This window comes from Halichoerus grypus, chromosome 5, assembly GCF_964656455.1.
Source record: "Halichoerus grypus chromosome 5, mHalGry1.hap1.1, whole genome shotgun sequence".
Taxonomy (NCBI): Eukaryota; Metazoa; Chordata; class Mammalia; order Carnivora; family Phocidae; genus Halichoerus; species Halichoerus grypus.
Window position 1 is genome coordinate 22,234,537 of NC_135716.1, and position 72,089 is coordinate 22,306,625.

Genomic DNA, 72,089 nt, shown 5'->3' on the forward strand with positions numbered 1-72,089 from the left:
ATACATAATATATGCATAAAATATTTTATTTCTTTCGAGAAACTAAATGGTGTCTTGTGTTTCACTCACCACCTATCAAAGTCCCTTTAATAAAATAGAAAATGCTCAAGAAATAGCAGTGATTATCAATATCATTATTATAATTATTGGCAAGAATTAACAACATTAGCCCTGTAGTTAAAATTGCAGTCTACAAACCTAGACTTTCAAAGTTTAAATACAACCTCCACCCTTTTCTAGTAACCTTGGATAAGTTACTAAACCTCTCTGCTATCAGTTTCCTTGTCTACAAAATGGGGATGATGAGGGCACTTAATTCATAAGGTTTTCATAAGGATTAAATAACACCTAGGGGCGCCTGGGTGGCTCAGTTGGTTAAGCGACTGCCTTCGGCTCAGGTCATGATCCTGGAGTTCCGGAATCGAGTCCCGCATCAGGCTCCCTGCTCAGCGGGGAGTCTGCTTCTCCCTCTGACCCTCCTCCCTCTCATGCTCTCTGTCTCTCATTCTCTCTCTCTCAAATAAATAAATAAAATCTTTAATAAATAAATAAATAAATAAATAACACCTAAAATGTACTTAGATTTTCAACAGATGGTGCTGAAACAACTAGATACCCACATATAAAAAAAGAGAGAGAGAAAGAGGAGGAGGGGGAGAGAAGGAGGCAGATCTTACATTCTTCACAAAAATTAACTCAAAATGGATCACAGACCTAAATGTAAAACACAAAACTACAAGAAAATTTAAATGACCTTTAGTTTGTTGATGACTTTTTAGATAAAGCAACAAAGGCAGAACCCATGAAAGAAATAATTGTTAAGCTGCACTTCATTAAAATTAAAATTTCCTGCTCTGCAAGATATTATCAAGACAATAAAAAGACAAACATGGTAAGGAATATTTGCAAAATACATATCTGATAAAGGAGTGTTATCCAAAATATACAAAGAACTCTTAAACTCAACAATAAGAAAACTACCTGATTAAAAAAATGGGCCAAAGATCTTAACACACACCTCACCAAAGAAAATACACAATGGCAAATAAACATATGGAAAGAGGCTCCACATTATATGTCATCAGGGAAATGCAAATTAAATGAGATACTACTCTGCACATATTAAAATGGTCAAAATCCATTGACAAACCAAATGCTAGTGAGGATGTGGAAGAACTTACATTGCTGGTAGGAGTGCAATGTGGTACAGGCATTTTGGAAGACAGTTTGGTGGCTTCTTACAAAACTAAACATAATCTTACCATACAATCCAGCTATCGTGCTCCTTGGTATTTAGCCAAAGGAGTTAAAAACTTAGGCCCACACAAAAACCTGTAGACAGATGTTTATAGCAACTTTATTTGCAATTGCCAAAACTTGGAAGCAGCCAAAATTTGTTTCAGTAGGTGAATGGATAAACATACTGTGGTACATCCAGACAGTAGAATATTTTTCAACACTTTAGGAAAAAGAGCTATCAAGCCATGGTGAAAAGACATAGAGAAACCTTAAATATATATTACTAAGTGAAAGAAGCCAATCTATAAAGGCTACATACTGTATGATTCCAACTATATGGCATTCTGGAAAAGGCAAAACTATGGACACAGTAAAAACATCAGGGGTTGCCAGGGGTTGAAGGGAGAGGGGGGATGGATGGGTACAGCACAGAGGATTTGGGGGGCAGTGAAAATACTGTGTATGACGCTATAATGGTAGATACAAGAGAGAAGACATTTCTGTTGCTCTAGCTCATTGTCACACTGGGCATATTTCAAGAACATTATTATGATCTATGTTGGATCCCATTATCCATTGAACATGTGAGTCTTGTCCTTCCACACTCACACTTTTACAGCAATTCCTTTTATTAATTGAATTGTTTTTCTATAAAAATTGTTACCAAGTGTAGATCTTGGATACCAGCCCTTTATCTTTAGTGTCATTTGCAAATATCTTCTCCCATTCTGTGGGTTGCCTCTTTGTTTTGTTGACTGTTTCCTTTGCTGTGCAGAAGCTTTTTATCTTGATAAAGTCCCAAAAGTTCATTTTTGCTTTTGTTTCACTAGCCTTTGGAGATGTATCTTGAAAGCATTTGCTGTGGCCGATGTCAGAGAGGTTACTGCCTATGTTCTCCTCTAGGATGTTGATGGATTCCTGTCTCACATTGAGGTCTTTCATCCATTTTGAGTTTATCTTTGTGTATGGTGTTAGAGAATGGTCAAGTTTCATTCTTCTGCATGTGGCTGTCCAATTTTCCCAGCACCATTTATTGAAGAGACTGTCTTTTTTCCATTGCATATTTTTTCCTGCTTTGTTAAAGATTATTTGATCATAGAGTTGAGGGTCCATATCTGGGCTTTCTATTCTGTTCTATTGGTCTGTATGTCTGTTTTTGTGCCAGTACCATGCTGTCTTGGTGATCACTGCTTTGTAATATAGCTTGAAATCGGGCAACGTGATGCCCCAGCTTTGTTTTTCTTTTTCCACATTTCCTTGGCGATTCGGGGTCTTTCCTGATTCCATACAAATTTTAGGATTGTTTGTTCCAGCACTTCGAAAAATGTCATTGGAATTTTGATCGGGATGGCATTGAAGGTATAGATTGCTCTGGGTAGCATAGACATTTTAACAATGTTTATTTTTCCAATCCGTGGGCATGGAATGTTTTTCCATCTTTTTGTTTCTTCTTCAATTTCTTTCATGAGTGTTCTGTACTTCCTAGAGTATAGATCCTTTACCTCTTTGGTTAGGTTTATTCCGAGGTATCTTATGGTTTTTGGTGCTATTGTAAATGGAATCGTTTCTCTAATTTCTCTTTCTACAGTTGCATTGTTAGTGTATAAGAAAGCAACTGATTTCTGTGCATTGATTTTGTATCCTGCCACATTACTGAATTGCTGTATGAGTTCTAGTAATTTGGGGGTGGAGTCTTTTGGGTTTTCCACATAAAGTATCCTGTCATCTGCGAAAAGAAAGAGTTTAACTTCTTTGCCAATTTGAATACCTCTCAAACTCTACACCCAAAAAACAAATAATCAAGTCAAAAAATGGGCAGAAGACATGAACAGACACTTCTCCAAAGAAGATATACAAATGGCTAACAGACACATGAAAAAATGTTCATCATCATCAGCCGTCAGGGAAATTCAAATCAAAACCACATTGAGATACCACCTTACACCAGTTAGAATGGCGAAAATTGACAAGGCAAGAAACAACAAATGTTCGAGAGGTTATGGAGAAAGGGGAACCCTCTTACACTGTTGGTGGGAATGAAGGTTGGTACAGCCACTTTGGAAAACAGTGTGGAGGTGCCTCAAAAATTTAAAAATAGAGCTACCCTATGACCCAGCAATTGCACTCCTGGGTATTTACCCCAAAGACACAGATGTAGTGAAAAGAAGGGCCATATGCACCCCAATGTTCATAACAGCAATGTCCTCAATAGCCAAAATGTGGAAAGAGCCGAGATGCCCTTCAACAGATGAATGGATAAAGAAGATGTGGTCCATATATACAATGGAATATTACTCAGCCATCAGAAAGGATGAATACCCAACTTTTACATCAACATGGATGGGACTGGAGGAGATTATGCTAAGTGAAATAAGTCAAGCAGAGAAAGTCAATTATCATATGGTTTCACTTATTTGTGGAACATAAGGAATAGCATGGAGGACATTAGGAGAAGGAGTGGAAAAATGAGGGGGGGGGAAATCGGAGGGAGAGATGAACCATGAGAGACTATGGACTCTGAGAAACAAACTGAGGGTTTTAGAGGGGAGGGGGGTGGGGGGATGGGTTAGCCCGGTGATGGGTATTAAGGAGGGCACGTACTGCATGGAGCACTGGGTGTTATACGAAAACAATGAATCATGGAACCCTACATCAAAAACTAATGATGTAATCAAAAACTAATGATGTAATGTGTGGTGATTAACATAACAATAAAAAATTTTTAAAAAACTAATGATGTATGGTGACTAACATAATAAAATAAAAATTAAAAAAAAAAACTAAAAAAAGAAAAAAATATTGTTACCAAGTGTAAACCATCCACGTTGTAGCCCCAAAGAGAAATACAAACTACAGAGTAACTGAATCATCCTCTCATGATGTTTTTGAGGCCATGAGAACTGAATGACCAAGTTTGAGCTCCTCATCTTGATGACATTACTCAGGCCTGATGACTTCAGGGGTTCCCCAAACTGGCTTGGTCTCCTTTGTATTTCATGGAGTAATAGAAATCCTAAGGATGACACATCATTCACTTTCTGAACATGCCTTGACCCTGTATTTTCTTGGTTCTCTTCCTTCCTTTTTTATTTCTTCTTCCCTGACCCATTTTGCTGCCTTTTCTTCCCCATTGTCTTGTGCTGTAACGCCTGGTGTCTTTCAGACTCTGGCCTCAGCAAGCAAGCACTTTTTTTTTTTTTGGTAAATGTCTTTAATAATAGTCTAATCTACACCCTTGGAAGATGATTTCCAAAAATATGTCTTTACCTATATCTTCTCATGAGGATTCTGGTGTCATTTGCATAGAGGATATCTCCTTTTAGTTGTCTGGTTGTTAAACTCATATGTAGCAGCAAAGACCCTTTTTAGCTTTAAAATGCCCAAAGTCCTATTGTGATAACACAAACTCCTATTACCAATAAACATTGGCCACCATCAGTGGAACTTTGCTTATGCTGTTCACCATATCTGGATTCTCTCATTTGTTTTTTTCTTCCACCCACCTATGCATTTATCAAGAGGCAGCTCCAGTCCTTCTCCGTCCCTGAAAGTCTAGTTCATATTCTTCTCCCTTCTTTCAGCAAGGATCCCTAGTGCAATTGAGTTTATGGCTTCTTATTGTTTCATACACAATAGTTCTTTTCTGTGCAACTAGGTAATAAACTATTCTAAGGACTCAAGCCTAAATCCTCACTTTCATTTCCAAAGCACAATAGCCCATTGCTAAACCTACAATAGCAATGCAATAAATACCTGGTGACTGATTGACTTTAGGATTATGATATGAGTCTGACAGTGAGAGACACAGTCCCTGCCTTCATGTAGCTTACAACCTAGTCTGAGAAACACATACTAAAATAGCAATTATTACCAATAATTATTTAACTAGAGTTGTAGTTGATACTAAAATTGTCTCTGAGATCCAGTTTTTAATCACTACATCTCTCTTCAGTGAGTCCTTCTGCTCCTATATCCATGAAGCTGTCTCTTCCAGATTTCAAGCTCAGATCAATTTAAAAAATTGTATCACTCCTCTGACTCTAACTCTGTGGTCCTCAAACTGGGTACTTTTCCCCCAAGGAGATATTTGGCTATGCCTAAAGACATTTTTGGTTGTCATTTAGGGAGGGGAAGGGAGATGTTACTGGCTTCTAGTAGGTAGAGGCCAGAGATACTGCTAAAGATCCTAGGCACTGGAAGGCTGCCATGACAAAGAATTGCCCAGCCCAAAATAACAATAATGCCAAGGCTGAGGACTCCTGCTCAAATGCTTACTCTCTCAGATGTCTTCTGAGTAGTCTTCTCAGCCCAACTTCCATGTGTTTCTTTTAATCCCTAGACTTATATACAATTGTAATGACAAAGGTTTTTACAATAAGAGCTCTTTGTCTCAGGCAGAAACTAATACTCATAGAATACGTATATTGTTTGTGAGGATGGAGTATTTGTCATAGAAAGATAAATGTAAGCTGCTATCTCCCACAGAAGTGAGTTTCTCACTTTTAGCTTTCCATTGAAAAGAAGTAGTGTGTCAAAGCCTACTTACTATTCTCCAGCCTTAAAATATGTTTCTCTGATGCGTCTGACAACTTATACTCAGACTTTCTTTAAATGTAATAGCTGTACTATAAAAGAGATGAAGTCTGTTGTAAGAATCCCATAAATGGTAGATTTAATCATGTAACTCAATAATTCTTCACACAAAAATGTTACATCAAAGACATGTATTTTTAAATTTTTCATTGATAACGTCTGAAACAAAGAAAAAATACCAAACTACATGTGACATCTTTAATAGCACCAATGTTATTTGAAAGCACAGTGGCTTGAAATATATTGGTATTAGTAGATCTGTTCTTTCACTTCAAGAAGAATATATTAGTTTGAATTCTATTCAAATCTTTGAATATCCTAGCTTAAAATACATGCAATTAACATAGCAAACCAAGTGATTAATTACTTAAGAAATCTCTGAAGAAATTTCTACTTTGGAATAAGTGTGAATCTCTAACAAAGGGCTCATCTCTTCACTTCATCCAGCCATTCTGGTCTCCTTACTGTTCCTTGAAACTTGGAGGGAAGCTCCTGTCTCAGAGCTTTCACACCTTGTTCCCTCTCCCTAAACACCCACATGGCTCATCCTCTCACTTCCTTCAAATCTTCACATATCACTTTCTCGGGGGGGCCTTCCCTCACCCCCTCAATACTCTCTACACTTCCTGCACTATTTTTCTCCCCTGCACTTTTCACTCTCCAGCATGACAAATATTTTACTTATTTATTGTAGTAAGTATCCAATTAATGTGTGTTGCATTCATTTAGTAAATAAAAAGGAAGCAAAGATGAGGATGCCAGCAACATCCATTCTGCTGGAATGGATTTAGTAGGCGTGGTCTGGCTCTGGAGTACTAATGCTGGTGGCAGCCTCTAACTCCAGTCCAAAGCCAAGTCGGTGTGATTATGAAACCAAGTGTCCCAACAATGCCTTTCTGATTTGTCAGCTTCCTCACAGGGGCAGAGATTACTTTTTCTTAGAGGGTGGTTCTCAGTTGATATTCTGAGAGCCACTCCTGGAGACCCAGCTAGAGCCAGCTCTTCTCCACAATCTGTCTCATTCATCTTAGATTATCCAGATGTTTCCTATCATACACAACTGAGCCCTGACTAGTATTATGTCCCCATTTTACAACAAGAAAGCTGAACATCAGGAACACTAAATGATAGCAATAGGTCAAGCTCAAGTTTATATGATCCCACAAACAAAATGAACACTTCCAGATTCCTCTTTCAATGACTCAGAATAGTTAAAACTTACTCAATCCCAAAAATTCCTCCTCCTAATCCCTCAGAAACATCAATTTCTGGAACTGATGAATACATATATTCTTTCCAGCCCAGCCCTTTGCCTAGAATGGTTTTGCACCTGCTACTGATGCTTGTTAAGACTGCTCCCAAGAGGCAAGAAAATTTTGCATCTCGGTATCTGAGTGTTTTACATAATGTATCCTGTATGATATTTTTGTGGAATTTTCAATATATGTTGTACTGGGAAACTCAAATTAAGTCACACAAATCAGCTTGATTTGGTTATGAAACATCCGTTGTGGGTTTACAGTGCATATTATGGATTCAAATCTTCTTGCAACTATAAATGACTTGTTTTCCTTTTCTGATTACTCAGTTGATGACTTGTGTGATTTGGGACAATGAAAGACGGAGAATCTAGTTGTTGCTTCCTGTCTTTTGCACATTCTGTTGAACCAGCTAAACTGTTTTTGTGTCTAGTTATTTTTCATGGATCTGTGGAGTTTGCTTTTGAAACTGAAAACATTGTCGGAGAGAAAACCATCTCAGAAAAACATCATGATGGGGGGGTGGGGACCCTCTCCATAATTTATATAGTGTTACACAAACAAGCCAAGGAGGGGCTCCTCCTCTGAACAAACAAACTTGATAACATGGGATTCCATAATAGAGAAAGTAAATGAAGTAGAGGGTATCAGAGGATGAATAAAACCAACATATTTTCTCAGGGATACTTGAAACTTAGTAACACAAGGTTATCAAATACCATGTATTAACTATATTGCACTTCTTTTTTTTTTTTTTTTTTTTAAAGATTTTTTATTTATTTATTTGAGAGAGAGAGAGTGAGAGAGAGCAAGCACATGAGAGGGGGGAGGGTCAGAGGGAGAAGCAGACTCCCTGCCGAGCAGGGAGCCCGATGCGGGACTCGATCCAGGGACTCCAGGATCATGACCTGAGCCGAAGGCAGTCGCTTAACCAACTGAGCCACCCAGGCGCCCAACTATATTGCACTTCTAACACACTGTTTTTTCTCTTTACTTAAAGAGTTATTCCATGAATTTTTAAGAATTGGTCCAAGAAATTACAGAAGGAATGAACAGCCCTTCTAAAGTTGTAAAACAGATAATAAGAAATTATCATTAGTAAAAATTATTAAGAGAGATTCTGTTTTTGCCATCAAAATCAATCATAAATTGCCCATAGTTCACATAGAAGTCAGATTCTAACAACAAAGAGAATACCTCTGAAAAATGGCACTTTCATATTATTTAGCATAATTCATAGTTTATTAGGTTTAAAAGAGGAATAGAGGAGGGAGAGAATAAAATCTTTACTGCCTTTAATAAAAATTATACATATATAAATATAATTATGAATATAGTTCATATAAATAAATATATTGTATAAATACATAAAAACATTTATTTATATAAATTATATAAAATATATAAATTACATAAATATATTTACTTATAAATAAATCTTTAAATATATATAAATAGATATATATAAAGATTTATTTATTTGATATAGAGAGTGTGTGTGAGTAGGGAGAGGGGCAGAGGGAGAGAAACTTCAAGCAAACTCCTCACTGAGCACGGCCTGACCCCCTGCTCAGTCTCACAACCCATGATGTCATGACCTGAGCCAAAACCGAGACTCGGACATTTAACCGACTGAGCCACTCAGGTACCCCAACAGAAATTATATTTTTTAAAAAAGATTTTGTATTAGTGAACTGTATCATGAAAACCCATTACAAAAAGTTATCCTTGGGGTGCCTGGGTGGCTCAGTCAGTTAAGCGTCTCTGCCTTTGGCTCAGGTCATGATCTCGGGGTCCTGGGATTGAGCCCCAAGTTAGGCTCCCTGCTTAATGGGGAGTCTGCTTGTCTCCCTCTCCCTCTGCCCCTCCCCCCACTTGTGTTCTCTCCCTCTCTCTCAAATAAAATCTAAAACAAAACAAAACAAAAAAGTCATCCCCAAAACATTATATAGTAAGAATAAATAAATAGGATAACTCCTAGAACGTACCAGTAGGCTCAAGGCAGAGGAATTGCCTTAAGTGTGTAGGGGTTGGAGAAAGACCCTGCTATGCAAAGTCAAGCATGTGTAGGGTAGAAAAGGAAACCCTACGAAGGACGAGTCTCATATTTGGATCTGTAGGAGGGGCCCACAATGTACATTTTTAAAAATCATTAAATTCCACAGCCTGACACATTGCCACACGCATAATAGTTCAATAAAATTATTTGTCCAACAGTTTGATACCAATGACGTCTACTGAGCACAGATGCACATGGTAACTCTTTTCCTCCTTCTTCTTGTCTTAAATGGTGACGTGATACTTAGGGCAAGAGAAATCATGTTCCAACCATGAAGCCACAAGCCAATATTTAAAGGATGAAAGAGCAGAAAGATGTAAAAGATGTGGGTCTTTGAGGCTATCAAGGAGCTTCTTCCTCCAGATGTTTTGTTCTGTGAAATAATTAGATGTCATATTCTTTATTCCTGAAACCACTGTTATTTATTACAGGAAAAAATAAAGGTCACTTTTATTACTTTTAAGAAAAAAAATGCATTCTTAATTGATGTGCACCTAAAAGGAAAAATTTGTCTTTTATCCTCAAAAATAGGCCCGGTCTGACTTCAAGTCCCCTTTGCCACAACACTTCCAGACAAAACAAACAAAAAAGTCATCTGCTTGCTGATATCTGCAATTCTTCATTTAATAGAACACTTTATCTCAAGCATGCGATATGGACTCATACTTAATTGTATAGCACCTGCTTCTGGCATTGCCTTTGGGTCTGCTCCAAAAGAGAATTTCCTGTTTTGTGAACTTTTGGCTCACAAATTCAGATAATCCTCAACATATCTGTTTTTAATTATTACAGGTTTCCTGGTTCAGCTATTGCTAAACTTTTGTACTCAAATTAATCACACTGCTACCATGCACTGCACAAATAACCACCTCTGAATGTCTTCTGCATCAACCATATTTTTTCCTGGATTTTCTCTCAAACAGTCTCAAAACACCATTTGTGCCAGTAATCAATCCAAATCCACCTGTCTCTGTCTTGCTTTGTGATACGGGAGCTGGACTATATGAACATCTCCCCTTTGGCAGCTGGTGCAATGTTAGGCTTTATCAGCAGGGGGCGTAGAAGGGACATTGCTGGAGGAAGGGTTTGCTCTTCCCTGGGGGTTTTTGCTCCCACAATTCTCTCTCGCGCTTTTTTTTTTTTTTTTTTTTTTTTAGATTTTATTCATTTATTTGAGAGAGATTGAGAGCAGGAGCAGGGGGAAGGGCAGAGGGAGAGGGAGAAGCAGACTCTGCTCAGCCGGGAGCCAGGAGTGGGACTGGATCCCAGGACACTGGGATCACGAAATGAGCTGAAGGCCGACGCTCAACCTACTGAGCCACCCAGGCGCCCTGCTCCCACAACTCTTAAAAGCAAGCAACCTATGGGACACCTAGAAGCGTTCACACTCCAGCAAGTTTTGCCAGGACCACTGCCAAGTCTCACTAGCCCCTCAGAGGGTGGCTTCCCAGTGAGTTTCCCCAAATTCCCAGAATCCTGATTACCAGCTAGTTTCATTGGGGCCCCAAAGGGTGGTTTCTAGTCAGCCATGACTGGTGACACTGCAGTAGATTTCTCTGCCATTAAGTAGGCCACAGCCACACCCTCTCCAACATGGTCTGGGGGTCAGTGTTGGCCTCCTTTCTTTTCCTTCCATGGGTACTGATCCTCAGCTGTAGAGGTAGCAGCTACTCCCTGTATCTACTGTTCTTGTATTCTGAGTTCTCTTTATGGCTTAGTCATTAATCCTCTGTTATTAGTTAACTATTAACTATTGAATCCTTAGTAGTTAATTCCATGCTATAAATTCATTATTAATTCATTATTAAATAGTAATTCTTTATATTAAAATGTACCACTCAAATTACTAAGTGATTTCTATCTCCTGGGTAGACCCTGACCAACACATCATCTCTAGGTCATTCATAGGAATTCTGCGTGTGGTATCTTTATTTTACACAAATGTCAAGAGTCTACTGACTTCCAAATATCAGTTGTAATGTCAGGCCAAATTTCCAAGCCTGGTAATCCAGTACATTAAATTTAATCAATATATATTATTTTGCAAAGGTCCAGCAACAGGAAAGACTCAAAAACATTGAATTTCAGTTGTGGTGTTCTTCCTTAAACCCATTAACATTCATTTTAATGGACTACAAAATTGTAGTCCAAGACAATATTTCAAATATCAGTCTGGGAATTAAATTGCACATCTAAATACTTCAATATTTGGGGAAGTGTTTGGGCATTAGAAATGGACTCTACTATTGCCTACAACTCAAGAATTTGAAATATTTTTTATTTCTGCTAATAATGAGCCTATAGGCAAACTACATTTTTTAATCTATACTTTCAACCCACACTATCGAATATCAGAACATTTGAGATCCTTCGGCTCTGCACTATCCTTTGTCTAGAATGACCAATCGTAGAAAAACTATTTGCAAATCATGTATCTGATAAGGATCTATTATCCAGAATATGTTAAGAATTCATACAACTCAACAAAAAGACAACCCAATTAAAAATGGACAAAGTATTGGAATAGACCTCCTTCAAAGAAGATATATAAGTGGCCAACAAGCACATGAAAAAATGCTTACTGTCATTAGTCAGAAAAATATAAATTAAAATCATAATGAGATGCCACTTCATATCCACTCAGATAAATTTTTTAAAATGCAACTTAAAATAACTAGTGTTGGTAAAGATATAGAGAAACTGGAACTCTGATACATTGCTAGTAGGAATCTAAAATAGTGCAGACACTGGGAAAGAGTTTTGCTGTGCCTCAATAATTACCATGTGACTTAGCAATTCCACTCCTCAGCATATACCCAAAAGAATTGAAAACAAGTGTTCAAACAAATGTTTGTACACAAATGTTCATAGCAACATCACTCACAATAGACAAAAGGTGGCATCAATCCAAATGTTCATCAACTTACGAATGGATAAACAAAATCTGGTATATCTGGAACATTGTTCAGCTGTAGAAAAGGAGTGAAGTAAGTACACACGGCAATGTGGATGAATCTAGAAAACATTATGCTAAGTTACAGAATCAGGCAAGAAAAATGTCACATATTGTATAATTCCTTTTATATGAAATATCCAGAATAGGAAAATCCTTGGATTAGTGGTTTCCATGGGCTGGAGGGAAGAGAAAATAGGAAATGACTGCTGAATGGGTATGGGGTTCTCTTTTGGGGTGATGATAATACTCTAGATAGTAGTGATGGTTGTACAACATTGAGAATGCACTAAATATCACAGAATTTTATACCACAAATGGTTAAAATGATGAATTTTATATGTATTTTACCACAATAAAAAGATAAATTATGGAAGGGGAAGAATTGGAGGTGGAAAACATAAACAATTATTTCAAGAAGTTTTGTTCTAAAGGGAAACTGAGAAATGATACAGTAGGTGGAAGGGGATATGAAGGGAAGAGCAAGTTTTTAAGATATTGGAAATCTTGCTGTCACATAACAATTATCAAATAGATACTTGTTGAATGGATGATTAGATGTATGGTTACCAGACAGACATAGAGGGTGGCAGAGCTCACCTTGGGATGAAAAGATGAAGATTGCCATTGATCTGCTAGATCCTTGACAGATGAAATCATGACCCACCTTTGCCTCTGATATTCATGGCCTCACTGTGCTAAAGAAATGAATGATGGCAGTAGGGAAGCAACATAAGGCATGGAAGATCATGGTAGATTTCATCTCAGTTCTCCCTCACATAGTGAGACAGTAGATAAAGGGTCTGTGCTAACAGCAAGGTGTGTGAATGAGAATTCCTATTTCCAATTGATTGTTGGTAAATAAAAGAGATGAATAGCTTGTCAAATTGGGTAGTTACATATAAATATACTTTGATAAATTCCAAATGGTTGACAGTAAATGCTGGTTGAAAAACATTCTGTAAATCTTTGGAAATTTGCTTATTTAAGGTTAAAATTATTCGTATCTCAATCTCATTTTTTTATTTTTCAAAATTTTTCAGTATTTTAAACAAATGTAAAGGTAAAGAGATAATTAAAGTGATCCTTTATATACAGTTCACCCAAATTTGACAACTATCAACTCACAGCCAACCCTGTTTTATTTATAGCCCTACCCATTCCTCTTCCTACTTCTTGGGGATTATTCTGTAATACCTGCCAAATATCCTATCATTTAACATGTAAATATTTTAGTATGGATCTCTAAAGGATAATTATGCTCCTTAAAAATATAGCCACAAGTGGAATAACAAGATGGCAGCAGAGTAGAAGGACCCTAGGCTCGTCTTGTCCCATGAACACAACTAAATTACCATCAAATCATCCTAAATACCCCAGATATTGGCCTGAAAACTGACAGAACAAACTCCACAAATAAAGGGAGAGAAGAGGCCATATCAAAGAAGGTAGGAAGTACAGAGATGTGGTTCATGGGAGAAACTGATGGCGGGTGCTGTGGAGGAGAGGGAACCAAGGTTGTGGACAAGGGCGAAAGAGAGGAGCACACAGGAGAATGGACAAGGAAGACATTTCCCCAAATTCACTGGCTTGGAAAATGAGAGGGGCTGAATTTCATAAGTTCTTAAAACCAACGGGGCTTAAAGCTAAGAGTTGGGGGTTTTTGTTGTTGTTGTTGTTGTTGTTGTTTTTTAAGACAAGACGTCATGTATTTATTTGACAGAGAGAGGGAGAGCAAGCACAAGCAGGGGTTTTAAAGGTCAGTGAGCTTGGCTGGGATAAAGCTCCGAGGGCACTGTCTTGTTCCTAGAGAGAAGGCAGGCAAACAACGCAGGGGCAGACAGCATGGGAACCGCCATCTGAAGAATGCCTAGGGCACACAGTGCCCTAGTCTAGAAGCGCTTCCCTGAGAGGCATCATTCATGGAGATGCCTCTCTGGAAACAAAGGACCTGGCTGGTGCCATTTCCTTCCCCCACCTCTCAGCATAAACAGAGCCACCTGCAGGAAGCAGTGCAGCTCCGACACTGGCTGCCTAACTTGCTTACACCAAGCCCCACGTCTCTGCACTCTGGAGGGACTGCCCTTCTCAGTCAAGCTTGCCTCAGTCCCAGTGTGGTGGTCCCCTACCCCAGAAGACCAGTACAAACCCCTGTCCACACCATGTCTCCTGACCAGAGTTCTGGAGGGCCTCAGTTCTGGTGGAGTTGGTTTCAGGTCTCATTTCACAAGCAGACCAGAGCACACCTAGTTAAAAGTCACCACATTCAGGCCAGGGACCAAACACTGCCCACAGCAGGCAAGGAGAACCTCTGCAGACAACTGTCCTAAAGGATAGAGCAGCCAAAACACAACAGCAGGGCACATGCAGCACACACTGGAGACTCCCTGAAGTGCCAGACCCTGGGCACTACATGACCTTGTCTTCATAAGGCCATTACTTTCAGGAGCAAGAGACATAACTAGCTTTTCTAACATAGAGAAGAAGGCAGAGACTTAGACAAAATTCCATGATGGAGGAATTTATCCCAAATGAAAGAACGATATAAGGCCACAGCCAGAGATCTAAGCAAAACAGATAAAAGTAACATGACCAATGGAGAATTTAAACCAACAATCATGAGGCTACTCACTAGACTTGAGAAAAGAATAGAAGACATCAGTGAGACCCTTACAAGAGATAAAAAAAAAAAAAGTTAAAAAAGAATCAGAGATGAAGAATGCAATAAATGAGATTGGAAACAGGCCTGATGCAATGAACAGCAGGCTGGAAAAAGCAGAGGAATTAATTAGTGACCTAGAAGATAAAATAGTGGAAAATAATGAAGCTGAACAAAAGAGAGAAAGAAGAATTATGCAACATAAGAATAGACTTAGGGAGCTCAGTGACTCCATCAAATGTAATAATATTCATATTATTGGAGTTGCAGAAGAAGAAGAGAGAGAAAAGGGGGCAGAAAATTTCAAGAAATAATAGCAGAAAACTTCCCTAATCTGGGGAAGGACACAGACATCCAGATCCAGGAGGTACAGAGAACTCACATCAAAATCAGCAAAAGCAGGCCAACACCAAGACATATTGTAAGTAAATTTGTAAAATATAGTGATAAAAAATCTTAAAAGCAGCAAGACAAAAGAAATCCTTAACTTACAAAAGAAAACCCATAAGGCTAGTTGGGAACTTCTCAACAGATACTTAGCAAGCCAGAAGGGAGTGGCATGATATATTGAGAGTGGTGAGTAGTGAAAATCTACAGCCAAGAATACTCTATCCAGCAAGGCTCTCATTCAGAACAGGAGAGATAAAGAGTTTCCCAGGCAAACAAAAACTAAAGGAGCTTGTGACCACTAAACCAGCCCTGCATGAAATATTAAAGGGGACCCTTTGAGTGCAAAGGAGAGACCAAAGTGACAAAGACAAGAAAGGAAAGATAAAATCTCCAGAAACAACAAAACAAGTAATAAAATGGCAATAAATACATTTCTATCAATAATTACTTTGAATATAAATGGACTAAATGCTCCAATCAAAAGACATAGAATGTCAAAATGGATTAAAAAAAAAAAACAAAAAACAAGACGCATCTATATGCTGCCTACAAGAGACTCATTTTAGACCTAAAGACACACCTGCAGATTGAAAGTGAGGGGATGGAGAAACATTTATAACACAAATGGATGTCAAAAGAAACTTGAAGTAGCAATACTTAGATCAGACACACTAGACTTTTTTGTTCTTCTATTGTTTTTATCCTGCTTTGGTATCAGTGTAATAACTGGGCTCATGGAATGATTTTGAATGTGTTCCCTCTATCCCATTATTTGTAAGATTTTGATAAAGCTTGTCATTATTTTTTTTAATGTTTGGTGGAATTCACCAGTGAAACCATGTGGTCTTGGGCTTTTCTGTGCTGGGAGATTTTTTTTTTAAATTTAAATTCAATTCACCAACTTATGGTACATCATTAGTTTCAGATATAGTGTTCAGTACTTTATCAGTTTCGTATAACATCCAGTGCCCAGTGCTGGGAGATTTTTGAGAACTTTCATTCTTATTATTGGTCTAAGATTTCCTACTTCTTGGATTCAAGAATCATGATTCAATCTTGGTAACTTGTGCATTTTTAGGAATTATCTGGGTTTTTCCTCTAAGTTATCTGATGTGTTAGTATATAATTGTTTATACTAATGTGTTATCACACTATGTATTCCTGTGGTTATCTATTGTATTGTTTTCTCTTCCATTTCTCATTTTGGTTTTTGAGTCTTCTTTTTTCCTTAGTTAATGTAGTTAAAGCATTGCCAATTTTGTTTATTTTTTTAGAAAAAACTGTCATTTTCAATGTTATGTTATTGTTTATTCTGGTCTCTATTTTATTTATTTCTGATTTTCCTTTGTTATTTCCTTCCTCTACTAAATTTCAGCTAAGTTTCTTCTTTTTCTAGTTCCTTGTAATGTTGTTTATTTGAACTTTTTTTTCTTAATACAAGCATTTATAGTATAAATTTCACTGTACATCTGCTTTTGCTGCATCCCGTAGGTTTTGGAATATTGTGCTTTCTTTTACTTTTTTTTTTGAGACATATTTTGATTTGCCATTTGACTTCTTATTTCGCCTATTGCTTGTGCAGTAATGTGTTAATATTTATAAATTAAATATTTAATATTTACATTGTAGATTTTCCAGCTTTGTTTTATTGTTGAACTTTGGTTTTGTACCATTGTGGTTGTAAAATAGACTTGTTGTGATTTCAGTTTTCTTAAATTTGTAATATTTGTTATGTCTCTTTTTATGCGATTTAAGCAGGGGATTCTTCTGTGTGTACTTGAAGAAAATGTGCATTCTATTTTTCTTGGATAGAAAGTTTTATATGTATCTTAGAGAACCGTGCATTCTGAAGTATGCTTCAAATAAAAAATGTTCTTGTTGAATAAAAAATAACTTTAACTGAGAGTACTCACTTAAAATAAAGCATATCAGAGGGAAAGTAGGTGGAGGGATGGGTGAAATAAGTGAAGGGGATTAAGAGTACACTCATCATGATGAGCACTGAATAATGATGTATAGAATTGTTGAATCATTATATTGTATGCCTGAAGCTAATATAACACTGTATGTTACCTATACTGGAATTAAAATAAAAAACTTAAAAACTTTTTTTAGTTTTTTAAAGAGTAAGTGGACAGAAAAATATATACCATGCAAATAGTAACCATAAGAAGAGTGCAGTGGAATTAATAGCAGATAAAACAGAATTCAAGACAAAGATCATTATCAATGATAAAGACATTTTATAATGATAAAGGAATCTGTTTATTAGAAAGTGGTAAGTCATAATTGTGTGTAAGCCTAATAACAGAGTTTTAAAATATATTAATTAAAAATTGATATAAGTAGGGGCGCCTGGGTGCCTCAGTTGTTAAGTGTCTGCCTTCGGCTCAGGTCATGATCCCAGGGTCCTGGGATGGAGCCCCGCATCGGGCTCCCTGCTCCGTGGGAAGCCTGCTTCTCCCTCTCCCACTCCCCCTGCTTGTGTTCCCTCTCTTGCTGTGTCTCTCTCTGTCAAATAAATAAAATCTTTAAAAAAAAAATGATATAAGTAAAGCGATAGTCAATTCCATAATTATAGTGTGAGGTTTTAATATGTCTTTCTTAATAAGTAATAGAACTAGACGAAAAAAGTCAATAAAGACATAAAGTATCAGAACATTAAAAAAATAAAATAAAAAATAAAAATACAGCCACAATACCATTTCACACCTAAAATAAATAATTCTTTACTATCATCCTTTTTTAAAAAGATTTTCTTTATTTTAGAGAGCTAGCAAGCATGCCTGCATGAGCAGGGGGAGGGGCAAGGGGGAAGGAGAGAGACAAGCAGACTCCATGCTGAGCTTGGAACCTGAGGTGGGGCTCAATCTCACAACCCTGAGATCATGACTTGAACTGAAATCAATAGCCGGATGCTTAACTGATTGAGCCACCCAGGCGCCCCTACTATCATCTTTTTGAACCTGACCTTCCATGAGCTAGTAGAAAAAGAATTTGTCTAGTTTTAAAACTTTTATTCTGCAACTTAAAATCCTATCAATGGTTGAAGTAAAACATTAACATAAATTAAATCCAACGTATGCCAGACAAAAAGTATAGTACATAAGAAAAGAGTTTTATATCAGATGCACCTTTGTAATATGATGGTTGATTCTGGACCATCCAGAGAAGCAGCTATAGTTACCCATATTCAACATAATGCTAAGAAGGAAAAGATCCTAGTGAGAAAACTCTATCCCAGGAATAATTCATGACCATTGCACCTTGATAATTCTACAACATGTGCAGAGACTCTCCTATGTGGACTTGACGTGGCCAAAGAGAAATGCTGCTTGGTTTAGGAGACAGCATCTTGGAGAGAAGTGTAATAGAAAGCTTTCCAGGGATCAACAAATTCATCATCTCCTAACAATTTCAGATAACATGAAATGCTGCCTTCAAAGGAAACCTGTAAAGTATTGCCAGTGAACCTAAAATCTAGAATAGGGAACTGCCAAGTCTTGGGATTAAACATGTAAATTTATTTCTTCACCATGAAGCTAGTGACTGTGAAAGCTATAGAAAAATGCTGGAGAAACTGATCATGACTATTTACAGGTCCTGGTTTTCTCCCCCTATGATTTAAAAATGTGTTTTTAAAAGAAAAATGGAATGTATGATAAAGACTTGGAAGAACACATTTGGTGGGAGACTCATCTGCATAATAAAAAAATGAGGAAACAGGGTGCTTGAAAGTGAAGTTTATAGGTGACAAAATTCTCTCAATGAAATTATAAAACGGTACTCTACAAAAGACAACTAAATGATATAACATAGACGACTGAGCTACTTGAAGTTAGAGATCAGACATTAATTTTTATATCCCTTGTATCTTATAAAGCACTTAAACTAGGTAAGTGTTTGTATCAGTGAGGACTGGATACAGCTGCAAATGACAGAAGAAACAAAAATATCAATACATGACTTTATTTCTCAGTTATAAGAAAGAAGTCTGGGCATTTGAGAGGTGACATGAGAGCTCTACAAAGTTATCATGGATCCAAACTTGTCCATCTCACTGTTCTATTATCCTTAGTATAACCCTTGTGCTCATGGTCCAAACTAGCTGCTGGAGCACCAGGCATCACATCCACATTCCAAGCAGCAAGATGAAGGAAAAATAAGTCTGGGCTACTCCTTCTTAAATCTTTTAGGAACACCCACATATCACTGAGTAGAACATATTCACTTGGCCACACCTATATGCAAGAGAGGCTGGGAAATGTAATGTTTTACCTGGGGCCATGTGCCATACTAAAGGAAAAGGGGAAAGTGTTGGGAAGCAACTCTCAGTTTTTGTCATGGAACTCAATAGAGATCTTTATTCTAAATCAATAGTGAAGGAGAAAATTATCAGATCCAACTATAATAATACTAGAATAGTAACTATTATTTGCTGGGTTTAAATAATGTGCCAAGCACTATGCTAGATGCTTTAGATCATCTTGGGTAATAAACATCACAGCCATGAGGGTATAGATATAATTAGCCTGATTTTACAGATGAGAAAACTGAGTCTCAGAGAAGTTGAGCAACTTGTTGAAGGTCACACAGCTACTAAATGGAAGGGCCATGATATAAACCAGGTCTACCTAGTTCCAAAGTCTGTTCTGTAAAAAATCCTTGTTCCTTGATGTGGTCCATGTACCAGCAGCCTCAGAATTACCTGGAAGCTTGCCAAAAAAAAAAAAAAGCAAGCAAACAAAACAAAGAATTTTGGACCCCACCCCAAACTGCCAAATGCAAATCAGCGATTTCACAAGTTCCCAAGTTATAAGTCTATTAAAGTTGGACAAGCATCACTCTCTGCCATTCTACCATGAATATATCAGACCTCACTGATAATAAAGTTTGCCTTTAGTCTTAGGAAAGAATTTCAGTCTGTTATTTTTCAGTGTGAGTTTATATGATAATGTTAATTCCTCGCATAGGATTAGCAGATAGGGAAATAATTTCCAAATTACATGGAAATTACATTAGCTCAGGTATGATTCCTTTCCCCGGCACATTAACTTTTTGCCCCCATCATGTTAAAGCAAAGCACATTAACACAGCTGAGGCCATGGAGGACACAGGCCTGTACATGATGCCCATTCACTTCGAGTCAGCTCTTGGCTCAGTTTAGCTACAAGCTGTGTCTCTGAAGTGCTTACTGCTAGTTTCCTTTATCTCTGTGCATTTTGCCCCGTCTCATAACGCAGCAGCTTCTACCTTCCCTTACACCTCTTCCAACAAGCCACCTTCATCTTCTTTTTAGGAAAAGTACTATATTTACTGTATGACTTCTTTATTAATGGTAATTTAACATGTCTTTTTTAAGTTTGCAAGGATTTTTCATTAAGATGTTACCATTTTTGTCAGTTGTATAGAATTTAAGAGATCTACCCAACCATATTTTCTTCCAAATTGCCCTACTATTTTTAGTAAGCAGTTAGGCAGAATGAAAGGAACAAAGTATATCATGTTACAACAACGAAAATGCCTGCATCCTGCAATGGCTAGAGGAGTTCAGAGGAAACACTATCCATCTGCTTTTGAATAAACACCTAGTCTCAAAGGTGCAGCAGGATGCACAGAAGAGATGATGGGTTTGAAAACAGAAGGAAGGCATCAAAATAGTCACTGACAAAAGCTCCCAGCTTAAGAGTTAAAACTGCTCTCAGCACTGAAATACAGTTAGCATGATGAAATTTTCTGAGAAAAGTCTAAGTAATTAGCATAGACCCTGACCCAGCTTCTGCGTCTGCAGCATTCCCTGGCTTCAACCTTAATCCTTGACCCACTCACAGTCCCACCTGGCCCACAGACCTGCAGATCCCTGGGCCTGCTCTGGCCCCTTGTGATTCTTCTTTGCCTACCTGCCTGAGCAGACCTTTAGTACACCTGGACAGAGCAGACCTTTAGTACACCTGGACAGAGATATTTGCAGCCCCTCTCCAGAGCACAATACTGACTCAAACCCACATGCCCAAAGCTGAACATGTGGCTATGAATAGGATCTACCATTTCTGTGACTTACAAAACCCTCTCTCACACCCCATCACCAGTCATTTACTTAATATCTAAGCATATTAAGAATTGATATTTCAATGTTTTGTCCTTCATCTGCTTCTTACATAACTTGTCTGGTTATAAGATTTTTGACTAGGACTGTTGTCCTTAAAATGCATTTTATTTTTGATCAAAATATTACAGTCTCTTTTAGAGATAAAAAGGATATTGTTGATAAGAAGAGCCGGAATCTACAATTGTCTTTTCAGTTACTTTCTGTCCATTTCTCTGCCCTAGCTCCAAATCTTAAAGAGGTTATTCACTCTTTCTGGATTTTCTTTAATCAGGTTTAGAGGTCTCATGCAACAAATATTTTATACTTTGATTTTTCTTTATTTAAAGAAGATTTTTAAAATTCTGGTGCAGAATGTTCAATACTCACCCATTACTAACATTGAAATACTCCTGAAAATCTATCCATCTGCCTTATTTCTCTCCTAATGCAATGCATCCTACTTAATATATACATACATACATATATATATATATATATATATATATATATATAATTGTTTTTTAAAATTTGGGAATTCAGAGGAACAAGTCTACAAAATTGTGTGTAAGTCTTAAATAACTCTGCTACCATCAGTTGGTCGTCTTTTTCTGTAACAAGTTTTTTATTCCACATTAAGTCTCAGTTGTGTGTGTATGCATGGGTGTGTGCATGTCATTGTGAAATAAGACAGAAAGAACACAGCTGCTTTCATGAACATACTCAGGATGGTGGCAGCATCCAGTTCTTCAGACAGTGATTGTCCCAAATCAGACAAGTAATCAACTAAGTAATCAGAAAAGAAAAGCCGACCATTTTCAACTAAAGGAAGAGTAAAGCTATTAATTTAAATCAGTCCTGTCATGGTTTCAGTCAAACAAATTCACAATTATTAAAATTAACATATGCAGATTCATCAAATAAGTATTTCCAGGTAAAGGAGATGTTGACTGCAGCTAACTTCTGTAACAGGAAAAGTTAACTTGACATTTTAGTACAAGGAGATGAATGAATATGTTGATAGGATGGGACTTTGAGCCAGAACAGAACATATACCTTGTTCAAAAGAATCAAATCCAGCAAATGTAGGGGACTAGGGCTGTATGTGAAGAAACTATATAAAATCCATGAAAGGGAATGTGGGCTTGGGTGGAGATCTAATGGCTAAAAATAAAAATAGTTCCAGAGAAAAGAAGTGATAGTACCTTGGGAATTCAGTACTGGAGGGAGAGAGGGAGGGGGAGAAGAAAGGGGGGGGAGAGAGAAAGAAAGAGTGAGGGAGAAAAGGAGGGGAGGGGGGAGAGAGAGATAAATTTTCAAACTGGTCATAGAGCAAGTATAGTTAAGAGGGACATTTAGAATATCCAGGTATTTTTAATGTTCTTAAAAGTTGGATATCTGAAAAATATTTGCCCTACCTTGCTTGCTATTTCATTGCTCAGAAAGTAGAAGGAACAAGAATAATAGCCACAATTTACTGAGTAATTACTCAGTTCCAAGCATTATGTTGTGTGCTTTGTATATATGATCTCATTTAATTCTTTCAAAAATCATGAAAATTATTATCCCCATACAGGCAGTAATTGGTAAGGCCATCTTGTAAAGCCCTGAAATTTGGGGTGGGGAGGGGAACTATTTTATAGTAATAGTGTTACCCTAAATAATACAGAGGATCAGGGAAGACTCTCTTGAGGAAGCAACTGTGGAACTAAGATGTAAAAGATTAAGAATTAGACCAAGGGGAGGGTATGGAAATGCAAGGCTGTTTTAAGCACAGGGAACAGCCAGTGCAAAAATCTTGAGGCAGAAGTGCTCATAGTGTACTTCATGATTTAAAAAGTGGAGTGACTGGAGCACTGTGAGAAAGCCGGGGAGCAGGCAGCAGAGGAAGCTAGAGCAGGAGGCAGGGCTACATCAAGTATTCTGGGTAATAGCCTGAAAACTATGGAAAAGTTTTTAGAAAGGGAGGGGAGTGATTAGACATGTGTTTTGCAAAGGTTCCTTAGACTGCATTGCAGGAAAGTGATTAATTGAAGGAAGACAAGAGTGGGAGTAGAGAGACCAGTTAAGGAGGCCACTGAGAGAATGGAGATTTGATGGTAGGATAGACAACGAACAAAAGAAAACAAAACTAACTTCATATAACCCTCCTCCATCTGCTCTGTCTCAGTGTATGGCTCCCCAGTCCAGTCCATCTAATCCTTGCAATTAAGTCCCAAACCAGAGTTGCAAAGATGCCTAGCTATCACATCTTTGCAACTCCCTCTACCACAACCTCATAAGGAATCGGTTACCAATTCCTATTGGTTTTATTTCCTTTAAAAAAAAACAAAAACCAAAACCCACAAAAGAACACAAATTTACACCCAGGCATTTACTCTAGTCCTCTCCAATATGCCTGGATAGTCTTTCTAAAATGAAGAAGCCTCCATTAGTGTCCAGACACATGACTTTCTTTTTTTCCCCTCTATCCCTATCCTGTTCTCTACTGCCATGGGACTTTTGCACATCCTGTTCTCTCTTCGTGGGAACTCACGTCCACATCCCAGCTCCACATCAATTCCTCAAGGAAGACCTTCTCTTCCGCTCCAAACTTGCCCACTTTTCGGTCTCCTTGTACATTTGGTGTTTTATGTGGCACGAGTATTTCTAAAAATTCCTCCCTAGCTATATCGAAAGCTTCATGAAGGCAGGTACTATCTCTTCCGTATTCATCATTATGCCCCAGACCCTAGCTATCGCAATACATGGTTCGGAGAAGACCATGTATAAATATAGGTTGACTCAATGAACCCCTAGATTTTATGGAGCTTGTTTAAGGGTTTTATGTTATCTTCGTCACTATGGAACCATTAAAATGAATTTTTTTGTCATGGCAAATAAAACTGCACAACAACAGATACTCCCTCTAAAACAAGCGTAAGACTAAAGGTAAACCCAGATATTCATGCCACTGGCAAGCGCTGCGCGTGCGCTGTCTGCCTCGTCCGCAGCGCTTGAAGACCCTCTGGCAAGAGAATCACCTTTGCGCTTGCTCAGTTCGGGGCTGCACAACCAGAGGGCGGGGTCCAAAGAAAAGGAAATGGTCAATGCGCCTGCGTCGCTCCTTCTAGGGCTTAGGCTGGTTGCGCAGGCGCATAGGTACCATTTTTGACCGTAAACATCCTGCCGATTTGAACCGAGGATTTGGGCGGCAGGAAGAGCCGCGGCGTAACGGCAGCCATCTTGTTTGTTTGAGTGAATCGGAAAGGAGGCGGTGGCTGTGGCGGCGGCGGGAGCTGCTCCGAAGCTACACCTCACAGGGGCTCCCCCCCTTTCCCCGCCCCCTCCCCCGACCCTTTTCCCCTCCCCAGGCCACCCAGCCCGCCCAGCTCCCGGCGGAGAGCAAGGTAAGATACTCGGCCAGCCCCTCTTATCCTCGGGCTCCCTCCGCCTACCCCTTCCCTGCCGTCTTGCAGTCTAGGAGCCGGACTCTGGGGGGGGGGGGGGGGCGGGGGAAGCGAGGGAGAAGAGCACTCGCCGCGCCCCGGGATGGTGGCCGTGCTGCCACCCTCCGAGCTCCGGAACGGCAGCGCCGCCCGCCCAGGCCTCTTCCCCCGGGCCCGCCCTCGGCCGGGACCCGCGCAGCCTGGGCCCGCATTATCGCTTGTTCGGTAACAAATGGTTCTGGTCCGTTCCAAGGCCGAAAAAGCCGTTACTCCGCCAGTCCCTCGGGAGCCGCATCTCCCGGGGGAGGTAGAGGAAACCCTGGGCCGCGGAGGGAGAGGCAGAGGTTTGAACGAGCCCGCTCTGGGCACTGGGCCGCCTACTCCGGTAAAAATGGCTGTCTAGGAAGACGCGGGGCGGGAGGCGGCGGCGGGTCGGCGCCCGCGATGGCAGCTCGAAGGGGCAGCAACCGTTCGCAGAGCTTGGGTTCGGGGGTCGGAGACGTGCGGGCCTTGCCCTTGCGGGCGCTGTGAAGCCGCATCACTGCGGCGGGCCCCTCTCCAGGGACTGCTGCTGCTCTCCCTCCCCTTTTTTAAAGGAAAAATTTTACGTTGGGAATATTACATATTGGACAGAGCAATAGAAAACCCGACCAAGGGAAGTTGCTTCTGATTCTTAGGAAATTAGCATAATTGCCCCCCCCCCCCGCCCCGAGTTTTCTAATGATTAGGGATATTGAGTGTTTTGATACTGATGTAGAGACGCTTTGGGAAGGTGTGTGTTTCTGACAAATGCTTGACGTCTTTTTGCTCGCCGGGAAAGGCTTTGCGATTGATCTGCTGTGATAGAGTGGGGTGACACTGTCTATTTGTGCTGCCAGACCTAGCGGCCTTCTTCAAATTTGAAAGAAGGAAACGCTGGAGGGTTTGTCTGCCCACCCTATGATTTGTAAGGCCGTCTTACGCGTTCAAAAACGCGCTTGTGTTTTTAAGGCTTTCTGGTAAAGGCTTGTGTTTATCGGCTCTCTTTGCAAGCGAAAGTTAATATTTGCTCTTATAATGCTGTTTAGAATCACCACTGAAATCCAGAAAAAAATTCTTATTTTCATAAAATGAATGCAAATGCCAGTGACCTGTGTGAGTCGGCAGAATTTTGGAGACGGGCTGGAGAAGCTTTCCTAAGTTGTAGAGTCATTAAATGTCCTTTTTTTAATGTTGGAGGCATCTCATAATTATCTTTCAAAAGACACTGATGAGGACGTATACCATATCCAGTGATTAAATTATTTAACAGTTCGTAAATGGTTGAGGTGACAGCAGTGCATAACTAATGGACATAGTGCTTTTTATACAAAGTTAGACTTAACATTGGTAGAGTTAACCTAATTTACTTTTGTTGTTGTTTATAAAGACAACGCATTAGTACACTCTAGAATTAAGTTTTCCACTTAGAGTGGCATATGTTTGAAGTATTCTTAAAGTTGATTATTTCTTTCCTGATGAATTTCTATTTATTGGAACACATATTCTGAGAAATTTTATCTTTTACAGTTTTGTGCAGAAGGGAAGTTTCTAATTTTTGAGAAATACAGTTTTGTGTTATTTGTTTAAATGTGATGTCAGGTTGTTAGGCATAATCATGCTGACCTGTATATGCTTTGCTGTGAGATTTTCTTCACAGTTACTGTTTATTTACATCTGCAGTGGGATTGTGTTGGTTTGCTGTTCTATTTCATTCTCATAATCCTGTTTGGTAAATATCCTCGTTTCATAGATGTGAAAACTAAGACTCAAATGTTAAGTAACTTTTAACCCTTACTAAACAACTAAGGAGGGAGCAGAATTTGAATCTAGGACCTTCTGATTGTAAATCTCTTGTTCAAAAAATGTTAGTACCAAAAGGGTGGGGAACTCTAGTGTGCAGGGTTGGAAATAGCTTCTATTACTGAGACACTCCCCAACCCCCAAGAGATACATTCTTCCACGAGTTAGGTATAGATGTTTTCCAAGGTTAGTAAATCCCTGAATTTCAATCTTCCAGGTGTTTATAGTTTATGAAAATGAACCACACAGACTAAGCAGCTTGACTTGCCAGTTAATGGCAAAGGAGGATTGTGTCTTGACTTCCAATATAATAGTACTTACTTTGAGTACGTGATATTTGTGTATGTTCCAAGTTAAACAGTACAAAAAGGTTGGTCTCACTTTCCCAGCAGACCCACTTTCCAAAAGGTAACCAGTGTCATCAGTTTCATTTGTACACCACAGATATTTTATGCAAGTGTATTAAATATATGTTAGAGAGAGAGCCCTCCTTTTTTTTTTAAGTACGTATATGTATATCAGTGTTTAAGGCCTCATGGAATTCTGTTATATGGGTGTATTAATTTGTTAAAAGATGGTAATTAGCAGCTAGGTAAGTTATTTCTAGTATTTTGCCGTTAAAAGTCATGCTGGCAGGGCAACACAGTATTGCGGTTAGAGGTGTGGGTTCTGAAATTCAAGTTTCCACTTGCATTAAATGCTAGTGACCTTTGGCACACTGTCCTCTCCTTTTCTCTGTTTTCCAGTCTGTAAAATGGGCCAGTACTTATACAACTGTCATGAAGATGGACACACAGAATTCTTAGATCTTAGTGAGATTTTTTAAGATTTTTTTGTTGTTACTAATATTTTACATCTATATATATATCTTTGGCATTATTACTGGAAGTGCAGTTTCTGGTTTAAAAGTACGAATGTTTGAGATTTTCATAAGATGTTGGCAAATTGCCCTTGAGAAGGTCATACCAATTTATACAACCATTGTCCTGCCCTGTTTTCTAACAGATGAGTGAAATATCATAATTCATATTGTAAAAACATGAAATTACTTTTTAGGGTATATTGAAAAAAGGTTGCTGCTTTAGAAAAAAATGAGAAATCATGAAATTGCTAAGCTATGGTATGGGACCAAATGCAGGCTTTATGCTAAGATCTTTTGCAAAGGATTAACATAGATCTACAGAAATTCAAAATCTACAGAGATTAATCAACTTTTTTTAAGATTGGTTAAGTATAGTAATACTAAGGAAAAAGATTGTTTCAAAGCAATGATTACACTTTCTCCTTATTTTGATATAAGCCAGTAGTTGATCCACCACTGTGCTTCAGGCTTCCTTTAGTTATTAGGGTGATTTCCTCTTGCTAATTGTTTCCCAGAATAATTTTAGCACCACTCTGCTTTAGTTACCCCCATACCATGCCAAGAAAACATCTATTTAGGAATCTCTGCCTCCACATAGCTGGGATATTTTAGGCATGGTACTCTGACTAGGAGCTTAAGTCCTGGCCATGAGCTACTGACACCTGTTGAAAAGCGCCAGTAGTTTTAATTTCTAAAATCTCCAGAATTTTTTACGTGTGTCAATTATGAGATCACTTGGTGTATCTCAGTTCTTTATTCATTAAGCACGTATTTAGTAGTTGACATGCGGCAGGCAATATTCTAAGAGCTAAATATTAAGGAGATTTTTATTGGAACACAGCTATCTTCTGCAGTGAAACTTGGGACTTCTTGTGTATGACAGTGATGGTATTTCTAAGAACACACTGACATATTGAATTTCTACAAAATCCTGTAGACTTTATAGTGCTGGGGATGCAGCTTAATTTTCACACTAACAAACATTTAGGCTTAAAGTAAAAGCACTGCTTTGCAACATAGGTTCTTTGATTATGGGAAGCATATTTTGAACTATAAAATACTGCTGAGCAAGACATAAGATACACTTGAGGTGTTATTATTTAATTCTTCTACCTTAGCGTGTTTGATCTGAATTCTTCCTAGTTTCGTATTCCTTAGTTCTTTTCTTAATTTCATGTTTGAGAGAAAGAGTTCCCAACATTGGGCAATTGATGAAGCCTTTTTTTTTTTTTTCCCCTTTGGAGACAGTTTTCCTAGTGTAAATTAATGATCCCCTGGGAGCATCTGGTTCAGCAAATGAGAATTTCAGAACCCTATGCTATTAAGTGATGGAAAATGGAGAGGAGGCAAACCTAACTGAATTACTTTTGCACCTCCACACTTTCAAACATTTTTGACAGGCGTGAAGTCTCTTGCCTGTGATATGTTTAATATATATTTTCTGTACATCACTGGAAAGAATGGGCACAGTTTTTAATTCAAAGTACAGTAAGCAAAATTCTCGTTTTAAAATTTACAGTCTCTTTGTAAAAACATGAAAATAAGAGTTTACTTTGGATTTCTTTTTTTAAGCTAATTCAAAAAGGAATTTTTATTCCCACTAGCAGTGTATAAGAGGTAAAGCTTCTGTATATCCTCACTGGACTTTGGTGTTGCCATTATTTTTTATTTTAGGTCTTGTAATAGATGTGCAATGATCTCTCATGGGTCTAAATTTGCATTTTCTTAATGACTGGTGATGGTGAACATCTTTTCTTGTTCTTATTTGACGTTGGCATGTCCTTTTCTGTGAAATTTCTTTTGTTCATTTTCTAATTAGATTTTTTTACTTGAGTTTTTAGAATTCTTTATTCTGGATCCAGGTCCCTGTCAGATGTCATTTTCAAACTTTTTCCCCTGTTGTACCTTTACATTCTCAGCTCTTTCATAGAACAAAATTTCTTAATTTGATAAAGTTCAGTTCATTGGGTTTTTTTCCTTTATGGGACATGTTTTTGGTGTCCTTTCTAAAAGCTCTTACTGGGGCGCCAGGGTGGCTCAGTCAGTTAAGCGTCTGCCTTCTGGTCATGTCATGATCCCAGGGGCCTACTCACTGGGGAGTCTGCTTCTCTCTCTCTCTCTCTCTCTCTCTCTCTCATTCTCTCTCTCAAAAAAATAAATACACTTACCAAGCTTTAGGTATACCAAAGGTTTTTCCCCTCTGGTTTTTTTCTAAAAATTTTAAACTTTTACATTTAAGTCTATGATTTATTTTGAATTACTTTTCATATAATGTGTGAGGTTTGGATCAGGGTTCTTTTTTTTTTACCCCCTTTGGTTGATGTCCAATCACCCAAGCATTATTTGTTGAAAAGACTATCCTTTCACCTTTGTCAAGTTTCATCTTTGTGAAAAATCAGGTGGACTTATTTATGTGGATTTCTGGGTTCCCTGCCCTGTTTCATTGATCTGTGTGTTTTTCTGTCTGCCACACAATGTTGACTTTGTAGCTATGTAAATCTTGAAATTGGTTAGACAAATTCATCTCATTATATTCTTTTTTAAAAAATATAGTTTTAGCTATTCTCATTCCTTTGTCTTTCCATATAAATTTTACAAAAATCTTATGAATGGCTATAAAGAAAACTCACTAGGATTTTGATAGGCGTTAAAGTTTCTTTTAAAACTAAACATACACTTATCATGCTGCCCAACAGTCATACGTCAGGACATTTGTCCCAGAGAAATGAAAACTCTGTTCACTAAAAGTCTATATACACAGATATTTATAGTAGCTTTATTTGAAACAGCCTCGAGCTGGAAACAACCAAATATCCTTCAATAGGTGATTGACAAAGCGAATAGTGGTATATCCATCTCATGGAATGCTACCCTGTGATAAAAAGGAGCGTACTATTGATACATGCAATAACTTGGGTGGATCTCAAAGAGTGTTAGATGGCTGAATCCAAAAGGTCACATATTGTATGATTCCATTTATATAACATTCTCAAAATGACAAAATTAGAGATGAAGAACAGAGTGGTGGTTGCTGGGGCTTAAGAATGGTAGAGAGGAAGGAATGGGTGTGAAATTTAAAAGGATAGGAGAGGGAGAGCTTTGTGTTAATGAATTAGTTTTGCATTTTATTCCCTCACAGTGGTGGTTACACAGATCTGCACATGCGATAAAATGGCATAGAATTATACATACACATTGTACCAGTGTCACTGTCCTGGTTTTGATACTGTATGTAAGGTGTCACCATTGGGGGAAACTGGTTAAAGGGTAAGTGGGACCTCTCTGTACTATTTCTGGGACTCCTGTGAATCTATAATTATTTCAAGATCAAAAATGTTTTAAAAATGTTTAAGTACTTTTCATGTGCTACGGGTGTGCTTGAATTTATTTCTGTAAAAACATGACATATCTTCTAGTCCTGGGCATTTTAGAAAAAAAATTCGTCTGGCAAAATAGATTTTTTTAATCTTCTGTGAAAGAGGGAAAGTAAATAATATAAGGGAACTATCAACACAGGAAATATAGGAAACATGCACACTTAATGTGCTCTGCAAGCTGGAGTTTTTAAGCTGCTTTTTTTTTTCTTATGTATTTATACATAGCTTGCTGAAAGAAAAATAAAATGTGAATAACGCTTATATTTCTACTAAGGCTGTTTCAGTCATAAGATAAATGTTAACACTGTGTCATTGTCCTGAATATAGTATTTAAATTATGGACAAGTGCTTTTCAAGTTCCTGAGTTGGGAAAACTATATATATAATACTTTTTAAGCCTCAGCTTTTCTAAACTACTCACCTGGAAAATGGGGCCAACCCACCTGCTTATCTTTATTTGGTACCATATGAAATGCTTATTATTACAGTGCTTGTCATGAGATAGCAGTTATTGTGTAAAGCATCTAGCTGAGTATCAATTGCTAATGGGGTTCTGAAAAATGGAAATTTAATTAATATCTGTGCCTGAGTGTTTTTCTTCTTGGACATACTTTTCTTGCCATGAAGAATATATTATCTAGCGTTTGGCCAGAGTCAGACTCCACAGTCAGTAATGAGGATAGGAATGGAATGAACAAGAGTTTTCTGGTGACAATTTTTACTAAAAAACAAAACAAAACCCTGGCACTTTTATTTGGGGTATGAAAGTGATTTGGCTCTTTTGTCCCTTTTCCCTTCCGCTCTTAATATTTTGAGGTCTTTTTCTTGCTCTCTCAAAACTAAGCAATAGGTGGTTGTTTTTTTAATGTGTATTGTACTTTACTCAAACCTTTCATAGTTCTCATATTTAAAAGAATTGGAAACTTTTATTTTCAGATTTTTTTATATGTCTTGATAAATCCTTGTTTTCATAGGTATTTATATTAACTTTTTTTTCCCTTTCAGGTTTCCTCCTGTTTCATAATCAGCCGGAACAATGTTCTACGCACACTTTGTCCTCAGTAAGAGAGGGCCTCTGGCCAAAATTTGGCTAGCGGCCCATTGGGATAAGAAGCTAACCAAAGCCCATGTGTTTGAGTGTAATTTAGAGAGCAGTGTAGAGAGTATCATCTCACCAAAGGTATGTTTGATGTTGATATTTTTATTCACTTTATTGATTGTTTATTGATATGTAAAATAGAATTCTGTAAAACAGCTTTTTAGGTTGACATCTGTGTATACTGGAGGCAAAGAAAAATTTACAGATTATCCATAGTTCCAGTTTGATATGCTATTCCCTTTAAAAATTCTGTAAGTGTACAGATGCTTTCATTTGCCAGTTTTCATGGTAGATAAGTATGAGGTCAAGCATTTTATATATGAGGTCAAATATTTTATATTTTGTCTTCCTAGATGTATTTGTACTTAAAATTGTATGTAAGTGTTTCTAATTTGGGAATTTAGAAAATATTCAAAAAAAATATTCAAAAAAAGGATCCATTAATTGGAAAAGGTTGTAGAGATCAGATCTAATTATCTTATCCACCTAGAAAATAGCGTCCATAACGCTTGTTCCTCCTTACCTCCACAGGCCTATTTGCTATTTCTCGAAAATACCCAGCTTTTTGCTGTTTCCTTGAAGATATCCAGCTTTTTCCCTGTCTCAAAACTTTTATAGTTGCTGTGCTCTTCTCCTGAATATTTAATTACTATCTGTCTCCCACTAGAATAGAAGCCTCATGAAAGTCCTTACCTTATCTGCCTTGTTTACTGCTCTATGCCTAGAAGAGCTTTTATTGACATCTTCTGAAACTGTTCTGAAGCAGTGGTTTTCACCCTTGAATTTTATAGTGTAACTGGAAGTAATCCAGGGTTTTTGTGTTACCAAGAAAGGACTTTAGAACACACAGACACAATTACATCTATATTACATCTATTAACATCATGAGCACTTCATTGAAAAACAGATACATTGACTTCGAAAATATATATATATATGATGTGTTTTAAAGGTCCTTTCCTGGACTTTGTATTAACACATACATGCACCCATTGTCCTAGATTACAGCTATCTGGACCAGCATTGGGAGCTACTCTTAGAATTGGCAGTTTGGATGCTGCCTGCTGCCATAGGGTGTTAAAAAGAGTAATCCTTTATTGCTGAAAGAGTAAGGGGATCTCAAAGGAATAAAGCTGGGATCTAGAAGAGACTTGTTCAGAAAAGTCATGTGGGACAGGATATGTTTTAGGTGAAAAAGTGAAAGTTTGTGATTAGAGCTAAGTTATAAAATTTCCATCTGTCTATGGAATTTTGGCTGGTTTTAGAGTTACAGTTGGTGGAATTTATTGCTATTAAGGATATTTCTATCATGTTCTTTCTAAGACAATATTAAAAACTTTACAAACAGGGAAATAGGTGATCTCTGGTCCTACCACCTAGAGAATAGTGTTTTGGTATGCCTTCTAAAACGTGTGTATATTTTTTACACATAATTTTTCTCTTTATCATATGTGTATACAACTGCATTATATGTTTTATAACCAGTCTGCATTCAGGAAAAGCTCTGTTCATAGCTTTATCATCATTTTTAGTGTTGCATTATTCAGTGTCATAGTCTCTTATCCACAGAATTTAAATACAAAAAACAGGAACAGACTTGACAGAAATTGAAGTGAGGTCCCTTGTGTATTCATATATTCACTATAGAATCACTAAGGTGAATGATTATTAGAAACTGCCCTAAATAGATGCTGCTGGGAATGTCTTAATATATATCATAAAGATATCTTAATATATATCATAAAGATAACGCAGTTCTCTCTTAAGCTCTGAATTCCAAAACACATTTGGCCCCTAGGATTTAAGCTAAAGGATTATGAATCTGTAATTCATTGTTTTGATTGTACATGATTTATTTTACCAGTCTCTTTTTTGAATAATCTATATTTTTTCCTGATTTTTTGAATTTTAATTCCTCTGGCCCTGTACAGTGTATTAAAATATACAAAGATTTTTCTAGGTAGTAGGACTACAGGTTTATTTTCCTCTTTTTAAAAAATAACCAGTTGAATAAACATTGCTTGCAAAATATTTTGTTCACATCTCTTTTTTGACTTAATTTTTACGTGAAGTTAGAATATATGAAAACCAGTATTGCATAGAGAAGCTTCATGTTCAGTGATCTTTTGTTCACATCTGTAAGTTTTTCCTTAATGTTGACGTTTAGGAATATAATTGATGGGCCAGGTGATACACTTAAAGATTTCTGATATGGATTCATAGTTTGCTCTATGGGGAGATAGTACCAGTTTGCACTGCTGGTCAGACTGTATGAAAATATGATGTTTTCTACTTTTTATAGGTATGCTTACTGAGGTAAGTGAATGGAAAAAGAAGTTGAGCTGCTTTCTTGAAATTAATATGTGTGACTAATCTTTAAGACCTATAAACGAATGTTGAGGGTGATTTGGCTTAAAAGGATAACAAATTTTTTCATAGTATGTGCAGAGTACTTTGTACCCTGTTAGGGAGGCTGCGAAAGAGTACAAGACAATCTGATAACATGAAGGTATGTGCGAAGAGCCACAAAGCAAGGCACATGGTTCAGGAATAATGTAAAAAACTGGACTGTGTGCGAGAGAAAGAATAACTTATTTTAAAAACCATTTCTACGTGGGTTATTTGATTGATCTTGTTTTATTTTGATAGAATATAAAGATATTTCCAGAGTGAACTGACCTGAAAATTTCTAATGTTTGCTCTTGGTGTGCAGTTCTTGTTACGGGTGAATGTTGGTTTAGTTGTTTCGAACAAGTGTCAGACGTATAGCTCAGTTGCAGCTGTGTTGCCTTCTGCCCTCTCACCCCCACCCCTCCGCTGGAGCAGCCAGTGGTAACCTCTGTAGAGCTTTCTCTGGACGTAGAGCCTGTTTCCCTTATTACATCTACGTGAGCCAGCTCAACAAAAATGGCATACTGCATTTTACCTACTCCTAGGTTAAACTCTGAACCAAACTAATATACAAAGAAAGTTTTTGCCCAAACACCACCTTTTTTCAAAGTTGCTAATCCTTTACAGGATAATGGCACGCAAAGGGTTTTAAACCCTTCCTCCTTTCTTAAGGTGCAGTCAGTATTTTAAATTTCCTAAGACCACATCATAAAAGTAGATTCTCTTTTTCCATTAGTTGCAATGTTTTAATTGGGTATTAGTTTTCATAGGGAGGATTTTTCATATGATAAGTCCTAGATTTGATCATAAATTTATAATTTTAGATACCTAAGAATTTATATAGCAGTAAATTTCATAATTTATGCTGTAAGTCATGTGAATTTGCCATAAATCTACCATAAATGTAGAGCCTAAGAGTCATTACAAATAGAATCCTAGGCTGCTGTAGACAATACACCTATAACTTAAAAATACAGTGTTTCATTTTATAAGTAACAATGTATCAATCATAACTTAATTCCAAATGTATTTGGTTGTAAATGATTAACAACTCTATTTTCTACTTTAGAATATGAGGACTTTTATGGTCTGATTTGGAAAATAGTCTGGGAAAGTTTGAGTTCATGTTGTCTTGTTCTCAAAAAATTTTCCGTATTATAGCCAGAGGAATTTTGAATCATTCTATTTAGATTGGGTGTTTTCTTTCTTTTCCCAACTACTACATCTTGTCCCACACAGTGGATCCCACATAAACGTTGATTGAGATCTACCTTGAAAAAAACAGGAGTATATTTTCTTGTGAAAAAAGATGGGTTACCACTACCATTTATCGTTAGTTTGCCTTCCAGTCTACTGATAAAACTCAGTGAAAAATGGCCTAAACAATAAGGAAGTTAACAGTCTTACTTAACTAGGAGTTTAGAAATAGGAAGATTTAGGATTAGTTGAGCAGTTCAATGATGTCATTCATCTAAGGACTCACCAATTTTTTTTCTTTTTAAAGATTTATTTATTTTTAGAGGGGGGTGGGGCAGAGGAAGAGGGAGAGAGAGTCCCAAGCAGAATCCTCACTGAGCATGGAGCCCCATGCAGGCCTCAATCCCACGACCCTGAGATCATGACCTGAGCCAAAACCAAGAGTCGGATGCCCAACTGGCTGAGCCACCCAGGGGCTCCAGGACTCAACAGTCTTATGTTGGTTTCTTGTCCTTATACTTATGGCCTCGTGACTACAAGCAGATCCAAACCCCACCTGCTCACAACACAGGAGGGGAGAAGAAAGAGGCAGGCGTTCTTCTTTTATTGGGAAAATCTTTCTCAGAAACTGACCTACTTCACTCTTCTTTCTTGTTGGTTAAATTGGGTTTTGTGCCCACTCACGAAGCATTAGCAAAGAAGAATGAGTCAGTTCTTCAAGGCTGGGGACATTCACTTCCCAAACAAAATCAGAGTTCAGTTAGCCAGCAAGGACCAACAGCTCTGGATTGGCAACCAGAAGTGCTCCATATTCCTTAATGTCCTTATGACAGCAGTCTATGGAGTGCCTTACCCTACCTGCTTCATAGCTACCTTCATACCTGTGTTAACTGATGAATTACCATCAGTCTATTCTTTGTGGATACTCAGGATTTACAGGTAAAGGCATAAATAAAATATAAGTGATTATAAGGAAACTTCAGATAAATGATCAAGAGTATAAAGAGGTAAAGTAAAAGCTGCCTATAATTGCACAGAATACAAGCTTTTGAAGTATGATTACCTCTAAAACCAAAAAATTAACTTTATAAATTAGGTTAATATTAATGTTTTACTCTTAGGTGAAGATGGCACTCCGAACATCAGGACATCTCTTACTGGGAGTAGTTCGAATCTATCATAGAAAAGCCAAATACCTGCTTGCAGACTGTAATGAAGCATTCATTAAGATAAAGATGGCTTTTCGGCCAGGTATTGCTTTTTTTTTTTTCTTTTAAACCTTGGGAGTTTTATGTAGTGTGAAAAACTGCAAAACATACATTCTAGATCCGTTCATTTTAATTGTAGTACAAGGAACTCTTCAAAAATAGGGCGAGGTCTGGAGAGGCATGGTTCAAGGGGAGAACCCACAGTACGCATTTGGAATTACGACAGTCACTCCTTTTTCTTAATCCCTTTTCATCAGCTTTTGTAGAACTGAGAGTTGAAATGTTGAAAACTGTTACATGATTTTTTTAAAATGTGTAGCTCAGAAAAAAAATCTAAGGATTTAAAATTTTTTTCTGAATAATTTAGCATATTCTTAAAATTCACTTTTAACTTGAGACTCTTATTAAATGTTCTCTATAGTTTTTTGTTGTTTTATCTTAGGTAATGGTTGATTCTAAAGCTGGGCTCTAGGAGCCAAATTTCCATAGATAATAACTACGGTATTTATCTGAATTCATGTATCACTTCGTAATTTTTTAGAGCACTGATGATACTTTATTGTAATTAAAATAATCAGTGTATAGGAAAGATGCCCTATACAGTAGTTTCTGCTGAATTATATTTTAGTACTTTATTTTAATATATGAACAGTGAAATTTTTGAGATCTAAGATTTTATTTAAAAGATGTTTATACAGATGGCTAACAGACACATGAAAGGGTGGTCAGTATCACTCATCAGGGAAATAGGAATCAAAACTACAATGAGATATCACTTCACACCTGTCAGAATGGCTAAAATTAACACAGGAAACAACAGATGTTGGCGAGGATGCGGAGAAAGGGGAACCCTCTTATACTGTTGGTGGGAATGCAAGCTGGTTGCAGCCACTCTGCAGAACAGTATGGAGGTTCCTCAAAAAATTAAAAATAGAACTGCCTATGATCCAGCAATTGCACTACTAGGAATTTACCCAAAGGATACAAAAACATTAATTCAAAGGGGTACATGCACCCCAATGTTTATAGCAGCATTATCTATAATAGCCAAATTATGGAAAGAGCCCAAATGTACATTGATGAATGGATAAAGAAGATGGGGGGGGTGTTTGTGTGTGTGTGTATACACACAAGTATTATTCAGCCATCAAAAAATGAAATCTTGCCATTTGCAGTGACATGGATGGAGCTAGAGTGTTAGCTAGCTTATGCTAAGGAAATAAGTCAGAGAGGCAAATACCACATGATGTCACTCATACATGGAATCTTCGAAAGGAAACAGATGAACAGAGGGGAAAGGAAAACAAAAAGGGAGGCAAACCATAAGAGACTCTTAACTATAGAGAACAAACTGAGGTTTGCTGGATGGGAGGTGGGGGCGGGGGGTAGGCTAAGTGGGTGATGGGTATTAAAGTGGGCACTTGTTAGATATAAGTGTTATATGTAAGTGGTGAATCACTAAATTCTACTCCTAAAACTAATATTACTATTAACTAACTGGAATTTAAATAAAAACTTAAAACAAAAACCAAAGATGTTTAGGCAGAGGCTGTGATACTTGAATGATTTCTAACATGTGGATACTAATTGCATTTTGCTTAAATAGCCATGCTTTTTATTTTTGTCTTTTAAAGCAATGCATTTTTAGTATAGACGACTTGAAGACTATAGAGAAATAATTAAAACAGTGTAATCCCACTTACCCTAAAATAACTAACTCCTCTTTTAACATTTAGGGTGCTCCTTTGCCATTGTTTCTCTTACAAATTTCATGTTTATTGAGAAAACTCTTACTAATATTTATTTGTTGATATGTCCTTTTAAAGACCATCACCTTAATGCATAGGTAGTGCTTTGACTTTGTTTTTGGAAAGCAAATAGTTTGGCTTATGATGATAGAAAAACAAAAGTACTTGTACTTCTGTGGTACTTTGCATATATTATCAATCTTTCTAGACTATAACCCTGAGAAATTATACTGACTTTACCTTCCTTTGGTCTCTAGATAATCTGTGGTATAACCGTTAGGCCTTCAAGCTTACCATTTCTTTTCCAGGTGTTGTTGACCTGCCTGAGGAAAATCGAGAAGCTGCTTACAATGCTATTACCTTACCTGAAGAATTTCATGACTTTGATCAGCCACTGCCTGACTTAGAGTATGTCCCTCTTAATTGTTGACTTGGTCTGCAAATAACGTTACTGGCACCAAACATACAATTTTCCTTGGAATATTTTGTCATCAAGTTAATGTGAGGTTAAAATGCATATACTTTCAATTAGGATAGTGTATAAATGTGAAACATATAACCAAGAATTGTTACTTCTGTAAGAAAGTTGTATAGATACCAACTTTAACAAAGCTAAGATAGGAGAATTCTGATGTGATTAGGCCAAAGCTTGTGTAAACTAAACGGTTTTCCAGGTGTATGCTTTACATAATGGTATCAGTGAACATGAACTATTGCTTCATGATTTTTCTTTGGAGGTATATATTAAAGTCATTTACTGGTTATCATCTTTGCCACGCTATACTCAGCCACAATTTGTTTTTGTTTTTTTTCTGTTTTAATAAACATATGAGATAACTCTTTAAAGAGCAAGAAAAGGTCATTGTCATAACACACATTTAAGAAGGGAAAGTTTTACAGAGATGCTATAGCAGAATACTATAGTATGTTTCCCTTTTCTCAAGTCTTCAAAATTCAGCTGTCTTTACCATGACAGGGAATGTGCCTGTAACTTCCTGGGTGATTTAGTAGCACAACTGACAACCAAGAAACCCTCTACACCAAGCCCCATTTTTTGAGACAAACTTCTCTGCTTCTTAAAATGATCTATGACTCCTATTTATGATTTATTTTGATATGTGTGTGTGTATTAATGTAGATGCTATCTAGCTGCTTTCCTTTATTTTTTCCTCTTCTAATGTATTTTTAAAAAGTTTTCATCGTGGAAATTTAACCGCTAAAAAGTAGAAGGATTAGTATTAGGAACCCCATGTACTGATCAACCGGTTTCTTTAATTATGAATACGTTGCCAGTTTTATTTCATATGTATTTCCCCGACTCACCTTCCAACCCCCACTGGATTATTATAAAGAACAGATCTCTCACTTCCTCTGTAAATACTCAGTATCTCTTTTGAGGTAAGGAATTTTCTAAATCTATCCATAATAACATCCCACGTTTAAAATAAGTTATAATAATTCCTTAATGCAATATTCAATCAGCATTCAAATGTCCCCAGTTGACACATAGGCCTTTTTTTCTTCAGTTTGTTTAAGTTAGGGTCTCTCCAAATTCTCCAGACTGCATTTGGTTGATATGTCTCAGAAGCCTTTCATGCTTTTACTTGCCATTTGTTTCCTGAATAAACCTGGTCATTTGTTTTGAAGTATTCACATTCTGAATTTGGCCAATGATAATTCTATGTTGTTGCTTAATATTACATGTCTTTTATTTAATATTTTTAAACGATATGAGAGATTAATTTGTTAGAGGAAGAAACAGTCTCAGAAAAGCTGGGTAACTTCAGAGTTCATACCACGACCCTGATGAAAACCCATACCTCCCTAGACCGTTCAATTTCAAGTTTTTCCTCTGTATATTACCTAGGTAGTGATTCCAGCATATTCTCTTTTGCTTGCTGGTTATTGATGGTTTTTAAATCTAAATACAAACTAAATTCCAAATCATTGTTCAGATTCTTAAATTGTATTTAGTGTCAAATATTAAGTCTTATAAACCATGGTGACTTTTGTATGTATCTTTTTTCCTTGTAGAGAGAATTAGGATTTTTTTTTCCTTATACATTGCAGTGAGACTTGAGACTAAAATGTATTTGAAATTCTTTTAAAGTGACATCGATGTGGCCCAGCAGTTCAGCCTGAACCAGAGTAGAGTGGAAGAAATAACCATGAGAGAAGAAGTTGGGAACATCAGTATTCTACAAGAAAATGATTTTGGTAATAGAGAAACAAATCACTAGCCACTAGCTAATAATGTTAGAATTATGTTGCGGCACAACTAGCAAGTTGAAAAAGAAAACCCAGACATGTTACATTCATGATGACAGAAGGACAAAATTTCATCTCCTGCTTTTTCATCAAGAAAAGAATTTTCCTTCCTACCAGTATATTAAGCATCAATCATTTCCGTTTATGCATCAAACTTGAGTTCATTCTTTGCCTATTCCTGCTTCCCGTACAGTGATAGAACCTATATATGAATCTGTGTGAAAAGTCCCAACACTGAAGTAATGCCCATTTTTAAACTAATCACTTGGGAATAATTTAATTATGTACCTATTACTTTTTTTTTTTTTTTTTTGTGAGAGAGTGAGCTAGCATGAGGTGGGGCCGGTTTGGGGGCGGTGCAGAGGGAGAGGGAGAAGCAGAATCCCTGTTGATTACACAGGGCCGATCCCAGGACTGGGATCACAACCTGAGCCAAAGGCAGATGCTTAACCAACTGAGCCACCCAGGCACCCCATCTACTATTCTTGAATAGTGTTTAAAACAGGTGGCCAAATTCTTTTCTTGATGAAAACATATTATAACAAAGTTTTAAGTCTGAATGTTTATGCAACCTAATCTATAGACATATTTAAATTTACTTAACATATTTAGGATAACCTAAATTTGGGTCCTATGTTTGAATGTGCTAGTCATGCTCAGAATCAGTTTATGAAATATAGATGCTATAGGTTTAAAGTTGAAACTGGATGTTTTAATACTCAAAGGTTAATAAGGTTTCAGTTAGCAAATGTGACATTCCAGTTATAATCATTAGCTGTTTTCTTTTATAACAGTGATGTTTGTAACTTTTTTCAACTAATAAATTTGTTCAGGTGACTTTGGAATGGATGATCGTGAGATCATGAGAGAAGGAAGTGCTTTTGAGGATGATGACATGTTAGTGAGCACTAGCGCTTCTAACCTCCTGTTAGAGCCTGAACAGAGCACCAGCAATCTGAATGAGAAAATTAATCATTTAGAATATGAAGACCAATATAAAGATGACAATTTTGGAGAAGGAAATGATGGTGGTATATTAGGTAGGTGACAAAAGAAGGTGGTTATTCTAACATTTCTTTGTTCATTTGCGGTGTTTTAAAGCAGTCGCTAATTCTGGGTCGTAAGCAACTCGTTAGGTAGACGTGTGGACTGTGACTAGTTGATTTCATTCAGGGTCGCAAACTATAGCCTAAAAATGTTATAACAATACCTGATTTTGTTAAAGGTGCTTGTCTCAGAGTTTTAAGTTTTACTAGTTCTTAAACTGCTCTATTTGTGTTTGATACCTTAATAGTAAATGTTTTAAATGGAGATGTGAACTGGAAAATGGAATTTTTTTTCCTATACCGTTATACTTTTGTATGCTACCTTGAAGAGAAACAGATGCAAGTCAGATACAGATTTTTAAATTTGGTTCATTTTAATGTAATTTTATTTTCCCAGTGATTGGCAATTCTTTTAGCATTTCAAGTTGTAACTAAATTATGTTCCCTATTTCAGATGACAAACTTATAAGTAATAATGATGGTGGTATCTTTGATGACCCCCCGGCCCTGTCAGAGGCAGGTGTGATGTTGCCAGAACAGCCTGCACATGATGATATGGACGAGGATGAGAACGTATCAAGTAAGCATTTCCTGCTTGGTGTCATGGGCATGACTGTATGCAGCTAAAAAGGTATTTGATGTCGAAGACCACAAACTAAAAGTTCCAGCTTTTAAGGAATTACAAATCTCCTTAAAAACAGTGCTTATTGTTCTGATTCTCTTACATGATTAACCCTGCACCCCTCCCCTTTTTTTAGCTGCCCCTCTGGAGGGCCTCCTTCATAACTGGAAGTGTTTGGTATTGGTACCAGTGGGTTTCTTTCAGTTCTCAAAGGGATTTTTTTTTTCCCCATTTGTAGGAGATGTATTAAATACCCATGCCTTTTATGACCAAATTTCTGTTTTTATAGTGGGTGGGCCTGATAGTCCTGATTCAGTGGATCCTGTTGAACCAATGCCAACTATGACTGATCAGACAACACTTGTTCCAAATGAAGAAGAAGCCTTTGCTTTGGAACCTATTGATATCACTGGTGAGCAAACAGACTTTTGACTTAGAAAAATTCAGAACATAAGGTCTTAATTCTGGCTCTTCTTCTCTATTCTGTTACTCTTGTTTTAGATAGATAGCTAAGCTTCTTTCTTGTCAGTCTTGTATTATAGAATCTTCAGTTATAATCTAAGTATCTTAGAGAATACCTATAGAAGTTGCTCTGAAATATAAAAGTATAGAACTGAGTTTTTTGCTAACCTGTATCTTAGTCTTTTGGGGTTCCCAAAATGATAACAAGTCACATGTATAACAATTAGAAAACATTGCAAAGCATTTTACAGTGAAGTACAGATTGTTTCAAAGTTCTAGATTTTGTATAATAGTTGGGCTACAATCTGGGAAACCCTAAGAATTTTTTTTTTTAAACTGGAAATGTCATAGATTCTAAAATCAGTGTTGTATTTCTTTTAGACATAGCAAAACATATTGGGGGTGCTGCTTCTCAGTAAAGGAAGCAAGTTAAGATATGTAATTTGGATGTGAAACTAAAATTTCTAGATGGTTTATGGGTATACTTGTATTTCAGTTACACTTGAAATCAGAGTGTAATTCAATATATAGGTATTACTTTTAAGTAGAACAAGAGTAACTTATTTAGGTTTTCTCCTAGAATTTGATCACCAAAAATTGTGACTTGGGCTTCTCACTTACAAAGAGTGTTTGCTAGGCACCTACTCTGTTTAGAAACTAAAAATGTAACAATGAACAAGTCTTTATCCTCCTGGAACTTAAGTACTAATTAGTTGAGCATGGGTGAGTAAAATATGTACTGTATTAGTGCCAGATATTACAGAGAACTGTAAATGAGGCAGGATGGTGGATGCATTGCACTGTTTAAAATAGGATGATCAGGCTTTGCCGGCTGTTTTAATAACTTTTGACTTTCAAAGAGAAGGAAGGGAACTTAGTAGCTGGAGGATAGGGGTTGGACAGAGCCTGTCACTGAATAACATCTTTACCTAAAATTTTATGCAGAAAAATCTTTGGGCATGTAACATTTCTGACAGGATGAAATCTTGAACTTATCTGTATCTTAAGAAATTGAGATAATGCTACCTACTTTGCAGTTTTAGTAAGGATTAGAAATGAATATACAATAAGTAACTAGGATGGAGTTCCAGGTCCATCTGACTGGGTGTGGACTTTTTTTTTTTTTCCATTTAATCAATCTGTTTGTACAACTGCCATATATGAATTTTAACTTTTCCACTAAAAATAGTAATTGCAGCCATTTACGGAGAACTTAAGTATTTTACAGCTCCTAAAAGTGGTTGGCCATATTTGAAAAGAGGAAATAAAGAGATAAGATAAAGTTAACTTTTCTTAATGGTCACTAAGGTGTAATAGTAAGTCGTAAAACCCAGGACTTGAGCCTAATCTGAATCAAGGGTGAGATGTTTCATATTTACAGTACATGGGCAAAACATAATGGCTTTTGCATTACTTTACTCATTTTTGCCCAAAGTCTGTATATATTCATTAATTCAGATTTTTATTGAGCACCTATTGCATGCCAGCCTCTATTCTATGTGGAACTGCAGAAACATCTGTTAAAACGGACTCTGCCTTCTTGAGGCTTTTCTGCCAGGTATATAGAAAAGCAGGGATGCAATGAGACCAAGTCTGGTAGCTCTGTGTTTCATGATGGCCTCACAGGAAAATGACCTTATTTTCTTCTATCATTCCAGTCAAAGAAACAAAAGCCAAGAGGAAGAGGAAGCTGATTGTTGACAGTGTCAAAGAGTTGGATAGTAAGACGATTAGAGCCCAACTTAGTGATTATTCTGATATTGTTACTACTTTGGATCTGGCACCACCCACCAAGAAATTAATGATGTGGAAAGAGACAGGGGGAGTGGAAAAACTCTTCTCCTTACCTGCTCAGCCTTTATGGAATAATAGACTACTGAAGGTAATATAGTTTGCAGAATTTTTTATCCTGTATATATTTGGCCATTTTTAAAAATTTTTGAAACCTTTGACCTTTTTGATCAGATATTTTCAACTGTATGGCACCTTTTTTTACTTAAGTCACAATATAGTGAACATAACCTGATCTGAAAGATCCTGCTGATACCTGTATTTCTCAAAGATGTAGAAGGAGGGATGCCTGGGTGGCTCAGTCAGTTAAGTGTCTGCCTTTGGCTCAGGTCATGATTCCAGGGTCCTGGGATCGAGTTCCACATCGGGCTCCCTACTCAGTGGGGAGTCTGCTTCTCCCTCTGCCTGCCACTCCCCCGGCTTGTGCTCTCACTCTGATAAAATTAAAAAAATATATATAGAAGGAATTTTTTCTATACTAAAAAGCCATTGAGGTTTTTAATACTAGTTCTCCCTTTTCATCCTCTTTATAATAAATTACTGTTCTTTTGCCTTAGTGTACACTGTGCTTCAAGTCTGCAGTCTTTAGATCTTGCTTTGTAGCTAAACCATGGAGTGGTTCTCCTTTTCCCACAATAAAGAATTCTCTGGCTTTATGAGAATTATTTTCACCCATAAGCCCTTTTCTGCTCATTTTAAGTTCCAAACTATTCCAAAACAAGGTTCTGAAGTGAAGAACTCAGAGTAAAGCAGTGCTATGAGACTGTTATTCTAAAGTTGAAATATGCATAGAACCAGTTGATTCTACTATAGATTTTACTATTTATCTGAAGAACAATCATATAATCATTTGGAAGAAAGTCCTTAAAATATTTCTTTGACTCACTGGTCTCATTATTAGAAATTTTCCTAAGGAAGTAATTCAAAATACAGAAAAAGCCAGTTCTGTGAGGATATTCATTACATTGTTTGCAATTAAACTAAAAAAAAAATATTGAAAAATGGTTCCAATGTGATGTATACACACATATATGCATGTATCTCCACTCAGTGGAATATTACACAGTCATTAAAATTTGTGATAGTTAATAAGATTTCCATATTATTGGGCGCCTGGGTGGCTCAGTCGTTAAGCGTCTGCCTTCGGCTCAGGTCATGATCCCAGGGTCCTGGGATCGAGCCCCGCATCGGGCTCCCTGCTCTGCCGGAAGCCTGCTTCTCCCTCTCCCCCTGCTTGTGTTCCCTCTCTCGCTGTGTCTCTCTCTGTCAAATAAATAAATAAAATCTTTAAAAAAAAAAAAAAAAAAAAAAAAAAGATTTCCATATTATTAAGTGAAAAAAACATGTAAAACTACCTGGTATGATTCCATTAGATACAGTTTTAAGTGTGTAAATATGAAAATAAACTGCAGGAAAATTTAAAATTTTAGTGTTATCTCCAAGTTACAAGACTGGATAATTTCATTTGACTTTTAAAATTGCTGCACTTAAAATCAAATATCCTATATTTAAAAATATATTAAGATGTAATGAAGTGTGGATCTAACATTAAGTAGAAATCACGCTGAATTATATATACACTGATTACAACTGTATGAAAACGTACTTAATGGAAAATAGAAATGTCAGTGGTAAATTTTTAATGTGATTTATAATTGAGATTTTTCTTAATTTTTTTTTTTTTTATAGCTCTTTACCCGCTGTCTTACACCGCTAGTACCAGAAGATCTTAGAAAAAGGAGGAAAGGAGGAGAGGCTGATAATTTGGATGAATTCCTCAAAGAATTTGAAAATCCGGAGGTTCCCAGAGAGGATCAGCAGCAGCAGCACCAGCAGCGTGATGTTATCGGTGCGTTCTGTTGTAATAGTTCCTTGATGAAGTTTACATGCACATTTGGTTTAAGATTTACCTGTATATTGCCAGAGTAAGAGAAATCAGGAACAAAGGAGTATACTCAAATTTTTGGACAGGGAAGTACATTTGATTGGTTTGTTAAATAGGAAGCTTTCTGTTTTTGTAACGGTTTAAAGTTTAGGACTGGGTGTGAGTAATCTTCTGCTAAGAGGGTTATCCTGCATTAGATTTACAGGTGGTAGAATTTTGCCCTTTCCCATCTTTATGTGTATTGTTACTGAGTAATCTTTGCAGAGGTAAAATTTTTATTTGGCCTTCCTCGTTAGAGAAAGTACTTTTGTCTTAATGCATTGTATTAAAGTAAATTCTGAAATATTGTTAAAGACTGTATAATTCACATCTCCTCTTCTATGACCAATTGCAGATGAGCCCATTTTGGAAGAGCCAAGCCGCCTCCAGGAGTCAGTGATGGAGACCAGCAGAACAAACTTGGATGAGTCAGCCATGCCTCCACCACCTCCTCAGGGAGTCAAGCGAAAAGCAGGACAAATTGACCCAGAGCCTGTGATCCCTGTAAGTAAGCACATCAGTTGTCAAGGAGCCCTTTTGAAATATTTTGGTTGAGGAAAAAAATGACAAGGAATAGGTCCAGAGAGAAAGAATTGGCAGCCAAGGATGTGAACACAGGTGAGCACTAAGTGAGAGAAAATATTCCAGTTTCAGCCTTCCTGACTCTTCTTAAGGTAGTCTTGTTTCAGAGTGGCCTAATGTGACCATCCTTGGCTAATGTGGAATCTTTGACTCTAAACTTGGTTCCAGTTTAGTTCAGGGTGAATCTGACAATTCTAGATTAAAGATGAAAAACAATATAAGGAACCTGGTAAATTCTTCAAGTATGTCATGAGTAAAGTGCACACAGACTGTCAAACTTAACACCTCGTTCCTTAAATTTCGGTTTTCTTTGTCAGCAAGATTGAACATTTTTTTCTCCAGTTTTAATGAGATATTATTGACATACAACATCATACTAGTTTACGGTATTGTGGAATCATTTCACAACACGTATGTGTATAACATCTGTCACCTACATAATTACATTTTTTTTCTTGTCCTGAGAACTTTTAAGATCTACTCTTAGCAACTTTCAAGTATATGATATAGTATTAACTATAATCACCATACTGTGTATTAGATCCCTAGAACTTATAAGTGGAAATATCTTTCTAACCCCTAGTACTACCGTTGCACTCTGCTTTTATGAGTTGCGTTTTTTAGATTCTACATACAAGTGAGATCATATATATTTGTCTTCCTCTTACTTCACTTAGTATAATGCCTTCCAAGTCTATCCATGTGGTCCCACTTGCTTATTTTTTGCTTTTAAAAATTGCCTTTGCTGTCAAATCCAAAAATCATTGCCAATACCTATTTTGAGGAGCTTACCTGTCCTATGTTTTCTTCTTGTAGTTTATGGTTTCAGGTCTTACATTCAAGTCTTTAATCCATTTTTGGTTTCTGTTCATGTATGGTGTAAGATAGTGGTCCAGTTTTCCCAGAACCATTATTGAAATAAGATTTCCCCATTGCATGGGTTGACTCCTCAGCTCTCTATTCTGTTGCAGGTTCCTGCAACATGAGACGGTTTTAGGCTACCTTACTAAATAATCAGAATATACTCGTCAAATTGCTTAAAAAAAAAAAAAAAAATCGGGCCTCTTCATGCAGGCACTCTACCATTAAGTTCATTTAGGGTAGGAGAACCAAACTGTAAAGGAAGTAAGGTCTAGTGTAAGGCTTCCCAGTCTTAAATTTCTAGAATAAATTAACCTTGGACTTTTGGTTCAGCCTCCATCAAGAAGTACTGGCAGAAGATTCCTCTGGAATCTTAAGAACTATTTTTCTGTGCCCTCTGGTGGTGGAGTTGTCCAAAATAGCATCTTTCTGTATGAGCTCAGGAATGGGGGGTGGGGACGGGTAAGAAGTGGGTTACTCTAGTACTACGGTCCTGGAAGAAGTTGTTTTTAACATTCTCAGCTGTTATTCAAGAGATAGACTCAGAAAAATGGTCTCCTCATTCCTATTATTTGCTGCCATAAGAGCTCCTAGGCTCTTATTTAGAGCCCAAGCTTAGTTGTAATAGCCTTAAGACAATTTCATGCAGTAACAGTTGACAGTACAAGCTATTTAATGTTAATAAATGCATTGCATTAGTGGGCAGTTCTGTTTTGTGTGGTTTTTCCTAAAATGCTACTACAGAAAGTTTTGGGGTTTTTTTTCCTGTTCATAGTTTTTCTTGTGATTTACAAATTTCTCACATAGACTTTATAACTATTTGGTTCCTAAAAAGTATAAGGACAAAACACTTTTGTTAATTTCTTCCGTTAAAGCTTTGTAAGAACAAGATATAATCAACTTTTGATTGTGGGGAATGGCAGTATGACCCCAGTATTTCTTCTCTTGCTTTAAGCCCCAGCAGGTAGAGCAGGTGGAAATACCCCCTGTAGAGCTGCCCCCTGAGGAGCCTCCAAATATCTGTCAGTTAATTCCGGAGTTAGAACTTCTACCAGAGAAAGAGAAGGAGAAAGAGAAGGAGAAAGAAGATGATGAAGAGGAGGAGGTAAGGAAACACTGGCAAAGAGACTTCATGAATAAATCCCATCCCAGATTTAGTACAGATCTTCAGCCTGCTCTCTTAGTGGAGCCAAGGTAACTGATGTTGAGCATAACAGTGATGAAAAATGTTCAGAAACAAAATTTAACCAAATTCTTAATTTAGATCATTGTTAACATCAAATTTTATGCTGTGCTTTAACTCATTGGCTCCCTTGTGGGCTTTTGAAGGACATAGGACCGACCGCCCTTTCACTGATTTCTTGGTTGACTTCTAAATTGATTGTAGCTAGTTTTATTATCTTGTGGCCAATTTTTACTGCTTTTAGCATCTGCCTCTGGTATGACATCTCTGTGGCCTGGAAATCTGATAACCTTTGTCCATTGGTAGGAGGTTTGTTTTCATTAACTGGGGTGAGATGAGACTTGGCTAAAATAGATTGAGTAAAGGTTTGAATGGCTTTTATTTTTTGAAAAGTAAAGGCACTTTAGCAATGGATTTCCTTTTCGGGGCCCTTATTTGGCTGTTCAAGGTCTTCCCCCCCCCCCCCCCCTTTTCTGGATCTTTGTTTAAATGTAAAATAAAAACCTTGAAATTTCATCTTCTAGGAAGCAATGAAGCTTTTTAAAATTCTTCTAAGGCTAAAGGTTAGGGACTGGGTACATACAATAAATTACAAATACAAATGGATACTAATGAAAATGTCAACTATAGATTTTACAACCATTTAGTGCTGGAGTGCTATGGTTTTTTAAAGTCAAAATTCAGCCCCAGAGCTACTCTAGTCTAAGGTATGCCGTTATCTCAGACTTAGTGTTGAATCAGTATTTAAAATTGTGCTTTCTATTATGTATGAAGTCCTTACAACTCCTGGCTCTTTGAAGCATGGTATGTAGTTCCAGCATAGCATGGAAGCATCTCAGCTGTTGCTCTATGCCAACTTCAAGAGTTTAGAAAGTCATTTAGAAGGCAAGTCCTGTAGGGAGCTGGGCAGCTCAAGTAAAATCAAGTATTATGGATTATAGCCCATTTCTTAAAAAAAAAAAAAAATTTATTTACTTGACAGAGAGGTGGGGGGAGCAACAGAGGGAGGGAGCCCGAGTGGGGCTTGATCCCACATGACCTGAGCCAAAGGCAGGCATGCTTAATTGTGCCATCCACACCCCATTTCTCTTAAAACACTGTATAGACCAGTACTACTTACTCATCTGCTAATCTGTGCTCTTTGGTACTGGTTCACAATGAGATTGGGATCTGCCAGAATGTAAATGACCTAGAAAATCATGCTACTGAAAAAATACATTCAGTTGAAATAAGCAGTGTGCTTAGTGGCATAGTTGATTTATATCCAACACAACTGTCTTAACAGGGGCCAATCAGTAACCAGTCTCACCAGCCAGCAGTAGTCCAGGGGCCATGTGGTGTAGACCACATCCTTAATAGACCAGTATAGAATCATATATTCAGCCAAATGTTTACTTGCAGATACGGAAGACTTTCTTCTGTAATTTAAGAAAGACAAGCTTCAAAGTTCATACTAAGCGCTAAGAGATTTATAATTTTCTGTTACTCAGAATACACAATTTAAATTAAAACTTTCAGGACATAAGGAAATAGTTCATTTTGCAGTAGACCACTTTTGTCAGCTTTTTTGTGTGTTGGGGCCATTTTCAGGATGAAGATGCTTCCGGAGGTGATCAGGATCAAGAAGAAAGAAGATGGAACAAAAGGACTCAGCAGATGCTTCATGGGCTTCAGGTAAGTACACCAGTCCTGACTGAGACTTGAGCAAAGACTTGGCATTGCTCCCTTAAAAAAATAGCAACAGGCTCGGACCGGAAAGCCTACTTTTCTAGCACTATGTATTTTAATACATAAATTGTTAGGCCCAGAGTAAGCCTGGAGAGCATCCAGGTGAACACTTCCCTATAGTTATGCTGCAAAGGGAAGCTGGGGTGGTGGTTTATAGAACGCCTTTCTGTGTCTACATCTTCTTGGTTTTCATTGAACATATTTAATGTGTTGAACCATTAAATTTGTTGAGTCAGATACAGATGAGATATTTTGAGCATCTGTGAAATACCAGGCAAGTTGCTCAAGGTTTCCCAAAATAGAGTCAAAGGATAGTTGGATTTTAAAAATAAGTTGAAATTTTAGGGACTGTATATGTTCAGTTTTACTATTGTATCACATTTGTTGGAAGGACTTTTGATTTTAGATATACCATAATATACTTTGCCCCATTACCTTCACTCAGACTCTTCAAAAAAGTCCACTCCCAGCAGAATATACAGTATACTTTTTCTGGTACCCAAAATTGGCACCCTTTTTAAATTACCACTTTACTGTGAGATTACTTTGATTTAATTCTTCCTTTGGTTTTATTTCAGCGAGCTCTTGCTAAAACTGGAGCTGAATCCATCAGTTTGCTTGAGTTATGTCGAAACACAAACAGAAAGCAAGCTGCAGCAAAGTTCTACAGCTTCTTGGTTCTTAAAAAGCAACAAGCTATTGAGCTGACGCAGGAAGAACCATACAGTGACATCATTGCAACACCTGGACCAAGGTTCCACATTATTTGAGCAGCTAGAAGCATTATAGCTAGTGTTCATTTCACTAGTGTATACAAATTGCCCCCATGTGTAGGGCACACAAAACCCTTTGAGAAAATTTAGATTTTTGTCTGTACAAAGTCTGCCTTTTTCTTCATTTTTTTTTCCCCCCGGTATTTTATCAATTTCATCTTTAAGGGAAATTGCTTCAATGGGTGTGTTTGTGTTCTGATGGAGAAAACAAGCACACCCAAGGACCCAGAAGATCATTTTAACAGTTCAGAACAGATGTGTGCAATATTGGCGCATGTAATGAAAGTCAGGATTTTTATCTTAGTTCTCCCTCACCACATTGGAAAGGAAAACCTGTCAGGAAAAAAAAAAAATGCCTGACGATTTAATTAAAAACGATGCTGTGAGCCTTTGAGAGAAAGAAGTTGTCTTTTCCCACTAGTAACACTGGCAGTCTTGTTAACGGCTGTGTTTGGGGATGGGGCCTAAAACAGATGTCCTCTTGAGATACTATTTTAAAGTGTAATTCTGTAATGACCAAGAGGGTGTGTGAAACTGTGCTGTAACTCAACCCCTTCAGCTACAAAATGATAGGACTTGGTTTAAAGTGTTCTTTTGTAAGTCATTCCATTTGAAACTTTTTAATGAACCTGACTATCCTAAAATCTGTTGTTTTAGTGAGGCTCTAAAATGAGCAGAAGTAGACTTTTTAGAGTAGAATATAAAAACGTTTATAACTTTCCAGAAGCTCTAAATCAAAGTTTTAAAAAGATGTTTGGATATATTTGAGTACTCAGATCATGAAAATAGAAATTGCTATGCCAACTAAAAGGACAGACTGATGGGAAATTACACACCTGGTTGACTTAACCCTTAAGCAGACAGTGCTGTTAATAACTAATGGCTTCTCTGGTATTTATTATAAGTGTTAGTACTGATATTTTCCCAATGCTGCACACTCCTGTGTTTGGAACTTTATTTTAATGGCTTTGCAACAGAAATCCTATATCCGGTTTCCTATAATTTAAGAAAAGCATCCAAATAAAGGCTTTATTATTAACAGACCAGATAGCACCAGAAATTATGTGACTGTTATGATTATCAGAACATGTCTTAACTTTTTAGGGCAAAATTACTCACACTGAAAGTTCTAGCTTAAGTGTTGGCACTTTTGTGGAAAAAAAATCACTTTTGAAACTCAGACTTCAGTGTATACCCAGTAATTTTAAATTATGTGAAATGTTTTAAATTAGTGAACTCGTAATTACTGTTTTGATGATTCAGTTTCTTGAGAATGGTAAGTGTATAAAAATTGCTATTGCAGCTTTATTTTCAATATGTGCCTGTAAACCATGGATTTTTCTCCCTTTGTAAAAAGTCATTTGTAGATAATTGAATGTTTGATTATAGAAAGGTCATTAGTTTCTTGTTAACACATTTTGTTAGTCTGGTTTTGTTGCTTACCAGGTTTAATATTGTTCTTGAAAATAGTTGATGCTATGTTATGTATAACTTTTCTAATAAAAGTTGTGGTATAAGCTGTAAATTTTGGAGTAGATTAGCTGTTTGATGATGTTCCCCCAGGAAAATGTTAATTAGGCCTCATCTGTTGTTTGCCTTATTTAGAATAATTGTCCATACAAATAGTAGATGAATTGTTAAAAAAAAAAAAAAAAAAAAGACTAGTGTGTCTTTAAAAGAAGAGCCATGTGATCTGAAACTTTGATAGTATGTTCTAATACACATCATCAACGTTACAGATCTAAGATTAAAATGGAAGTAACAAATGGAAGTAACAAATGGCTTGTCCTGAGGAATCTGGGGGGCACAGATCTATCCCTGTAACTGCTGAGTACCTACAAATTGTGACATGCCTGTCAGTGTACGCTAGTGGGCGTGTACTGGAGATTTCCTGGGTCCATCGGAGAAGCCTGCTGCAAGCCAGAGCAGTCAGTAACATGGAGTGTACCTTCCTGTGCATTCGAGCCTTATCCTGCTCCCAGCCGTGAGCTTTAAGACACTTAAGACTCTATGCTTAGGATACAGCAAGGCTTCTGGGATGCCTGGGTGGCTCAGTAGGTTAAGCGTCTGCCTTCGGCTCAGGTCATGATCCCAGTTGTCCTGGGATCAAGTCCCGTACTGGGCTTCTTGCTCAGCGGGGAGCATACTTTTCCCTCTGCCTGCTGCTCCCCCCTGCTTGTGCTCTCTCTCTCTGCTAAATAAAATCTTTGAAAAATGATAGAGCAGGGGCACCTGGGTGGCTCAGATGGTTAAGTGTCTGCCTTCGGCTCAGGTCATGATCCCAGGGTCCCGGGATCGAGTCCCGCATCGGGCTTCCTGCTAGGCGGGGAGCCGGCTTCTCCCTCTGCCTCTGCCTGTCTGTCTCTCTGACTCTCATGAATAAATAAAATATTTAAAAAAAAAAATGATAGAGCAAGGCTTCAACCATCAATAGCTTAATGCTGTTTGTAATAGGAAAACCAGTGTTTACTAAGCACCAGTTATACTCAAACCCAAAGATTCTTTGAGGCCCACCCACCTGTGGTAAAACAGGGAGAAACTATAATCTAATATGAAAGTGATAGGAGCCCAGAATATAGCATGCCAAAGTATCTAGGGAGTAGTCCAGAAAAGATTCTCAGAAGATGGAAAATAACTTCGATTCATGGTCCAAGATGGCAATGTAGAGAGATCCTGAACTCACCTCCTTCAGGAACACCAAATCTATACCTACTTTCAGGATAATTCCTCCTGAAGAACTGAGGGCTGACTAAACACCTGCACAACAAGAGAGACCATACATGGAAGCAGGAGATGGACACAAGATAACGGAATCCCCATGTCATGATGCTGTGAACTGTGGTGGGGAGGGATAGTACTGAGGGACTGAGCAGATCTGCCCTGGGGCACAGAAAAGGAGCCCTGGTTTAAAATGACAACTAGTATATAAAAGATCCAGCCCTAGAACCTTGCCAAATGATGGAAGAGGCTCTGGAACTCTCTCTAGGTCCCAGGGTACATTCCCCGTCCACCTTGATAGACAGGAGAACGTTCCTGGCACTTTAGCCGGCCAGTTACCTCGGTGAGCCCTAGGAGCCTAGCCCATGCCAGTCCTGGATGTCCTGGATGTCCTGGAGCACAGAAAAAGCTGTAATTTCAGAGAAACTAGAAAATAAAAGCAGCAGCCCTAGAACTCCACTGAACAGCAGGGGAGTTGCTGGAACTCTCAAGTCAGGTTGGCAAGCACCATGGTTTACATTCCCCCAACACTGATAGGGTGGTCGGGAAGTAGGGTCTGGGTGCCCTAGCCAGCTTACACCTCAATGAGCCCGGGGCCCCCTAGTCCACACCAAACCCCCCCCCCCCACGCCATCCCACCAACACAGCCCAAGGGTAGCACACATCAGGACACTCCTGGTCATGACTTTGGCTGCAGACAGCTTGCTGGGGAACCCCCACACAGAGTACTCTGGGACCTCCCAGTTCACTCCAGCTGCCTCACCAGGTTGCCCCCCGTGCACAGCACCTCAGGAACCCCCAGCCCATACCCACCTTGATTCCAGCCACCCTGCCAGGGTGCCCCCTGTGCAGAACACCCCAGCCTCAGCTCCAGTGGCCCCACCATGGCACTCCCTGCACTGAGGATCCCAGGACACGCCAGCTTGCACCCACTTCAGCTTCAGCTGTCCTTCCAGGACATCCTCTGCACAGAGAGACCCAGGATCACCCTGGCTCATGCCCTCTTCAGCTATATCATGCCAGGGTGCCCCCTGTACAGAGGACCTTTAAGCCCCCTGGCCCATGCCTCACCTCAACTCCAGCCACACTGCAAAGGCACCCTCTGCACAGAGAACCCCGGAGAACTCTGGCTTCCACCCACTTGAGCTTCAGCTAGCCTGCCAATGTGCCCTTTGCACATAGAGCCTTGGGCCCCTCAGCTAGTACCCACTTCAGCTTTAGCCGTCCTACCAGGGGCTCTTCTGTGCAGAGAGCTGAAACTCCCCGGCTTGAACACATTTAAGCTTCAGCTGTCCTGCCAGAGCATATACTAAGCAGAGTGCCTCAGGACCAGTCCAGCCCATGCCCACTTAAGCTCCAGCCATCCCCCCTAGGGCAGCCCCAGCACAGAGTGCCCCAAGACTCAGCCCACACCAGCCACAGCTCTAGCCCGCCAGTGAAAGGCATCGGGCACTCACAGTCTACGGACGACCATACACAAGACCATTCTTTGAAGTTTAGGAGAACCGTTCCACTTAATTCACAGAAACAAACACAGAAAGTCAAGTAAAATGGAGAGACAGAGAAATATGGTTATCAGTTTTATGTTAATTGATCCCTTATTACTCAAAACAGCCTTTCCAATACTTCACTATATGGAACTTCGATCTCTAATGACAATTAGCAGAAAATTCTGCATCCTACTTTCTGAAATGCTGTGGCTATTCTGATGAAAAAAAGCCAGGCCTAACACTGCAGAAAGCCATCAATTACAAAAGGAAAAAAAAAGGGGGGGGCAAAGAACTACAAAACATCCGAAAAACAATTAACAGAATACCAATAAGTACATATGTATTATTACTTTACATGTAAATGGTCTAAATGTTCCATTCAAAAGACAGAGTGGAGAATGGATTTTAAAAAGGAGGACCCATCTATATTGTACCTACAAAAGACCCACTTTAGACCTAAAGACACATACAGACTGAAAGTGAAGGGATGAAAACAGATATTCCATACAGGTGAAAGCAAAAAAAAAAGGCTAGGGTAGCAATACTTCTATCAGACAAAATACATTACATAATGATAAAGGGACCAATCCAACAGGAGGACATAGCAACAACTATCTATCCACCCAACATGGGAGAACCTAAATACATAAAGCAAGTTAACAGACATAAAGGGAGAAATTGACAGTAATACAATAATAGTACAGGATTTCAACACCCGATGTAACAATGGAGAGATTTTCCAGGCAGAAAATCAGTAAGGAAAAGGTCTTTGAGTGACACATTAGACCAAATGGACATAACATATATAAAGAACATTCCAGCCAAAAACAACACAAAATACATTCTTTTCAAGTGCACATGGGACATTCTCCTGGATAGATCATGTTAGGCCACAAAATAAGTCTCAATACATTTATATGTGAACCACATTAATGCCACCTTGGACAAATCTACCATGAGGACCTCTCTGTGACCAGAAATCTTAAATACAGCTCCCTCCACCCTGATTCTTTTGGTCTCACCACACCCAGATCAGGGCATAATGTCCTTGATCTGCTCTAGAGATATGACTGTGATACACATATATTCTTAAACATTCTCCAATGCAGTGTTTCCCCAGCATGTACTCCCAGACTCTAGGGCTGTTAAGGGAGGTGAGGTTACAGAGATCTACTTGTGTTGAAGCCATCAAAGACATGCTTCTGTCCGTAAGTCCCCTTAATAAACCATATTTCATCAACCTGGATTTGTCAGACTTCTTCAGTCTCCATCAGTCTTCATCTCCTTTAGCCTTTGGAGGTCATTTTGCATATATGTCCCTTTCATGGAACAGTTTAAGACTGAAATCCTATCATTCATCTTTTCCGATGACAACAGTATGAAACTAGAAATCGATTACAAGAAAAAAAACTGGAAAAAACACAAACACATGCCAGCTAAGCAAGGTGCTACTAAACAATAAGTTGGTCAACCAAGAAATCAAAGGGGAGACCAAAAAATACATGGAGACAAATGAGAATGAAAACACAACAGTCCAAAAGTTTGAGGATGCAGCAAAAGCAGTTCTAAGAGGAAAACTTACAGTAATACAGGTCTACCTCAAGAAACAAGAAAAATCTCAAAGCAATTTAACCTTACACCTAAAGAAACTAGAAAAGCAAAGCCCAAGAAAGGAAATTATATAGATCAAAACAGAAATAAATGAAATAGAGACTAAACAAACATCAGAAAAGATCTGTGAAACCAAGAGCTAATTTGAAAAGATAAAATTAATAGAGATAGGTACATCAAGAAAAAAAGAACACTAATAACTAAAATCAGAAATGAAGGAGAAGTAACAACCAACACCACAGAAGTACAAGGAATTGTAAAAGATTTTTATGAAAAATTATATGCCAACAAACTGGACAACCTAGAAGAAATGGATAAATTCATAGAAACATACAGTCTTCCAACTGAATGAGGAAGAAATAGAAAATCTGAACAGAATGATTCCTAGTAACAAATTGAATCAGTAGCCAAACTACCAACAAACAAAAGTCCAGGGCCAGACGAAGTCACAGGTGAATTCTACCAAACATTTAAAGAAGAGTTAGGGGTGACTGGGTGGCTCAGGTCATGATCCCAGGGTCCTGGGATCAAGCCCCGCATTGGGCTCCCTGCTCAGTGGGGAGCCTTCTTCTCCCTCCCCCTCTGCCTGCTGCTCCCCCTGCTGTGCTGTCTCTGTGTCAAATAAATATATCTTTTAAAAATAAAGAAGAGTTAATACCTATATTCCTCAAACTATTCCAGAAAATAGAAGAGGAAGGAAAGCTTCCAAATACATCCTATGAGGCCAGCATTACCCTGATACCAAAACCAGACAAAGACAGTACATAAGTAGAAAACTACAATCTCCCTGATGAACAGAGATGCAAAAATCCTCAACAAAATATTAGCAAACCAAATTCAACAATACATTCAAAGGATCATTTGCTACGATCAAGTGGTATTTATTCCAAGGATGCAAGGATGGTTCAATATTCACAAATCAACCAACCTGACATACCATATTAACAAAATGAAGGATAAAAACCATATGATCATCTCAATAGATGCAAAAAAGCATTTGACAAAATTAAAAATCTGTTCATGATAAAAATTCTCAACAAAGTGTGTTTGGAGAGAACATACCTCAACATAATAAAGATCATATATGAAAAATCTACAGCTAACATCATACTCAATGGTAAAAAACAGAGCTTTCTAAGATCAGGAATAAGACAAGGATGTCCACTCTCACCACTTTTATTCAACATAGTACTGGAAGTCCTAGCTGCAGTAATCAGATAAGAAAAAGAAATAAAAGGCATCCAAATTGGTAAGGAAGAAGTAAAACTTGCACTATTTGCCAATGACATGATACTATATATAGAAAATCCTAGGGGCACCTGGGTGGCTCAGTCAGTTAACCATCTGCCTTCGGCTCAGGTCATGACCCTGGAGTCCTGGGATCGAGCCCCATGTTGGGCTCCCTGCTCAGGAGGAGAGTCTGCTTCTCCTTCTCCCTCTGCTCCTCCCCCTACTCATGCTTGCTGTCTCTCTCTCTCAAATAAATAAAATCTTTCAAGAAAGAAAGAAGGAAAGGAAAGAGGAAAAGAAAAGAAAAAAAAGAAAATCCTAAAGTGTCCACCAGAAATTATTAGGATGGACAGATGACTTTCTGTAAAACTGCAGGAAACAAACTAAATAGAGAAATCCGTTGCATGTCTATACACTAATAATGATGTCACAGAAAGAGAAATTAAGAAAACAAGCCCATTTACAATTGCACAATAAAGAATAAAACACCCAGGAATAAATTCAACCAAGGAGGAGACAGCCCTGTACTCTGAAAACCTGTAGAACGTTGACAAGAGAAATTGAGAATGACACAAACAAATGGAAAAATATTCTGTTCTAATGGACTGGAACAATATTGTTACAATGGATTAGAAGAATTAATATCATTACAATGTCTCTACTACCCAAGCAATCTACAGATTCAATGAATCCCTATCAAAATACCAATAGCATTTTTTCACAGAACTAAATCCTCAAATTTGTATGGAACCACAAAAGACCTTGAATACCCAAAGCAATCTTGAGAAAGAAGAACAAAACTAGAGATATCACTATTCCAGATTTCAAGATATGCAACAAAGCTGTAGTAATCAAAACAGTATGGTACTGGCACAAAAATAGACACATAGATCAACAGTACAGAGTAGTGAGCCCAGAAATAGCCCCACCATTATATGGTCAATTAATCTGGCAAAAGAGTCAAGAATATACAATGGGAAAAACATAGTCTCTTCAGTAAATGGTGCTAGGAAAACTGGACAGCTATATGCAAAAAATTGAAACTGGACCACTTTCTTACACTGTACACAGAAATAAACTCAAAATGGATAAAGACCTAAGTGTGAAACCTGAAACTATAAAACTCCTAGAAGAAAACGTAGGTGGTAATCTCTTTGACATCAGCTTTAGCAACATTTTTCTAGGTATGCCTCTTCAAGCAAGGGAAACAAAATTAAAAATAAACTATTGGCACTCCAACAAAATAAAAAACTTTTGCACAGCCAAGGAAACCATCAACACAATAAAAAGGCAACCTGCTAAATGGGAGAAGATATTTGTAAGTGACATATCCAGTAAAGGGTTAGTATCCAAACTATATAAAGAACTTACACAACTCAACACCAAAAAGCCCAAATAATCCAATTTAAAAATGGGCAGAGGACCTGAATATATATTTTCCAAAAAAGACATACAGATGGTCAACAGACAAATCACTCAGATGCTCATCATCACTAATCATTAGGGAAATGCAAATCACAACCACGATGAGATATCATCTCACACCTGTCAGAATGGCTTGAATCAAAAAGACAAGAAATAACAAGCATTGGCAAGGATGGAGAAGAAAGGGAACCCTCATGAATGTAAATTGGTACTGCCACTGTGGGGATGTAAATTGGTACTGCCACTGTGAAAAACAGTATGGAATTTCCTCAAAAAATTAAAAATTGAAATACCAAAGGAACCAGTAATTCCACTACTAGGTATTTACCCAAAGAAAATGAAAAGATTTATTCAAAAAGATATATGCACTCCCATGTTTATTGCAGTATTATTTACAATAGACACGATAAAGAAGCAACCCAAGTGTTCAATGATAAATGGATAAAGAAGATGTATTATAAATGTACAATAGAATATTTCTCAGCCATAAAAAAGAATGAGATCTTACTATTTGTGACAATATAGATGGAACTAGAGACTGTTAAGAGAAATAAGTCAGAGAAAGACAAATACCATATGATTTTACTTATATAAGGAATCTAAACAACACATGAATAAGCAAACAACCCTAAATACAGAGAACTGGTGGTTGCCAGAGGTGAGTAGGTAGGGATGCGGGTAAAAATGGGTGAAGGGGAGTGGGAGATATAAATTTCCAGTTATAGATTGAATTAATCATGGGGATAAAAGGTACAGCATAGGAAATATGGTCAATGGTATTATAATAGCATTACATGGTGATACATGATAGCTCCATCTGTGAGCATAACACGTAAACTTGTCAAATCGTTATGTGGTACACCTGAAACTAATGTAACGTAATTTCTTATCTAATTCGATAAGAAAAAATTTAAAAATAATAAACATTTAAAAGATGGCTCAACATAGTAGGTAAAGTGAAATGGTTTGTTTTAGGTATAGCAGAACCACGAGTATTTGACATGGGACTAAAATGCCCAGGTGGAGACCTTGAGAGTAGAATCCTGTCTTGACTTCTGTCCTCAAGCTTAGAGCTACCAAAAGGGTACAGTTGAAAGACCAATGGCTCAGGGGTCTTGAAACCCAGCTTCTAAAATTAAGATAAAATGAAAATCACGTCCCTCTGTTTCCAAGAGTTGTAAAAACCTATGAGCTAATTAAAATCAATTTGAAAAGCCCCTAACCTTTATTGTGAAGGGGATACACTGACTTTGATTCAGGCCACGTGCTTGTGCGAAGTTCTTAATCTTTCTGATCATAGGGCAACTTGTGAGAGGACCATCTTCACTTGGAGAGATCACATGCATCTCAATTCACCTTTGGCATCTCCAATACCTGGTGATTCTTTTATTTCAATACATTCCTCTGTTATCACTACTTTATTTAAGACTTACAGAGATTACTGCAACAGCCTCCTTCATTCAAAAGTATGTAATGAATTCTATCAATTCTCAAAATGTTAAAATGCACATATAACTAGCACATGTGAAAGCTCTAGTTAGCTCATTAATAAGATAACCAGAAGAATAACAACTAAAATAGGAATTTTTAAAATGAGATTTTTTAATGTTGTCAGTGAAAAGGGGAATGCTGAAATAGGATAGTTGATTTGAATACAAAACTAGCTAATATTGACAGGGTGAAGCAAAAAACAGTTTTAAGATAGAGAGCCCTAATCAATTACGAATCAGTGCTGTCAAATATAAGCCCCCTTATGTGATTTTATTTTTTCTAGTAGTCACATTGAAAAGGTGAAGTTAATAACACATTCAATCCAATATATCCAAAATACTTCAAAATGTAATCAGTCTTTAAAATTTATATTTTACTTTTTTTTTTTTTTTTTACTAAATCTTAAAAATCTAGCATGTGTTTTACAACTCATCTCAATTCATACTAGCTACAATTCAATGTTCAATAGCCACATATGACTAATGGCTATCATATTAGCACAGCTCAACATGACATTAAAAGTTTGCAAAATCTAGGGGTGCCTGGGTAGCTCAGTCAGTTAAGTGTCTGACTTTGGGTCAGGTCATGATCTTGGGGTCCTGAGATGGAGCGGTGTTGGGCTCCAAGCTCAGTGGGGAGTCTGCTTCTCCCTCTCCTTCTGCCCCTCCCCCCACTCATGCTCTCTCTCTCTAATAAAATCTAAAAAAAATAAAAAAGTTTGCAAAGTCTTAAGATAATTCTCCCAAATTTATTCAAGTTGCTTACCATACAAGAATGCACAAAATAAAGTGCTGTGCCTTCATAGAGCTTACATTCTGGCATGGAGACAAATAATCAACAATAAACTTAAATTTAAAATCTAATATGCTACGAAAAATATAGTTTGCAAACATAGAGTGGTCAGATTCGGCCTCATTTAAAAGGTGAAGTTCTGAGCAAAGGCTTAAACGAGGTAAGAAAGATAAGGGGCTGTAGAGAGGAAGAATGTTTTAGAAAGAGTGAACAGTTACAGCAAAGGCTCTGAGACATAAGTATGCCTGACATGTTCAAGATGAAGCAAGACTAGATACTGACTGGAACAAAGTGAGTGGGAGGAAAGTAATAGGAACTAAGTTGGGAGACATAAGAGGGGCCAAAGCATGTACAGCAGAGGTTATCAATCTTGCTGCCCTCAGCAACCAACCAGGGAACTTTAAAAAGTGCTGTTGTCTAGGTCTCACTCCCTGCAGAATGTGTCTCCAGATTCCTATTTCCCACTGAACACAAAGTAGTTCAATGGATGCATGGATAGAAGGAATTTATTTAGTAATGGATCTTCCACATAATCTCTGAGTAACATTGATGCTCCTGGAAGGTATACCTTATTTACTACATGGATGAGAGTAGCCCATGACATTCTGCCAACAGTACCCAAATTTGAGAATGACAGGTCAAATGAGAAGTAATCTGGTATTTGCAGTTAAATGGACCAGGGTTGCCATGAGACTCCACTTATTCAACTACAAATTTGGACCATCGGTGCAGAACTTGAAAAGTCTTGTGAAGATTACTTGAAATAAAGAGTGCCTAAAATAGTCAACACTCAGTGAGTAGTGGCTACTGTAAAAATGTTTAAAGCAAGGGATTCATATTAGAAAATGGAGTTTTCAGAATATGAATTTGACAGAGTGGAATGTAAAATAGGAGAATGAAGAGACTCAAGGTCGCTGTCAACACTAGGGGATCTACATGAGATGCTGGAGGAACCTAGAGGATGGTTGCTCTCTGAACATTCCCTCCTTTTCAGCACATTATCCTCTCTCTGCCTGCAATGCACTTGGAGACGAGCAATCCTCAAAAAGCTGCAAAGATGGTGACACAGGAGGTTCCTGAACTCCCTTCTTCCCAAAGGCACACCAAATGTACAGCTATCCATGGAGCAATTTCCGTTAAAAGAAATCCAGAAACTAGCCAAGCAACTCCTACACATTGGGTCAACAAATAAATCCCACATCAAAACAGGTAGGAAGGAGAGTGAAACCTTAGCATAAACCCCACTCCTAGCAGGAGCTATATAAAATCATGAGGGAACTCAACTCCCATTTTCTTTCTGAAGAGACATGGCCTTGGATCCCCACATCTGCAGCCAAAATTTTTAGGACTTCCATTTGAGGGTCAGGCCCCAAATTGCCTAACTCTGAAAGCCAGTGGGGGCTCACATCCATGAGACACACAAGACTATGTCAAACAAAGAAGAAATTCTTAACAGGTACATGAGTACTCACCACAGCTATCCCCCAGGACTCAGCACAAAGGGAGCAGGAAAAATCACCCATCATCCCAGTCTTTCTTTGAAAGGGGTCTATTTGCACACTTTAAAAGCTGCTACTAAGGGTCAGGCTTCCTCCGCCTTGGGCTTTTAATTTAGCACATATATAGGAGTTACTGTGATCCTCCCCAGAGGCCAGGGAAATCAGCAGACACCTCCACTTCCCCTCTCCCTCTAGCTCACTGTAAGCCAGTATCTTTCTGAAAAGAGCTTGTATTACGGGTCAGTCAGGTCCAGTACCTCCCCAAAATGGCCCTGGTAGTGCCACAGCCAGTGAACAGATCTGGCTGGGTCTGGTGCCCCACAAAGCAGCACCATTGCTGCCCTACCTGGTGGGCAGCCTTGGCTGGGACAGTCACCCCAACATTCCCCCAAAGAGGCTCTCACCCTGGGGGGGAGGGGACGCAAACCACCTATCACTAGTATCTCCATAACAGTCACAGCCAAGTCTTGCAGTTAGCCATGTAGCAATCGTGGCCCAGCCACAACAAGAGGGCACATACAACCCACACAAGGACTCCCCTGGAGCACCTGGCCCTGATGATTAGGAGGGATTATGCTTCTGGGCCCCAAAAGATGCCATCTACCTAAGGCCACAACTTCAAGACCAGGAGACATGCTTGATCTACCGAATACAGTAAAACAAACACAGAAAGTCAGGCAAAATGAGGAAACAGAGGAATGTGTTCAAAATGAAAGAACAGGACAAAACCTCAGAAAAGGAAGTAAATGAAATGGAAATAAGCAATCTACATGACAGAGTTCAAATTAATAGTCATATATATGCTCAGCACACTTGGGAGAAGAATGGATGAACACAGTGGGAACTTCAACAAAGACATAGAAAATATAAAAAAGAACCAATCAGAGCTAAAGAATATAATCACTGAATTGAAGAGGGTATCAACAGCCAAGTAGATGATACAGAAGAATGGGTCACAATCTGGAAGACAGAGTAATGGAAATCACACAAGCTGAACAGCAAAAAGAAAAAAAAAAAAAAAAGCATACAAAGAAACTTTGTAAGGTAGCAGCTGATTTTTCAGCAGAAACTTTGCAGGCCAGAAGAGAATGACACTATATATTCAAAGAACTGAAAGGAAAAAAACCCTACAAACAAGAATATTCTACCTGGCAAGGTTATCTTTCAGAACTGAAGGAGAGTTTCCCAGGCAAACAAAAGTTAAAGTTCATTACCACTAAACTGGCCTTACAAGAAAAGTTAAAGAGATGACCTTTTCAAGAGGAAAGGAAAAGGCTATAACTTAGAAGAAAATTATGAAAGGAAAAAATTTCACAGATAAAAATAAACACATAAAAGAGATGCCTAGCTGGCTCAGTGGGAAGAGCACATGGCTCTTGATCTCAAGGTCATGGGTTTGAGCCCTACACCGGGTGTAGAGATTACAAAATAAATAAATACATAAAAATTTAAAACTAAATAAATAAACACATAGCAAAGGTAGATCAATCACTTACAAAGCTAGTATAAGGTCAAAAGACAAAAGTAGTAAATTCGATTATATCTAAAATATTAGTTAAGACATTCACAAAATAAATAGATGTAAAAATATGACATCATATACATAATACAACATGAAAGGGGGAGTAAAAACGTACTGCTTTTAGAATGTGTTTTAATGTAAGAGGCCATTGACTTATTATAGACTGCTATATATTTAGGATGTTATATATGAACCTCATAGTAACCACAAACCAAAAAGTTATAATAGATACGCCAAAAAAAAAAAAAAGAGAGAAAATCTAAGAACAACACTACAGTTATTATAACACTGAGTCATCAATCACAATCAGAAAATAATTAACAAAATGGCAAAAAGTACATACCTACTAATAATAACTTTAAGTGTAAATGGTCTAAATCCTCCCATCAAAAACATAGGGGGATGGAATGATTAAAAAAAACAAGACTCATCTATATGCTACCTACAAAAGTTTCACTTCAGACTTAAAGACAATCACAGACTGAAAATGAAGGGATGGAAAAAGATATTCCATGCAAATAGAAGAAAACTGTGGTAGCAGTATTTATATTAGACAAAATAGACTTCAAAACAAAGACTGTAACAAGAGACAAAGAAGGGCATTACATAATGATAAAGGAATCAACCCAACAAGAGGATATAACAATTATAAATATCTATGCACCAAATATAGGACCACCTAAATATATAAAGCAAATATTAACAGTCATAAAGGGAAACACTGATAGTAATACAATAATGGTACTTTAACACCTTACTTAAACCAATGGATAGGTCATCCGGACAGAAAATAAGGAAACAGTGGCCTTGAACAATACACTTAAGAGATATATATAAAACATTTCATCCAAAAGTAGCAGACTACACATTCTTTTCAAGTGCATCTGGAACGTTCTCCAAGACAGATCACATGTTAGGTTCCAAACTCAGCAGGGAATCTGTTTGTCCTTCTCCCTCTACCTCTTCCCCTCCTCATGCTCGCATGCTCTCTCAAATAAATAAATAAAATCTTAAAAAAAAAAAAAAAAGAGGGAATGTTATAGCTATAAACACCTACATTGGGGGGGGGGGAAGGTCTCAACCTAACTTTACCTCTCATGGAACTAGAAAAAGAGGAACAAATTAAGTCCACAGTTAGTAGAAGAAAGGAAATACCAACTTTGAATGGAAATCAATCAAAAGACAATAAATAGAGAAGGCCAATGAAACTAAGACCTAGGTTTTTTAAAGGTTTTTATTTAAATTCCAGTAAGTTAACATACAGTGCAATATTAGTTTCAGGTGTACAATATAGTGATTCAACACTTTCATACAACACCTGGCACTCATCACAAGTACACTCCTTAACCCCATCACTTATTTAACCCATCCCCATACTGACCTCCCTTCCAATAGCCATCAGTTTGTTCTCTATAGTTAAGAGTCCATTTCTTGGTTTGCCTCCCTCTCTCTCTCGCTCTCTTTTTTTTCCCTTTGCTCATTTGTTTTGTTTCTTAAATTCCACATTTGAGTGAAATCATAGGGTATTTGTCTTTCTCTAACTTATCTCACTTTAGAGCTGGTTTTTTAAAAAAGATAGACTTTAGTCTTTCTTTAGTTAGACTAAATAATGAAGAGGATAAAACTAAAAAAAATTAGAAATGAAAGAGACATTACAATTGATAATGCAGAAATACAAAGGATCATTAGAGACTACTATGATCCACTAGAAGTGGATAAATTCCTACAACTTACCAAGATTGAATCACGAAGCAATAGAAAATATGAACAGATCACTAGTAAAGAATTTGAATCAGTAATCAAAACCACCCGAGAAACAAAGAAAAGCCCAGGGCCAGATGGATTCACTGGTGAATTCCACCAAACATTTAAAGAACTGATATCAATCCTTCTCAACCTTTCCAAATGTAGAAGAGGAGAGCACTTCCAAATTCAGTTTATGAGGCCAGGATTATCTTGATACCAAAAACAGACAAGGACACTACAAGAAAAAGAAATTACAGGACAGTATCTCTGATGAATTTAGATGCAAAAATCCCCAACAAAATACTAGCAAACCAAATACAATGGCACATTAAAAGGATCATACATCATGACCAAGTGAGGTTTATTCCAAGAACATAAGGATGGCTCAAAATCTGCAAATCAATCAATGTGATATATTACATTCACAAAAGGATAAAAATCTTATGATCATCTCAATAGATATAGAAACATCATTTGACAAAATTCAATATCCTTTCATGGTAAAAACTCCCAATGAAATGGGTATAGAAGGAATATACCTCAACATAATATAGGCCGTATATGACAAGCCCATAGCTAACAAACTCAATGGTGAAAAGGTTAAAGCATTACCTCTAAAATCAGGAACGATACATGATGTTCACTATTGCCACTTTTATAGAAAATAGTATTGGAAATCCTAGCCAGAGCAATTAGGAAAGAAACAAAAGGCATCCAAATCAGAAAGGAAGACATAAAACTGTCTCTATTTGCAAATGACATTATATATAGAAAACCTTAAAGACTCCACCAAAAAACTGTTGGAATAAATTCAGTAAAGTTGCAGGATATAAAATCAATATGCAAAAATCAGTTTCTATACACCATCGAGCTATCAGAAAGAGAAATTAATAAAAACAATCCATTCTGCAATAGCATCCAAAAGAATAAAATGCTTAGGACTAAATTTAACCAAGGAGGGGTGCCTGGCTGGCTCATTTGGTAGAGCATGCAACTCTTGATCTTGAAGTTGTGAGTTTGAGCCCCATGTTGGATGGAGAGATTACTTAAAAATAAAATAAGATCTTAAAAAAATAAAAATAAATCTAACCAAGGAGGTGAAAGATCTGTACACTGAAAATTATAAGACACTGATGAAAGAAATTGAAGACAAATAAATGGAAAGCTATGCGGTGCTCATAATTTAGAAGAATTAGTATTGTTAAAATGTCTATAATACCCAAAATCATCTATAGATTCAATGTAATCCTTATTAAAATTCCCATGGGGGGGCGCCTGGTGGCTCAGTCAGTTAAGTGTCTGACTTCGGCTCAAGTCATGATCTCAGGGTCCTGGGATGGAACCCCGAGTTGGGCTCTGTGTTCAGCAGGGAGTCTTCTTCTCCCTCTCCCTCTGCTCCTCCCCCGACTTGTGCTTGCACACTCTCTCTCTAATAAATAATCTTAAAAAAAAATAAAATTCCCATGGCATTTTTCACAGAAATAGAACAAATAATCCTAAAAAGTATATGGAGAAGATCCAAATAGCCAAAGCAATCTTGAGAAAAAAACAAAGCTGGAGGCATCATGCTTCTTGATTTCAAACTGTATTAAAAAGCTATAGTAATTAGAACAGTATGATAGTGGCATATAAACACACACAGAGACCAATGAAACAGAATAGAGCCCAGAAATAAACCTACATATATGTGGTCAATTAACTTACAACCAAGGAGCTAAGAACATACAATGGGAAAAGAATGGTCTCTTCAATAAACGGTTTTGGGATAAGTGGGTAGCCACATGCAAAAGAAAGAAAATAAACCCCTATCTTATACCATACACAAAAATCAACTCAAACTGGATTTGGTTTGCTTGAATTTAAGACCTGAAACCATAAAATTTCTAGAAGAAAACATAGGGGATAAGCTCCTTGACATCTGTCTTGGCTATGACTTTTTGAATTTGACACCAAAACCAAAGGTAATAAAGGGAAAACAAACAAGTGAGACTACAACAAACTAAAAAGCTTTTGCACAACAAAGGAAACCATCAACAAAATGAAAAGGCAATATAAAGAATGGGAGAAAATATATGCAAATCATTTATCTGATAAGGGGTTAATATCCAAAATATGCATGTTTTGCTATTGAGTCCTACAACTCAATAGCAAAACAAATAATCCAGTTAAAAAAGAATGAACAGAGAAACTGAATAGACATTTTCCCAAAGAAGACATCCAAAGGCCAACAGGTACATAAATAGGTACTCAACATCTCTACTTACCAGAGAAATGAAAATCAGAACCACAATGAGATATCACCTCACACCTGTTACAATGGCTATCATCAAAAAGATAACAGATAACAAGTATGCTGAGGATGTGGAGGCAAGGGAATTCCTGTGCACTGCTGGTGGGATTGTAAGTTGGTATAACCATTATGGAAAACACTATAGAGGGTCCTCAAGAAATTAAAAATAGAACTACCATGTGATCTAGTAATCCCACTTCTGGGTATATATCCAAAGGAAATGCAAAGAAAGAAAGATAGCTGTACCCTTAGGTTTATTGCAGTAGGCTCAATAGCAAGATATGGAAACTACCTATGTGTCCATCGATGAGTAAATAAAGAAAATGTGGTCTCTTTCTCTCTTCCCCCCTCTTATCCCTTTCTACGTCCATCCCACACATACACTGGAATATTATTCCATCATGAGAAAGAAGGAAATCCTGCCTTTTGTGACAATATGGATGGAACTTAAAGGAATAATGCTGAGATAGACAGAGAAAGACAAATACTATATGGTAACGCTTATATGTAGAATCCTAAAGCTAAACTCATAGAAATATAGAATAAAATGGTGGTTACCAGCAGCTGGGGGATGGTGGGACTGGGGAGATGTTGGTCAGAGTATAAACTTCCAGTTATAAGATGAATAAGTTCTGGGGATCTAATGTATAGCATGATTATTGTAGTTAATAATACCAAATTATACACCTGAAAGTTGCTAAGAGCTTACATCTTAAATGTACACACTATAAAAAAAGAAATGATAATTATGTGATGAGTTGGAGTTTGTTAGCTTATCCTATTGTGGCAATCATTTTGCACACATAAGTGTATCAAATCAACATATGTACAACTTAAACTTATACAATGTTTTATGTCAATTATATCTCAAAGCTGGGAGAGGGGATAAAGGAAATGAAATGGATGAATATTATAATTGCATCACTTTTCCACCATCTTAGAAAGGAATCCAGGTTTCAAGACATCTTTTAAGGATCTTCTTTCAAACAAACTGTATAGTGCTAAATAATTGGAAATAATCACAAATTCTTAGAAATCGGAGGGGTCCTCAATAGACATCTGTGAGAGTCCTAACCCAAAGGCAGATGAACACCCACACCATTTAGAAACATTTCACCTGTTAAAATTCTAAGGTGGTATGACCTACTGGTTACTATAATACAATTCCCTAAGCAGCATTATACAAGTCTCCTATCACAACATTATGTCTTATGAAACCACACTACAAAATCAGACCCACTGCTGTAAAGACCACTGACTTCACAATCAGGCACACCTGGCTTTAAAGCCCAGTTCTGTCACTAGTGTGCCCTGGGAAAACCTCTTCCCTTCTCTGAACCTCAATTTCCTTATCTATAAAGTTGGGTAGCAATACCTATACCTCATGAGTTTGTGAGAATACTCTATGAATGCAACAGGCATCAAGCCAGGCCAACAGCTGGTACCTAGAAAGCATCAGTAAGTATGTAATTACATCCTTCTACACACTTCTCCTTTTTTCATTATTTTTACATTACCAGACAAGCAATTAATTTCTATAAGTCTCTTAAGTCTCTCCTATAAAAACAATTTTAAAAATTTCTCTCTTATAAAATTTGGAAGCCAAGGGGCAAACATAGACAAGCATCCACACTCCATAAAAATGGGAAGCAAGGCCTGTACATGATTGCCCCCAAAGTGGAGTTGGGGCCCCAGGACAGTAGTGTGTGAATGGTCCATTTTGACTACATGGAGCCGCTTCTGACTACTTTTCTTGCCCTATGGTCTTATTTTCATGCTGTTTCCTCTAAACATTCTTATATTATAGTCAACCAACAAGTCAACATAGGAACTTTTAAAATGGTGGAAGGACAGGGTGGTCTGTATTTCAAGAATATGCTCCCAGGAGTATCTGTTTCTGCCTGCTTTTCTCCCAGTTGTGTTTCTGTCCGGAGTGCATGTTTAGGCCAGCTAGGCAGGTAATGGAAATGAATGAAATGGCCAGGTATATAGCAATATAGGGTGCGAAGTGGATAAATGAAGGGGGGATGGGAGGACAGTGTCTGCTAAAATCTCATCAACTGCTGGTTCAGAAAAGATGATCTGGCATGGCACATTCTGGGGCTTATCAAGAAAGTTCGGGAATCCCTATTCTTATGTGGATACTTGGAATTTTTAAATGCAATGTATGATTCAACATTTTTTTCAATATCATACTGGGCACACATCTGCAGGTAGATGTAGCCCATTAGCCTCAGGTTGGTGGATTTTGTTGAGCCAAGTGTGAAGACTATAAGGGAAGAAATTTTGTACCACTGAAGCAAGTTTCCCTCAGCTCTTTTCTCACTCACTGCTTCAGAGACCATAGGCTGGCTGCTTCCTCTTTAAAGAACATGGTCTTAATTTTTCCCAAAGCTTTTATTAGATTCTCCAGATCCACAGGGAGAATTTTTACTTGACTTGATGCTTTAGGTTATGCCCTGCTAATACCTTGTGTGGTCGTTGTTGTATAAGCATCGTAGAAGCATATAACCTAATGGAAACCTCTTCTTAGAAGCAGGGCTAGAAAAACTTAAATCAGAGACAAAAGTCTCATCCCTTCAAATCCACAAAAGCCAAACAATGCGCTGATTCTGCATTGTTTGGCTTTTGTGAGAGATTGTGAATCTGTAGGCTTGAAATTTGGCC

At 37.6% G+C, this 72,089-nt stretch overlaps 1 protein-coding gene across 2 annotated transcripts; it reads left to right on the forward strand.

Moving 5' to 3' along the window:
• The first annotated feature begins 24,460 nt into the window (after nt 1-24,460).
• Nucleotides 24,461-53,133, forward strand: RAD21 (RAD21 cohesin complex component). 2 transcript variants are annotated; one of them, XM_036094683.2, is made up of 14 exons: nt 24,461-24,626; nt 31,731-31,905; nt 36,534-36,663; nt 38,677-38,776; nt 40,479-40,585; nt 41,470-41,676; nt 42,137-42,262; nt 42,594-42,716; nt 44,425-44,648; nt 46,247-46,406; nt 46,837-46,985; nt 48,880-49,029; nt 50,698-50,781; nt 51,414-53,133. In XM_036094683.2, exons 2-14 carry the CDS (start codon nt 31,762-31,764, stop codon nt 51,603-51,605), a joined length of 1,896 nt encoding a protein of 631 aa, XP_035950576.1. In that variant the 5' UTR covers nt 24,461-24,626; nt 31,731-31,761; the 3' UTR covers nt 51,606-53,133. The 2 variants fall into 2 exon arrangements, with proteins under 2 accessions (XP_035950576.1, XP_077928199.1); XM_078072073.1 differs by lacking the exon at nt 24,461-24,626 and adding an exon at nt 24,917-25,050.
• The last annotated feature ends 18,956 nt before the right edge of the window (nt 53,134-72,089 follow it).

What these genes read in the sequence shown, in the direction of transcription:
- RAD21 (XM_036094683.2), top strand. Translation starts at nt 31,762, where the DNA reads ATGTTCTACGCACACTTTGTCCTCAGTAAGAGAGGGCCTCTGGCCAAA. An exon ending in AAATGATGGTGGTATATTAG is followed by an intron (nt 41,677 to 42,136) that starts GTAGGTGACAAA and finishes TCCCTATTTCAG; the next exon opens with ATGACAAACTTATAAGTAAT. An exon ending in GGAATAATAGACTACTGAAG is followed by an intron (nt 44,649 to 46,246) that starts GTAATATAGTTT and finishes TTTTTTTTATAG; the next exon opens with CTCTTTACCCGCTGTCTTAC.